Here is a 71467-nt window from a genome sequence, read left to right as displayed (position 1 = left end):
GTCTCCGGAACAGCTCTTGGATCAATGATTGCTTAAAATGCCATGCTCTGGAATTGACCACATCAGAAATGGGGGTCTCCAGTGGCCCGTTGCAGAAAGAGTTGCGATCAAACGCAACTAAAAAAATCTTGTGCAACTTGATTTTCATTCAATGATGCACCCGTATTCGGGACTTGCGCTAGATATTTTGACTGGCGTTTAAACGCAACTCTTTCTGCAACAGGCCAGAACTCATTATATCGTATCATGGTAGCACACTGGAACGAAACACAAATTTGGGGGTCTCTGGAATGGGGAAAACTAGACATTTCTATGGCTTTCTAAATTGGTGATGCTCTGGAACAGAAATTTAGGCTGAAAATGGGGGTCTCGGGACATACGTATCATACATTTCCTAACTTTCATTAATGACAATTTGTGTTTAAGAATTAGATCTATAGATCTAAGGCCTAACGTTAGAAGGGTACCAGCAACTTGAGGGTGCTGATTCATTCATGGCATGCAAGGCGAATGACCACAATTTTGTAAAGACCAAGTCCACGCGCATGCGTACTCTTATTCCGAAGATGCAAGTCATGAATATAGGTCCGGAACTGCTGTGGGAAAAATAGTTTCGCGGCCTGCCCCTGCACTGTAAACAGGGTTTTAGTCAACAAATCCCTACTAATAAAACATTTTGTAGTATTTGTACAATTGGTCTTACAAACTGTAAATAATGTTGGGGTCTAATTTCATTGTCAGACAAATGAATCATATTGTGTGTTGGATTTTGGGACAATCAAATATTTTGTCCGTTCGAGATGAGATCATTCAGAAATTATTAACTTTAGAAGTATTGCAATAAATGTTTGGAATAATGAATGTTTATTTCATGTTGAGATTAAAGAATTCTGAGGCATCCCAATTTCAGAGTTAAGAATCCCAATCTTGACAATTCAAAACTCTTCATAATAATAAGCCTTTAGACTAAAAATGAAATGATGAGTATAGAATGATTCTGAGTGGCAAACCAGCAGATGTCCAATTTTTTGGTTTTGGCCTGATTTTTTACCCTGGCATGCTCAATTTTTAATAAGACGGACATGCTTTAATTTGTTCACCATTTATTTTTATTGTTGATGAAGATCATGGATCAATCACTTCATAAGCATTTTGGCATTTCTTATTAACCATTAGCAACATCAATACAAATGTTTTGTGGAAACTCTTTTTTCAGGTCAAACCTGTTAACTGGTACCCTAGAACAATAAAGAAGAATATGAAAGAGAAAAATGATCTGTTTCAAGCCTGGCACAAAGTGTATGTCATCCCAAATCCTGTATCTGTACCCTGGTATGCCCCTCCCATTTTCTACATCCATAACCTCTATTTGTATTATATGTTTACCTCTGTACATTCATATTATATTTAACAAACATATGAAGAGAAGATTTTTTGCTAGACTATTTAATTACTGTAGTTAGAGTGTGCATGTAGATTAGGTATTGAAAAGTATTTTGTAGAAGAAAGTTAGTTACATGGAGGATGGACTGATACACACATTTTTATTGACAAAAGTATATATAGTATTCTTCTTATTACCATCTAGGTTGTGTATTGTGTGGGATGAATTATTGATTTGTACGTGACGCAAAATACCTTAGTAAAATTGTTGATATTTTTTTAATGAAAAGCTATGAAGAGCATTGTCAAATGCACATTGATTGGTTGGTTTGTCAGTCAGTTATTTTAAGTTTTGATGGACTGTGGTCAATAGATGCTGCAAACCCCTATTGTATTTCACTGTATTTTGCTCCATTTATCAGTAGATATGTTTTCTCCCAATTTGCATATACTTGTGATCTTAATTAAAATATTTTTTTAGACATACATGTAGGTCCTATCAAATAATCAAGAGTTTTCAAAACAAAATATGAAGCTGTAACCAAATTTCAAATATTCTGTAGAGTGATCAATTGTGATAATTTCTCTGAATGCTCTAATGTTTTTTTTTACTGATTCTTTTTAATAGCTTATTTATTTTCACTTTTTAATCCATTATTTGAACATGCATATTGGCTATCAATCACAGACATTATGCATTATGTGTATCTAACTTCTTTAATATATATATGAATTGAATATACCTTGGTCAAAACTAAGTTAGTATGTTATTTTCACAGTGATCTTTGTCAAGAAGTCTTATTAAATTACAGTAAAACTTTGCAGATAAATTCAAATAATGCCTGCAGTAAGGAATGCCAGATGGCATGCCTTACAGATGGGTGGGATTCTTTACAAGTAATGGGAATTTGCAAAAAATGTCATTTCATTTCTTATCATCTTCGTTCAATCAAGTTTATTATGTCAATAGCGTTTTTTTTTTTTGGGGGGGGGTAAATAATGATAAATGAAGTGGTCTTATCACATCACTTATCACGCAACTAAAGCCTTTGGCCAGAATTCGCAAAAGAGGTTTAAATGAGGAGGGGTTACAAAACCATGGAAAAGCAGAATTTGTGTATAATTCAATCATCATTGCATTTTTTTCCAAACTGCACTAAATTATGCACAATCATACAGTCATGAATCTGCAAATTCCATTGTTTTGCAACCCACTCATCCATATATTTGTGATTAAGTTAAATGATAAATCATAAAGCCTCACTACTTTCTCAGTTTCAGATTTTTTTTCTTGGACTCACTGTACAACAATGTGTTCTATCATAAACTGGTAGAATTAAATTGCATATACATGTAATCTATTAATTGAGGTTAATTCATGTCTCTTTCAGCACTACAAATTACAAACAGTAGATACCTCGTTAGTTGCAAAGTGAGGGCCAAATTCCTTATCTTTTGGTGGATGTTGTCCTTCATGATTTACATAGTATGTGATGTAATACTACCATTGCACATGTAGCAGCAATTTTGCCCCCAAAGTGCTAATGATTCTTGTTAAACATGAACTGACCAAGATTATTTGGTTAAGACCGGGGGTTAAGATTCCATTTGTTCTATTTTGTCATGTGAACCATTAATGAGTACATCCCCACATGTTTGTGATACATGTATATTGTGAATGAAATGTTAGAACTGGCTGTACATATCTTGTACATTAGGTACATAGAATGGGTATATGAAAGAATAAAGCAATGTGAATGTTGAAGGCTCTGCATATATATTGAAACTTGGAAAACATAAAGAAAGGTAGCAGAAGAGAACATGTCAATGTCCATCTTTCATATTTTAAAACAATCCTTGTGTCAACGATGTGTTAATTGTATTTTCCATGTGTCCGATGAAGAGGGTTAGAGGAGGTCGTATTCAGGGAGAGCAAAAATGGTAAGATAAAGAGAGAAAAGAAGACAGAATGAGAGGATAATGAAATTAGGTAGAGTAAGAGAGACAGACAGATGACAAAGAATGAGGGGAGGTGAGAAATTTTAAGGGCTCTGGCTTTTACAATAATTCTGAATGAATCAAACCAGTGAAATTTACAAAGGAGTGAAATGTGAATATGCATGTATACAGTCATTGAAACAATGACGTGCTAATAAACAGTGTCTTCTGATATTTTACATTCAACAATGGTCATCCATAGTGACCAAAAGCAAAGTAACGTGACGAGAACATAAATAGAAATCGGGTCTGCACTTGTCGTGTACACGAAACAGATACATTGCAAATTTATTTTATATTTTGACTGGAAAATGCTGAAGACGGAGTACAAAAAAGCATTGTTGTTGCATGCGGGGGGAATCGATTTGTTTTATCAAGTTTGTACCACTAAATCCTATTAAAATAAGCAGTGTTCTCTGGAACATTTCTCTTCTGTACCTACTGACTTTGGAAAGAAAATCAGGAAAATCAGAAAGGAATTCCAACTGTTCTAACTTGCTATTATGGCAAGTATACCATGCAGGTAACATGACTCGGTACCCAATCATTACCATACTTTCCATGGTAGTTGCCATAATTGCAAAGTTGCAATAACTCGGAGGCGTTGCGACGGGAGAGGGGCACATGCCCCTTGAATTTTCGGTGTTCCCCACAAATATTTGGCGCCCCCCCCCCACAAAAACAATGAAGGAAGCAAACAAAATCAAAGCACCTATCACAAGGCAACAAAAACTGGAGCGACATACAAAAATGCAGAAAGGGAACAAAAAAGGGAAGAATGAAAAAGAAAGATAAAGAGAAACAAGTAGAAAGATAAGAAGTGGAAGAAAAGAGAACAAAATAAGGGTGGGTTAGGGAATAATTGGAAAACTAACACTTTCTGTCACTAAATAAAATTTTGCTCGTCCTTCACGCTCGCTTTGCCTGTTTATAGTGGGATACATGGATGTACGCATAAAAAAGTTGGAAAAAAAATCGGAAGCAAGATAGCCGAAATCAGCACAAAAAAATACTTTTTCAAAAAATGCTTGGGGCAACTGCCCCACACTGCATACGGCCATGTTTCTTGTCAAAAAGGATTACATTGGACCGAAAATATCCCGTTTTTAAAATAACATTGTAAGGTTCTCACAAAAAACAGCCCCCCCCCCGAGGCGTCAATCCTGGGGGGGGGGGGGGCAGGAAAATACTGAATGAAAATACTGAGGGGCAAACATATCGTTTTGCCCCCCCCCCCCAAATAATTCCGGATGTGCAAAAATAGAATAAGATTGTAATGTTACACATATATCGGCAAGTGAGATTGAGATACACAACTCGTTCTTTATTTAAGAGCGTGCTCAACATGTCCACTTTTCAGATTGGAATATAAAAATTTTCAGCTCGCGCTTCGCGCTCGCATCATTTTTTTTGCAAAAACCTTTACTTTTCATGATTAAATAGGTGAATAGAATGTCCCGTTTTCAGTTCTAAACCTCAAAAGAACTCCCGGTTCGATTTGCAATAATCTTTTGTTAGATATATATTTTGTTCTGTATTAAAAACGTCCATTAAAGTGTCAATTTTTTTCAGATCGAAATATAATTTTCAGCTCGTGCGCTTCGCGCTCTCATATATTGTTCTTTTAAATACCCATCTTAATCATTGGTACCAAAAATGCTTAGAATATCAAGCTTTCAGGTCAAAATATAAAGACATTTCAGCTCGCTCTCGGCACTCGCATTATCTGTATAGTGAGATATGTATCATCCTAATGAGTTACTACAAACAGTCCTAATAACAGGTACACTTTTCCTGTTTTCAGGTCAGTTACTTAAAAAATTTCAGCTCGCGCTTTGCGCTCGCATTAATATGTTGGTGAGATATGTGTATCTTTCTCATGAGTCATATATATATATATATATATATAAGCTCCTCAAAAAAAGTTTGTAAATCTTACTTTAATCGATAATCCCTCCTCGGTTTTAGTAAATATCAATGTGTTATTAATATTAGTGAATAGATCATTTAATTCTCTTTAAAATGATACCCTATACATGGTATGATTATGGTTCACATGGAGGTGCAGTGCTTTGAAATGGGGCAAGGTCAAAATTCAAAAGTTGCAAAATGACACAATATTGAAAGTCACAGTTCTTTTTTTCCGTGGTGATGAGTGAGTTTCTCGGCGGTTTCTTTTAATTGTTTTCATGCACCTTAACATCAACATTAACATGAAATCACTAGCGTACCTACGGGGGGGGGGCAGGGGGGCACTCTGCCCCCCCCCTGACGAGCCACAACCCATACAAAAGACATATACCTGCCCCCCTGACGAGCTTAAAAGACCTTTTTTGCCCCCCCTGACGAGCTTGAAGACCTTTATTGCCCCCCCCCTGACGAGGTTGAAGACCTTTTTTTTTTTTTTTTTTTTTTTTTGCTTGTCAAATTATTTTCTGAAACGAAAACCTTTATTTTTGTTATTGAAGACCTTTTTTTTTTTTTTTTTTTTTTTTTTGCTTGTCAAATTTTTTGGCGGCCGATTTTGCCCCCCCTGTGGAAAATCCTAGGTACGCCACTGCATGGAATCAAACACACCTCTGCACAAGCAAACACATAACATACAAACAAACACGCATGGGTATTTCAAACCATGTTATCTCACAGAACCATCACTACATAAACCACAACAAAACAAAAAAAAGAAGAAGCAGGAGCTTGATTGAATGGATTTTCATCTCTATTAACACAGACAAATTAATCATGTTCTGTATTGACCATTCGTGAATATTTCTGCTCGTTTTGTAGCTTTTCAATTCAGACCTCATCCAACACTTTTGAATCCTGCTCTTTTCGTAATGGCATGATCATAACAAGCATGGTATCATTTTAAAGAAAATTAAATGATCTTTTGAATAATGTCAAATATGCATTGTGTAAAATTGGGAGTTGGGAGAAATTAATGGCCAAACTCAGATTTCCAAACTTTTTGAGGGGTTTATATATATATGTGAGGGTGTGTGTGTGTGTGTGAGTTAATTGCTTTGTGTGATCGAGCGCCTTTGAAACGTTGATCCATGAATTTGCCCCCCCCCCATCTGAAAAATAGATCGACGCCCCCCCCCCCCTCATTTTGGTCCTGCCTGCATAGCAAAGGCTCATTTTGGTCTCGCCTGCATAGCAGAGGGAGACTATAATAGGCGCCGCTTTTTCGACGGCTGCGGCGGCGTCAACATCAAATCTTAACCTAAGGTTAGTTTTTGAAATGACATAAGTTAGAATGGACCTAGTTCATGAAATTTGGACTTAAGGGTAATGAAGTATTACTGAGCATTCTGCCCGAGTTTCAGGTCACATGACCAAGGTCAAAGGTCATTTAGTGTCAAATGAACTTTGGGCATGTTGGGGGTATTTGTTGAATTTCCATCGTAACTTTGAATATTTATGGACCTAGTTCATAAAACTTGGACATAACATAAAAGTAATCCAGTATCATTTCTCATCTTGCACAAGTCTTAGGTCATTTGCTCAAGGTCAAATGTCATTAAAGATCAATGAACGTAGTAGTGTATTTTTATATGATTTTTTTTGAGGGGGTGAATAATTATTTTATAGTCATTTTCAATATCAGCACTGTTTCTATATTGAATCGCGTCATGCAGGCGAGACTGTCAGAGGCTCCACTTGTTATTTTAGCAGACACCTCTATTTATATGTATCAACCACATATATTTATAATGAATTGTGCCAGTCTTGTATACATACATGTAGGACTTTACTTGTAGTCTTACATGAATCCTCCTCAAAAGAATACAGTAAGCGCATTGCTGACACACCCCAAATAAAGAGGAAGAGTCCGGTAGCAAGAAGGAGTCACCACAAGTGATGTCATCATCACTTTTTGTCTCGCCCACCAGAGGTGAAGGCGAGACTAAGGTATCCAAATGCCGTCCGTCCGTCACAAACATTATGACACATAACTCTGCATCCATAAGTCACTTTTCACCCAAACTTGGGTTGTAGATGTACTTAGGTGACCTGCATGTTATGCTGCAGTCTGAGGTCACATGGTAAGGTCAAAGGTCATTTTGAGGTCAACGATAAAGTTTACATGCAAGACTCTCTTATGACATAGGCCTATAACTCTGCAAAAGTAAGTCACTTTTCACCCAAACTTGGGTTGTATAAGTACTTAGGAGAGCTGCATTTGATGCTGCAGTCTGAGGTCACATGGTGAGTTTAAAGGTCATTTTAAGTTCAACGTTAAAGTTTGTGCAAAAGTCAGCGTTTAAGTTTATGGGCAAGACTCTCTTATGACACATAACTCAGCAACCGTTAGTCACTTTTCACCCAAACTTGGGTTGTAGATGTACTTAGGAGACATGCATGTTATTAGACAGTTTGAGGTCACATGGTAAGGTCAAAGGTCATTCTGAGGTCAACGTTAAAGTTTGCATGCACGACTCTCTTATGGCACATAACTACAACCGTAAGTTACTTTTCACCCAAACTTGGTTGTAGATGTACTTAGGAGACCTGCACGTTATGCTGCAGTCGGAGGTCACATGTTAAGGTAAAAAGGTCATCTTGAGGTCAACGTTAAAGTTTACGTGCAAGGCTCTTATGACGCGATATTTCTGGTTATTTTCACAAGTGGGCGAGACACTACTTCGCTTATGCCTTGTCTTGTTTCACTACAAATAACATCTTGTGCTGACTTCTCCTTGTTTCCAACTTTGTAGGTAAGAAATCCATTATTTTACCTCATTCACTCAGTTGCTATTGATAATATCTGATATATTCATTGTTATGTGATTATGAAAATTTTGCTCATATTGCATTAAGAGAACATTTATATTCTATTTTTAGAGCGAGAGAATGAGAATGATACATTGCTCTGTTCCTTTGTAAGAACAAAGACAGATTGTTGATAAAACCTTAATTTGATGCTTCATGAATGTATATACTTGTATATAGTTGTTACTTGTTAAGGTATTGCATTTAAAAACAAGGCATAAGCGACGTTTGTCTCGCCCACTTGTGTAAATAACCAGAAATATGGCGTCATAAGAGTCTTGCACGTAAACTTTAACGTTGACCTCAAAATGACATTTGACCTTAAAACTATGACCCCCGACTGCAGCATAACATGCAGGTCTCCTAAGTACATCTACAACCAAAGTTTGAGTGAAAAGTGACTTACGGTTGCGGAGTTATGTGTCATAAGAGAGTCTTGCACGTAAACTTTAACGTTGACCTCAAAATCACATTTGACCTTACCATATGACCTGCGGCTGCACCATAACATGCAGGCCCCTTAAGTACATCTACAATTCAAGTTTGTTTGAAAAGTGACTTATCGTTGCCAAGTTATGTGTCATAATGTATGTGACAGATGGACGACATTTTGAAAATGAAGAATATTATGTGTTTTTTACTCAGTAGCATACCACATGTACTGTACATGTGTAGGGTTAGTTTGCCAAGTGAGCAAACCCAGTTAAAGTGTATATTTCTGTATAGCAGTTAGAAATGGGATTTGGCAGGCGCCCTGTAATAAAATATATACTGTAGGGTGATCATCTAGTAAAAGCATGGACCTACTATCAAATCAGTGCCGTTAATAAAACATTAAGACATCAATATTTCCCATGTTTTATAATTTCATCAATTAACAATCGAAACAATATTTCAAATATCAATGAAATTTTATACAGAATTTTGAATGCTGCATCATCTTTGAATATAATTTTACTGGTTTTTCAATTATTTTCTTTCTGCAATAGGGGGGGGGGGGGATATCCCCCGTGCCCCTCCCCTTGGTACTTCCATTGCTCGTTTTGATATGAAACTTTATATTTCACTTTCAGTTTCTTCTTGGAGAATTTCATGAAATTTGTGGGATGATTTTATCTCACAAAGTCTGTTTTATCTCACAATTACCATAGTAATATTTCTTCTCTTTTATCTCACAATTACCATAGTAACATTTCTTCTCAGCCAACTAAATTCGAGGAAAGTTGTTGGATCCAAAACTTCTCAGACAAAAATGATGATGAAACGCTCTCGATCTCCTGAAGTTACATTTCTTTTGAAAGACGTTTCAGGACCAACACATTGCCCACGAAGGAATGCATGGTGTACAGTGAAACGACTACTCTTATAGCCATGGAAACTTTCAAAAATAAGACCCTTATTTTTTTCTAACATTCTAATATACACAATATTTTAAACGGCTGAAGCAACTTTATCATTCAGTAGTTTATTTGATGACGAAATCATTACAAAAGCCATTAAACAATAAAAAAATCATGATAGATGATAGTATAAACTACATGTCTTATATACCCCGTATACATATTACTTCATTGATATTGGGCTGCTCCCCAAATTTTGAATCATCAGCTCAATATCATCCCTACTGCTCGTACCTTATTTACCCCACTGATGTAGTATCGAACAATTTAACATTTTAGTATATCAACTGTGTTTTTGTCTTCCTAAATCATGTTGCTATATCCCTCCGGTTTTTTTTTTATTTAACTGTACGTTTTATTCTCGGCTGAGCTTGGCCGTCAGACTAGGGGAAAAGGGGACAAGTTCCCCAGCAAATCCAGAAAAATATTTGAATGTCTATTTCAGTTGATTTAGTTACTGACAAACGTATGCGCGTAATAATTTTCCCCACATGTCAAACAATTCTTAAAATGTTCCTTTTCGGGTATGAGAGATCTCTGTTCGCATGGAACCGGTGTTCTTTTTTTTTGTATGATAACAAAAAGGAGTTAAAATGTTCCGTTTTCAGGTCTGAAAATAATGAAAATTTAGCTCGCGCTTCGGGCTACCATTATTTGATTAATTAGGTATCTATTCCCTTCGATGAATTCCTAGAAACAGTCCTTGAAATCGCTCTTTTTAATGTCGTTATATCTAACATTTCAATCTGGGCTCGTGATCGCGCTCACATTAAATATTTAGTTATAGATAAGTCTTCTGTTCATGATTACAAAAAGTGCGTAAAATGTTCAGTTCAGGGTCTTATCTTCAAAATCATACTTTTCGCTCACACAAGTATGCTCTTCATTATTTTTAAATGTCAAACAGTGCTTATAGCCTTCATTTCTTGGTTATAGCATAGGCCTATCTAAAATTTTAGCTCGCGCTTCGCGCTTGCATTTTCTATTTATTGAAGTACAGATATTGTTTATGATTAAATCAGTGTTAAAATCTTCAGTTTTCAGGTCTGAACAAATGCAATTTTCTGCATGCAAGCAGTACTTGGTTTAGTGAGAGACATGTGTTCATGATTACGGAATGTGATTACAATATCCCGTTTGAGACATGTATGAAGTCATGATGAATTCATACCTATGATCATTTTTCAGGTAAGTGTACTAAAAATTCAAACTCGCGCTTCTCGCTCGCATTATTTATTTAAGCTTCATGCGATATATTTACCATTTAATTATATATATCCCTATTTCTGTTTATACAAATACACCTATGCTCACGTCGTTATTGAACAGCATAAAAATAGTGCTATCTTTATTTGAGTTGAGGGAAATACAGTCAAACTGTAAGTGTTTATATTAAATATCATACGTTTAAAAAAAAGGTGTTTGAAATGAAAGAATTGTTATAGTAGCGAAGTCAGACGTAATCAAAAGTATTGATCACCGGCGTAAAATTATTTTGCCGGGTATCCTTTCTGACTATTCAGCTATCTCCTCGCAGTTCTCTGATAACCAAGCACCCAAAGGCAGGGGCTATTGAAACTTGAATACACATAATTTACATCATGACAGTGATTTATCAACTTAATAAAGGAAAATATAAAGTTAAGCAAGCCCATACATATGAACTCCCAATGTGATACTAATGTCATATAGGACTCTTTCAAATGTTTTATTACGGAGGTCGCTATCGAATATTCACCCAGAAAGACAAAAAGATGGGAATAAAGAAAATAATAAGTTGTTAGAGGGCATCAACAAAATTAAATCACAAGCATATATGTTAGTACAGCTTGAAGACCTGGAAGGCAAATTAAACAAAAGTTATGTGTTTGAAACCAAAGGTCTGATAATTAGATCCAGGGTAAGATGGTTGGAGGAAGGAGAGCAGAGTAGCAAGAATTTTTGTAATCTTGAAAATAGGTCATGGAAAAAGAAAAATATGAATAAATTGAAAGATAATGATGATAACTTGATAGCAGACCCCAAAGTTATCTTAAAAAACATGCACGATTTTTACAGTAAGTTGTATTCTGTCCCCAACAATTTATCTCAAACAAATACTTTTGACAATAGTGCTTGTAATGAATACCTTGATGGTATTATCATACCTAAGTTGCACGAGGATGACAAGAAGTTTTTGGAGTCTTCTCCTTCCAAACATTAATTGTTTAATGTTGTAAAATCTATGACGTTAAATAAAACTCCTGGCTTGGGTGGATTACCTGCTGAATTTTATATTGTTTTCTGGTCCGATATTTCTGATATGTTAATGAATTTATTTAACCTCTCCCTGCAAAATGATCTGTCATCTTCCCAAAGAATGTAATTACTCTTCTCCCCAAGAAGGATAAAGATCCCCTTTATATTAAAAATTACAGACCTATCACCCTTTTGATCACTGACTATAACATTCTAGCCAAATGCATCGCAAACCGACAAAAAAATATACACATTATCTTATCCATGCTTATCAATCCGGTTTTTTAGCTCACAAAAAATGCTTCTTATTCATTTGTTGACCGATTTTTAATTTTTGTTTTGTTCCATCTGAGAGCTACGTGAGGTTCACCAAGGTTCTACACAGAATTTATAAATTTTGACTAGAAAATTATTTATGCTTTTTTATATACAAAATTTATTCATAAATCACAAAAAAATGTTTCTTTTCTTTTATTCATCAATTTCAATTCTGTTTCCTCAATTTATGTCACCAATATAATTCACTACAGTGTCAACTGGGCTGAAATTAAAAAAAAAATGTGTTAAATTTCTTTGTGAGATGCCGGACGAGCTCCACATCATTGATGTGCTAGTTACAGGGTAGAAACATTGGTCACAAAATACGGTTCATTTTATATATTATTGAGTATGCTGATGCTAATGATACTCGTGGTTCTAATATTTTACAAAGTATTGAGAAGGCTTTGGACAGTGTTTTCCACAATTTTTTTATTTCACGCCCTAGAAAAAAAGGTAATTTTTTGACATAGATTATTCTATACCAATACTTTGTACTCTGGTCGCCAAAGCTACGCTCTTAAAGGTCAAGTCGACCCCGTCAGTTTTTTTTATTTAAATCTAGGCTTATATAGACACAGCTCTTTTTCACAGAAATGCATAAACGAATGGAACAACCTCCCCTCAAATGTAGTCGAAAGCCCATATGTAAACCGGTACGAATCCAGTTTGTTGAAATATTGGAACTCTAGGAAATTTGACCCTTATGAAAGTTTTCAATTCAATCTTTATTTCGCAAATAGGATAAAAATACAAAGGAACATCAAATAATGTGATTAGATAATATTATAAATTGCGTGGCTTTCCATGAAGGTTATAAGAAACCTGTAAGGCTGGATCGCCAAAACATAGTAAAAACACAAAAATGTTAATAAAAAGAACTAAATCTCATTTCAGTATAGGAAATTCAGTGTAGGAAAAAGGAGAAAAACACAAAAAAAAACACGAGTTGAAGGGGGGTATAGATACGGTACAAGTAATGCATTTATTATATCAACTGTGAAAAATTAATAATCATTTACTAAATTCTTCTTTATACTGTTTTCTAAAGGAAGATATAAATTGTGAATTAGTTATTATTTGGGGAATCTCATTCCATTGTTTGGGACCTACATAACTCAATGATTTAGCTTCGTCACTAGACTTGATAGACGATAAATGAAATTTATTGGAAGAACGGGTATTATGATTATGAACTTGATTATTGTATTTAAAAGATCAGAAAAAAGAGTGGGTAACAACCTCTTTTTATACTTATACATGCATATTGCGAGTTCTTGCTTATTAATATAAGGACAGTTTCTTAAATAAAGATGCGGATGGTGCTATAGGTAATGGGAATTGGTAATTATTCTTAAACATTTCTTTTGAATTTTGAATATTGAGTCCAATTCATATGAGGTTACATTGATAGCCCACACAATATTGCAATATTTTAAATAAGGGAAAATTATGGAATGGTATAGAGTTATCAGGTTTTTATGAAGCAAACTATGCTTAAGTTTGTCAATCAAACCAGCATTCCTACTTATGTAAAACATTTATCATATGGTACTTAAAATTCAAAAGATTATCCAATGTGACACCTAAAAAGTTAATGGAATAACTTAATTCGATACGTTTATTGTCAATATAAATATGAATATGGGCGTAGTCAATTAGATTATAATTATTAGATTTGTCAGGAATATGGGTTCGTGTTAATTTTTTTTTTTTAAATAGATGCATCTAGTTTTATTAATATTCAGGGACAACTTAATTGCTTTTAACCAGTCGGAAACATTTTGGAGTTCATTGTTCAGGATGTGGATAGTATTATTTAAATCTTTAGAAGAATTAAAAAGAATTTGTGTTATCAGCAAATTGAAAAAAGGTTAACAAATTACATGATTTACAAAGGTCATTTATATATATAAAAGAAATAACAAGGAAGGGGCCTAAAATAAGCCTGTTCACGGTTGTAAACTGCGCACGAGCAGAAAAAGGTCATTGGAGACAACCATGAAGGTGGCTTTCAAATTCACTGACATAGGCATTTGTGATTTGATGATTATTCATATATTCCTTTCAAAATATTTATCACTTCCAAGCTGAAGAGTAATAAATAGAGCCTTCATAATCACTGGTATTTGACAGTAGCCTAAACAATAGTCAAATGTGCCAAAGGCAGGCAATTTCCAAACTTTATCCCTGATGTACTATTCTAGTCACCTGGTCTATACAATGCCTTTTGTTTTTAGAATTTGAATACTCTACCGGTAAAGCTTACGCAACATCTACATTTGAAAATGATAGTGCTTATCCTAATGAAAAATCACAAAGGTCATTTGAGAAAAGTTGATCATGAGCTAACCGTGAACTGGCTTATTGATACTTGTGGTACCCCAACGGAAACATTGAATGAAGAAGATAAGACATCGTGGACAAAATTGTATGTTGAACCCTATTTAAAAGATAATCCCTAAACCAGTCTAACGCGATCCCTCGAATTCCATATTGCTTAAGCTTGATTTCATAGAATCGAAAGCTTTAGATAGAGCGAAGTTGGCTCAGTCGGTAAAGTGTCTGCCTGTCGAACCAAAGATCGTGGGTTCGAGTCCACCCCGGGCGGATGACTGCATGAAGCCAGTGTGTTGTGTGTAAACGTCTCTCTCTTGTTCCATAGATGCAGGCTATGTTACAGGGAAACCACTCCGTCCCTCGGATAGGACGTTAAATGGAGGCCCCGTGTAGAGGAGAGTCACCACCTCTGCACGTTAAGAACCAACTGCACTATTCGAATAAGAGTAGGGGGAAACCCCGGTGTAGTGGTCCACCTGCAATCCCCAATCAGATATCGAGAGGTGAGCATCCAATCTTCTCCCTCCGTGCCATCAACATCTGCGCACTTCCTGCACGGTTGGCTCCTATTGTGGGGCTTTGGGCAGTATACCCAAAGAAGAAAAAAAAAAAGAAGATCTAAGAAAACCCCAATTATATGTTCGTCAGCAATAAATGAATCCGTTATTTTTTGTCTAACTTTTAAAAGAACATGCTCATAGGAATAAGTGGGTCGAAAACCGTATTGAGAATCACATCATTTCTGTTTAAAAACTTATGTAATCGATTAGATACTAGTCGTTCACGCAATTTAGAGAAACGTGTTAAGAGGAAAATTGGTCTATAATTTACAAATTTATCGGGGACATCTTTCTTAAAAACGGGAATTACTTTAGAGTCTTTGAGTTTTGAAGGTACTTTCACAGTTGCAAAAGACATATTAAATACATGAGCCAAAGGAAACACAATGGCATACATGACACGCTTAACAACTTGACAATTTACGTTGTCAATTCCACAACTTGCACTACTTTTAAGGCATTTACAAATATTAATCAATTCACTTATATGTACAGGTGATAAAAAGAAGGAACCAACCACATTATTTTGTTTGACAATAAAAATGAGAAGAATGATTAGATTGTGGGACCATGTCACTAATATTTTTTTCCTATATTTACAAAATACTCATTGAATGAATCAGATATTTCAGTTGGTTGATAATATATTTTTTGACTAAATTTAAACATTTTGGGGATTAGATTTTACTTCTTACCTAATAACTCATAAATTGTTTTCCATGTCTTTTTTTTTATACTATTCTGTTTCATATATTATAGCTTTTTTGTAATATTCTTGACGAGATATTTGAAAGACATTAATGAGTTTACTCATGATTTTTTTCTTCTCTCGTTACTGACAAGACTAGTTTGGCAAAATAGTTTGAGACATTTATTATTTCTTTTTCTTTAATCTTAAAATTTCGTTGGTAACCCACGGCTTTCTATTTCTTCTTCTCTTTTTTGTTGTTGAACAGAAACATGTTTATCATAACGTTTGATAAATATTTCATGAATAAATTGTAAGATCTGTCAGCATCGATATATGCTAATACTTCACTCCAGTCAATGTTAACCAGTTCCGCATACATTCGTAATTCCGAAGCTTCGTTATTCCGAAGGTTCGGTTATTCCAAAGGTTCGTTATTCCGAAGGTTCGTAATTCCGAAGGTTCATTAGTCCGAAAACTAAATGATTAACTAACCTTATTTCGTTTTCGGAATGACGAACCTTCGGAACAACGAACCTTATTTCGTTTTCGGATTAACGAACCTTCGGAACAACGAACCTTATTTCGTTTTCGGATGAACGAACCTTCGGAACATCGAACCTTATTTCGTTTTCGGATTATCGAACCTTCGGAATAACGAACCTTCGGAATAACGCCACAAATGTTCGGATTAATGAACCCTTTTACATTTTCGGATTAACGAACATCGAGGTCTAGGCAATTTGCGTGTTTCGGAATTACGAACCTTCGGAATTACGAAGTGTAACCATACAATTCAACCCCCAAAAAAACTATTGATCGTTTATTCATTGGTTTTCCCTGAAGTGTAATATTGGGCTGAATGATTCCTATAAGAATTCCTTTCTTGTATACATGTGAACCGTTATTGGAGAATAAAGCACACCCGAGATAATATCACTTTTATATGTTAATACATGTTCAGGGGAATGTATCTTTGTGTCACATGACAATGAAGAGAGAATTAGAATAATTCATATTTCGTATAATAAAATACAAAAGAAATAGTGAGTGGATGATGTCATCAGTCCCCTCATTTGCGTATCGACCCGAACATTTTTGTAAAAGCGAAACTTTAAAATGTCATAACTTTCTTATTTTACATTCGATTGTGATGAAATTTTCAGCGTTATGCTTCTTGGACTTTTCTCTTTTTAATCAAATCAACTTTTTGCTGGGGTAGACTTATCCTTAAACTATTTTTTTTTATCTGAACGTTTTTCTTTGAAAAGAGGCATTTTCAAGGTAGCCAAATTTCTCCCTACCTTTTTCTATTGATCATCAAAATTATGGCACTTTCTGTGCATCAAACAATCTAATAAAGGGTATTCCTTATTTGGATGATGAAGCCAAAATATATTTCTAATTATGCTGATGAATCTGTTTGTTTGACAGATGGGTCACTCAATTCCTTTTCCCAACCTTTCAATTCTTTATTCAAGTTTGGTCAGTTTTCTGAATGTAAACTAATTTCAGTAAAATAGAAGCTATCTGGATTGGCTCTGAGAAAGGTTGCATAAACTTTCCCTTCACTAATCTCTGTATATATTGGAAGAGATCTGAATTTAAATGTCTGGGAGTTAACTTTTCATTAAATGTAGACCAAATGTTTGTCCAAATTAAAAAGAATTGAGCAAACAGTAATCTGTTGGCGTATGAGAAACCTATCTTTAATTGTCAAAGTATGTATTCCAAATTCCTTTTTTCAAGGTTGCCCAATTCATTTGGAATGAGGGTAAAGACAGAGTTCATAAAAAGATTATGTGTAATAATTATATTGAATGTGGATTGGAAATGAATGATCTTTTAACGTTTTCAAATGCACAAAAGATGGTGTGGGTGAAAATATTCTAGATGTAAACATGTTTCCCCTTGGAAACATATCAAACTTTATTTTTTAGTGAAATTCATTGGTGATGTCTCTATTTCGTGGAGTTCTATCGCTCCAGAATATATTCTTAAGTCACTGGATAATATACAACTAGCCGAATCTCTTCGTGTTTGGTATTTATACAGAGAAGAAGCTCCAGTAGAATTTTATGGCCATGAAATTTTCTGATTCAAGTGCTTGTCAAAGTCTCTGGTTTAACAGGCCACTTCGTTCTAAATCTAAATCATACTTCTTTTTTTAAATCTTGGTTTGATAAAAAACATTACTTTATCTGTAGTGTAGATGATCGGTGCAAAAAATAGCAAAAATTGTGCAGATTATGGAACAAGCATGAAATTTACATGACAGGTAGCGATGATGCTGCTGAACATTTTAGCAGGGGTGCCAACCTGGGGCCCGTTGCATAAAACTTTTACCTGAGAAAACTCAGGTTGTTTTTACCGAAGATTTTGCCTTGTGTTAAAGTCAATGGCAGAAATCAGACTAACCTTAGTTTTCAGTTTTTACCAGAATTTTCTCAGGTAAAAAGTTTTATGCAACAGGCCCCTGGTCTCTCCTGGTATAGCAACAGTTGCTAGGTAACATTTACCTTAGCAACTATACCATTTTGGGGGCGTTATCTACATTTTTAACACTATTTGTTGACTTCCAAGCGCCCATTTTACAGTCACATCCCAAGCAACATTCCAACCATGTATAGCAACAGCTGCTAAGCAACACATTTTCCATAAGATCTATAGATAATATACAAAAACTGGACTTAACATTTGAATGAAAATGTTTAAAAAATTGATAGTAAATACTTCTTTTACTATTAACCGGTGATTAATTTCCTTATATTTTAAATGAATTGACCTTTGAGGCCCTCTGGGGTCAAAGGTAACAACTTTATTACTCACCAATTTTTTCTTGAATATCAAGGAAAAGTAATAACGTTAATTTTATTTCAGAGTTCACATATACCCTCTTTATATGAGTTTGTCAAGTGTACTTGGTCTTTAATATCAAGGGACAGTATAAGTTAAAATTAAAAAACTATATATACTCAACTTAACCATGTTTATAACGAACTAATGAAGCAAATCATCAATTTTCTGATATGTGATATTGTGATCGATCAATTCTACTTCAATTGCCAATCACTCAGATAAGTAAATATAAGGTTTATTATCATTGCAACTATATATATTAACAAGCATTAACAAAGAACCCTTTGTTATAAAACGCACCAGCTTATTTAATCAAAGGTCGATCTTTTACATATTATGTTTAGGATAATCAACAAAAATATGGTTTCCAAATAGAGAAAAATTGTTTTTAAGGAGAGTTTTTTTGACATGGAACAACTATATTTTCTCAACCTAACCAGGGGCCGCGGAACGAATTTGAAAGTGTGGGGGGGGGGGCTGAGTATGCAAAAAATCATAATCAGATGATCATTTTTACGTTTTTGTACATGGTTCCACGGCCCTTGCTAACCATGTTTATAACGAACTAATGAAGCAAATCATCAATTTTCTGATAAGTGATACATCACAAAAATATCGATTTTGAGATATCTGATATTTTTTATTATGTCAATGATCCTTTAGGTCATAGACTTCTAGAGGTCAGCAGAGGTCAAATCTGGCTTACATTTCAATTTTAAAATGGAGCCTATCACAAGATAAAACACTGGTCGAAGTTTAATGTTTTAATCATAATTTTTGAAAGTGTTATGGTCAGGTCAGTCAATGTACTCTTACCAATATTCATGGAAATTCTCACAATGGCATAATTTTGGATTAAGGCAAATTAGACGCCTTTCCACCACTTGGATTTTTCTTAACTTTTAGTATGTCATTTTGGGGACTTCATGAAAATGCACTGTGCTGAAATAAATCGTATTGTAAGTAAAATTATCTCTAGAATATCGGGATACATTGGAAGTCAATACTAAATATTTTTTACATTATAACCATATTTATCATGAACTAATGATGGAAAACATAAATTTTCTGATATTCTGAGGTCGTTGACCATAAGGTCATTAACCTCTAGAGGTCAACAGAGGTAAAAACTTACTTACATCCTAATTTTAGAATGGAGCTTATGGTAAGATATACTACTGGTGACAGTTTAATGTTTTAATCATCATTTTTTAAAGTGTTATGGTCAGATCAGCTTTGTATTACTATCAATAATCATGGAAATTCTCACGATGGCAGCCATTTTTGATTGATGCAAATTAAACGTCTTTCAACCACTTGGATTTTATCTGAACTTTTGTGTGTCATTTTAGGGACTTCATGTGAATGCATGGTGGTGAAAAAAAAACATTATTGCGACTTGTTTGGGGTCAAACGTTACTTTTCCTGGACTAATAACAAAACAATAATAGTCGTAATATATAAGCAGTGAAAATAAATATCATGATGTATTATATATTCTGCAAAATACTGGACACGGGCGTTAATCCCGGGGGAAGGGGGATACATCCCCCCGCCGCTTTTCGGAGAGTTGGGATGGCATGTACAATCATCCCCCACTTTTCAAGAAAGAAAAAAAAATTATAATCATCAAATGGTTAATACTACTTTTAATAAGTGGATTCATCTTTAAACGCAGTCAAGTGCTTAAATTGCATAATTTTGCATTCTATACAAATACGAAATGTCTCGCGCGGTCGCTCCTCTCCCCGCTCAACCTATTCTTACATGAGTTTGGCCGTGACAAATCCATTTTTTAGATTACTGCAAAGGTTATATCCACTGCATCATGGCAGTTTAGTAATAATAAGTCCATTTATGAATATGTGATTCCAATGACTTTCAAATATGAGTATAACTTTTATCATTAACAAATTAAAACATCCTTAGAATACACTTTCGTGAATGTGGGTCATCTGGTGTCTTTATGGAAGCGGGGGTTTTGTACGAAAAATATTTGGCCTATTTATACCGTCTTCTTCAAAAGTATACGATGAGTTACTGAAGGCATTGATCAAATCAATGCCGTTAATGAAACATTCATCTTTACAATTTTATCCATTAATAGGGGACTTTAAATCACAGTAATTAACACAACAATGTAATAAATATTTCATAAATGAATTTGTTCAAAATGTGGAATTTTGCGTCATCTCCCAATATGATCTATAAGATTATTCGAAATCTTTCATTTTCGTATTCATCATTGTGATATTCCACGTTTTTGGAAGTTTATATTGTGTCTTGTGATGGCCTATGTTAATTTCATATGGCACACTTATTCCTGATAATCATGATCCTGTTTTTTTTTTCATTCTCATCTCACCTTTGACCAGTGAGCAAATAAGTTTTCATTGAACAAAATTCGACTATTTGAATCCCTATTTGCTCTTTTATATATTTCTTGTTCATATCCTTCTAAGTTTACTTTATTGATAACTACGCTCATTGCCGCAATTTTTCAAATAATTACACTCCCTTGAAAGACGATTTGATAATCATTGTGTTTCTTCAAACTGGAAATTTTGCTCGCTCGCTTCGCTCGCTCGTATTTGGATACTCACTGTAATCCAATAGTTAACGTCACAACAAATCCATTACAATATAACCATCATTGTGATAGTCTTTCAAGTGAAATGTGTTAGTATTATGCACGCAATTATATACCCATTTACAAATAGCCCGTATTATTACCTTATCTCTAATATTGCAGTATTGTTTGGGAAAATACTGGAACAAAAAAAATTGGAACCCTTTTATAAATTGCAAAAGAAATTTCTAAGAAATAGTATGTACGAATTCACCTTTTAGATCTCATTCACGAACTTTTTTTTCCGTCTTAAAACTTTAAAAATATATGACATTCATAAATTTCATATTGCATCTGTGATGTTCCGAACAGTTAGTAACATAATTCCCTCTAACATCTCCAAATGTTTCTCATAAATCATTTAGTTCATTCTCATAATACTCGGTCGGTCAAGCAATAAATTTCATTACCCAAATTCTACTTAATTCATTAAGGCATAGTAGCCCTCGTATATGGAACAATTTTCCTGATAATATAAAGTGTTTAACTACACTAACTTAATTTAAAGCCAAGTAAAAAAACGTGTATATAGGTGAATATTCAAGACAATTTTTTTTACCTAATCCTACTTAATCCGAATGTCCCCCGTCCCCATTGTATGTATACAGGTAATTGCTGATGCTGTGTGTATATTTTTCTATTTGATTTTCATATGTACTTCACCTTGTTTTACTGGGAGCTACAATTCACAAGTACTTATAAACTTTTCAGTAGTTTCCGTTTTTGTCTTATACATGTCATTTTCATTCTTGTACATATTGTTTGTTTTTCATATTGGTGAGAAAATAAATAAATTGAACTTGAACATACGGAAGTATGAGGTCTATTATCATTGCAACTATATATGTAAATAAACATTAACAAAGAACCCTTTGCAATGAAACACACCAGCTAATTTAATCAATGGTCGATCAAAGTTTTACATTCTTCAGCAATAATCATACCTTTAGGCCTTTAACCATTCGTTGCCACAGAAACATGTTACTTAGTACCTGGTAATTCGCAAGGTCGGGTATAAGTGTTTATGGATTGTTGTAAACATGCTTTAATAGAAAAGATGTGCATTTTTGTTCATAGAAATTATAATCATGAAAAACACACCCTCTATGAATTGGTTACTGAGGCAAATTCGTTACTTAGCAACCGTTGCTATGGTGCTCATTGGGTCTATCTATAGAAACATTCATCACATGAGGAATTTTTGGTCCAGATTTGATTTCTGAGCTATTGTGAGTAGATTTTAATGATCTGAACTATGATAAACAATTTGTTGCTATGGAAAAAAAATCCTTAACAATGGTTTTATGGCTAAATGGAGCGAAGCTGTTCCTAAGGTGTTGTGATAGAATGGAACATGCTTTAGATTAAAATATAAATGATAAATCGATTGTGATAATGTAACTCAAGCCCAATAAAAGTCAGTTATTATATATTACTTAACGACCGTTGCTATGTTTGGGAAACTCACACTGGCACCCCTGCTATAAGTGTTGAGAATAGCTTACTCTACCTTTGCGCCAATTTTCATGCTTGTACCATTTTCTGAACATTTTTTCTCACCGAAAACAACTAATACCTAAAACATGCAAGACAACAACCTAGCAAGATATTTTGACACTCTTGATTGTGACATTTGGCACTTTAATCTTTTTTATGCAAAATATAATTTATTATAGAGGTTAAAGAGGGGTGGCTAAAAAGGCCGCCCCCAATATGGATGAAAGCTGTTTTCATGAGGGAGCGTAATGACACAGCAAGAAATTTTCCCACTTTAAACTTCGTATTTCCAACCTACCATTACGTAGCCGTGAAAAAGAAGTTCCATAGCCCTGAAAAGGATAACTTCCAGCATTGCTTTTATTATTGTAGAGATAGTAGGCTTCACTATTTTCCTGTGATTATTACTTTATGATATATGTATATTTTTATCATTTTCTTGCTCATCTTAAAAACTTTTGTTTCCTGTTCACCTGCCAAGTACTGTAATGCGCAGTTGAGTATATACATGTAGGAATCCCGCAATATTAATGTATAATTATCATCATTATTAGTATTGTTTATTATCATCATCATCATCATCGTTATTATTATTATTATTATTGTTATTCTTATTATTATTACTATTGTTAGTATTACTATTGTTATTATTATTATTATTGTCATTATTATTATCATTATTATTATGCGAGTGGTCGTAGCGACCAAGCTAGGCAATTCGCAAATTTAACGAATCTGTCGATAGCATTATATAGACCTATACAGTACATCATATACAATAAGTGCTATCGGTAGATGCATTCTTGAAAAGCACTACAAAGTGTATAAGTGCGGCATAATGCTAATATTCATTATTGAAATTTGCAAATTCCCTTACTTGGTCACTATGAATTACTGTTATTCTTCCAAATGCATCTTACTTGATGTTCTGCAAAAGATATTTAGTTCTATTCAAGCATTATTTTTATCAAAAGAAATTATGTTGGTTTGGTTCTCTTTCCCTTTCTCTCTCCCTCTCCCTCTCTCGCTCTCTCTCTTTCTTTCTTTCTTTCTTCCTCCTATTTTTTTTTAATTAGAAAAAAAAGTGTTACAGTGAATACCATACCACCTGGAATGGCTCCGACGGGCCAGGGAATAGTTACAATATGAAATAGTGCTTTGGTATTTTAATGTAAAATTCGAGTGACTAGCTATCGAAGAGCAACGAAAGATAGCGGGTGACAGCGTCACTAAACGTATTTTCATTTCCCAAATCTTGCGGGTCATTAATGTTGCCATTGGTCCAGAATGCTTTTAGCGCCATCATACTTCAATATTATATCGATGATCATCTGACAGGAGCGGCAAAACGTATTTCCGTTGGGGAGAGCTAAAAGGGGGCACTTATATGCGGGCTTATATGTCTAGCATTTGGGTGCAAACAGTTTTCACAAAGAGATAACGTTTTTCCCTGAATTATCTGCGTGTTACGTGGTAATAAAGTTGTGCACAACATTATGAAGGGATTTATGATTGATGAAATATCTATTCCTCGAGCGAGCGTAGCTTGCGAGCTGTTTGGAAGACAAAGGGAAATTTTAAGTGGTAAAACATGCTTTGTGGTCAATTCCTGCGTTGATTACTAATTAAAATGGGTTCTTTTCACTTGAAGTGACTTTGTTTGTTTAATAAGTGACCGTCGAAACTTTTTTTTTCGCTTTAAGAGAACATGAACTATATATGCAGGGGCGGAGGTAGCTTTTGCTGAAAGGGGGCGGACCGAAAAAATATTTTCATCCACATTTTACTCGATCAGCCGCTAAAAGCTTTTTTATTATGAGGGGCAGTCCTAACTAAAGATTTAGGTTTAACATCTTAATTTTATTCTTACAAACATATCTCGTAAGGCCTTACTAAATCTTGCAAGAACGAAGAGCAAGCTAAATTTGTTATTTTTAAAAATGTATTTAGACCTGAAAATTTTTAACATTTTGATCAGTTTATGTAATCATGAAATGGATGCATATCTTACCGAAGGCCCTGTCACATTTAAGTTGTAAAACTTGGATATCACCAAACTATGGAGACTTCAAGTTGTCCTCATTTGCGATGACCACTCTTCCACTTATACTGTAATACATGAAAAAAAATTTTTTTAAAATTTACTTCAAATTATATTAGGATGTAAAATATATGCTTCACATGTTATATTTTTATTACTGTCCTAAGGGAATAGATACTTAGGAGAAAACCACAAATCCTGGCCAATGGGAAAGTTTTCCTTACCTTTTGTCATAATTTACTTACCCAGTTGCCAATTTGAAATTTACATAGTCTTAGGGATCTCAATTTTAAAACAGCCTTAACTTTCTTATTGTTTTTCCGATTTCTTTCAAGCTATCACCATTCTTCATTTTTCTTCTCTCTCATGCAATTTTTAGGACCACGGATATGCATTCCCTTTTAACGGCCATGTCATGTTACATCTTGTTCCATCTTGTTAAGATGGGACTAAGTCGAGAAGAAAAGACTACTTGACATGTATATTTGGTGTAAAAATGCAGAATATCCGGAGGGGGGGGGGGGTTCTAGAGACTTCAATGCTAGAGCTATAATGGATACGGTGCCAGGTAAAAATGGCAGCGGTAAAAATGGCAAAGGTAATAATGGCAAAGGTAAAAACGGCAAAGGTAAAAATGGCAGAGGTAATAATGGCAAAGGTAAAAATGGCAAAGGTAGAAATGGCAAAGGTAAAAATGGCAGAGGTAAAGCTGACAGAAGTAAAAATGGCAGAGTTCATTAAAAGTCCTGCTTTATCCGACACTTACCATAGTAACAGTGCTTCTCAGCCAATCAGAATCAAGGAAAGTTGTCGGGTCTGACAACGTGTCCGACAAAAATATGAAACCGCATTGAACATAAGTCACCACAGACCCCCAGATGTAAGCATTGCAAGATATTGAACTCATTATCAGTGCTTAGCGTGAGGAGGCCCCGGTCAACATCAAGAACCATGATGTTCTGAATATAATGCAAGTACGAATGCCCTGAGAGCAAGAAGACTCTTCACAAGCAGTGCTTGTTAAACATAACTATACTATGAAGACACTATAGCGTCTTGCAGAATGCTTCGAATGCTACCACGGCAGTAGTCCAGATTGGACCTTGTTGTTTGGAAGTGCCCTTTCCCAAAGCTAACATAGAGGGCACATGTCTCCCAATCTCCAATCAGCGCCAATCCAAGATGAGTGGATTGGCGCTGATTACAGATTGGGAGACATGTGCCCTCTATGTTAGCTTTGGGAAAGGGCACTTCCAAACAACAAGGTCCAATCTGGACTACCACGGCAGATGCCCCACTATCTCGCCTTAAAACTTGAAGAAGGTCACTTGGATATGTCCCCGGACTATTGATCCCCCGTGGGCCACTACTGTTTGTAGGTGGACACCACGCTCGTACACAAAATCACGTAAAGGGTTATTTTCACGTTCTGACAAAGTTCGGGGGTATATTTTAAGATAATGTGCAAAAGCCAAACACTATCACGAATGTAGAGTAATTGAGGCATTACTAAGGGGTTGGGGTCCTCTGAGATCAAAGGATGATAACCCATTTTGGTGACACGACATTTGCTCCTGTGACAATTGCTCTGATCTCGATATCTCAGAGGGCATAGGATTAGAGTTAGGATTATAATACAGTTTTGGTTTGGAAAAATGTAAAGATGCGGATTAGGGTTTATTACTTAATTAGTTTTGGATGTTATAGGTTTTATGTTTGGCATAACGTTAGATTTTCCATCGGAGCAAAAGTCATGGAACCACTTGTTTCGAGTCTGATGATTCACCAAAGGTCGCTAGGCTGCTCCATGGAAATACCAACACAGTATCTCCATCATAGCGGATGAAAGCTGATGGAAGTGATAACAGCTCCGAAAGGGGTTACCGGGGTTTTGAATACTTTATTTACGAGATGCATGCGCTGACATCCTTTCTATTTCCGCGCTACTAACGAAGTATAGACGTTCCATGTACCATATCTTTCCTCCCTCTTTCCGTTGTTCAGCTGCATTGGATGATGAGTTGCGAGGATGCACAGAGGATACAGCGGACGTTTAACGGATGATAACGTACATGGGAAGTTTGTTGCTCGTTTATGTTGCGGATTTACATCGTACACGGCGGAAAGTTCATCCGTTCTAAAAGTTTTGTGCAGGTCAAAACTTTTTGAGCAGATCACAGTGGACGGATGCTCGATGGATAGAGCGTACGTAGCCCGTATGCAATGAGTACATAACGGATGCATCGCGTTTTCCAACGAATGGCAAGATTTTGTACGTTTTACATCCGCCTTGCATCCGTAAGTGCAGTGGGACCGGGCCTTAAAAGATATAAATGGGCTGTATGGGAGTTCGTGGGGGGAGTGAATAACCCCCCTAAAAAATAAATAAATAATAATAATAATTTAGATATATTTTGGATATGGCAACTTTATCTTACTACTTGTCAAATTCATCGAGGAGCTAAACGTCGACCCAATATTCTATAACTCCTTGATTAAGATGCTGCACATTGGTCAACGATATGGAAAATATATTGAATAGACGTTACTTTCCGTGATGGAGGCAATATACCAATCTGGCGTTGGTAACTATTCATATTCCACTATAAAACCACAGACACCCAAGTCGACACTGGGTAGACGGCACCATGAAATCAATGATACGACAAGTAATTAGAACGCTTCACAGTTGATGGAAGGAGGCAAAGTAAAATCAAATGCTACTGACATGAAAAACGATTCTTTTTTTTTTCAGACATGAACATAGAGGGTTCAGAGCACCGTTGCACGAGGAGAAGTTAAAGAGGAAATACTATAACCACTGATTACAGGAGTTGTACAACTCCTATGTGTTCGTCTAAGATCTTTTACACCCAGTGAAATTTGAAAGACACTGGAGAAAAATCACTTACTTAGACAGCATGCTAACCTGTTGACTTTTGAAGGTTCTTTGTGCATGCACATAAATTGGTTAGTTGACATAGTCATCTAGAAGAAAGGAGTTCAAGGATTTTTCGGGCAGTGTAGAGCACTCTGTAACGATATGGCACACGATCCAGGTACAGAGGAGAGGGAAAGTCGTAATTCAGTGATCGTGTTATTCGTGAAACGCACACTTGTCTAGACTGGGTCAAGATCTAGACCATAAACACAAATTTGGATCTATTAAGCAAGAGACTGGCAGCTGGTCTGAGACCTGGTAGAACAGATAACCTTCCCCTGTGTAATTACCAACATGCGACCAGACATTGTAGTCTGGTCAAGCAAGTACAAGTCGGTATAGTCATACTTCTCTGTGAACTGACTTTTCCGTGGGAGGAGAATAGAAATAAGGTCCATGAGTATAAGACATCAGAGTATGCTGGACTTGTAATAGGATACAAAGAGACGGGGGAAAGTAAAGTAGATCTATTTATATTATCCACTTGGGATAGGCTTTATATTCTTCTCAAGGATTGGAATAATCAACAGGAAGAACTGAAAACGTGGTAAAGATTGTTACAAGGTTCTCAGTTTGGATTTGAAACATATATGAAGCCATGCAGTTTACCAAGTGAGCATCCGCATTGCTGGCCCACCTACTGCATGCCATGTTATTGAGGATAATCACCCAAAAGGACTAGCAGGAGGGCATCAACTGATGATTCAGCTGTTATAATTTTCTCAAGACGGAGTAATGGTTGTCATGGTTATGGGCGCGTTTATGGTCTAGTGGTTCTGGCCCTCGCCTTTCAAACAGAGGGTCGTGGGTTCGAATCCTTGCCATGGCGTGTTTTCCTTCAGAATTTTTTTTTTATCCACACTGTGCTGCACTAGACCAAGGTGAGGTGAATGGGTACCAGGCACGATTAATTCGTTGAATGCACTAAGCGCCGGTGATGGTAGCTCGAGCTAAAGCCGGGTAATAATAGCAGCGCTTTGTATCCTCAGGCAAAAAGCGCTTTATAAATCCAGCTATTATTATTATCATCATTATTATGGAATACCAGGTGTTTCATGAAAGAACTTGCCGGACGTTTTATCCAACGGTTGCCATAGTAACGCGCTTCTCAGCCAATCAAATTATAGGAAAGTTAATTATCAGATCCAACAATTGGTCGAATGATGTTGATGAAACGGTCTCCAGGAGTGAAATATCTGTCAGCATGGGCGGAAATCCCAGGGGGGACAGGGGGACGCGTCCCCCTACCCAAAATAGTAGGGGGACACAATATCAATTGTCCCCCTACCATGCCTACTATGTTTGGTCTTTTATGATGGAAAGAAATACATCATTAAAAATCGAAATAATACATGTAATTTGGAGGAGATGACCTTACTTTTTGGGCCCCCTCCTATCGGCGGAGCAAAAATATGGAAAAAAGAGGGGAGGAAAGAAAAAAGAAAAAGAAGGGGTAAAAGGAGGATAAAGGAAGAGGAAAAATAAGAGGAGGGAGACGAGTGAATGAAGTAAGGTCAAGGGAAGACTTGGAAAATGATTAGAAAATAAATTTCATGTCACTACATTAAATTTTCGCCCGCGCTTCGCGTTCGCATAGCCTGTTCGATGAAATATTTATCTTGCTCAATAGGCTGATATGTAGCTTAAAATATCAAGTTTTGAAATATACAATGCATATTTCAGCTCAGAGCTTCGCGCTCGCATTATTGATTTTCATGATAAAAAATGAAATGTATTCAGAATGCTCAGATTCTGCCTAACTCTAAAACACATGCACACATGTATATTGAGATACACAGCTTGATCTTTATTCAAAACGTGCTAAAAATATGCAGTTTCAGATCAGAATATCAAAAATTTTCTGCTCGCGCTTTGCACTCGCATTATTAATGTAGGAAAAGAAAAAATTTCCCATTTTTTCACGATTTACAAAACATGAATAGAGTGTCCCATTTTTAGGTCTGAAATCTCAATTTTCCGCTCGCGCTCGCATTAATTGTTTAGTGCTTAGAATGTCAATTTTTTGGGGTCGGAATGTCAAAAGATTTTCAACTCACGCTTCGCGCTCGCATTAATTAATAGTTGAAATATGTATCGTCTCAATGGCCAACTGCAAAACGTCCTTATTGGGTCACTTTCCATATTATTAAGTTACATACGCATCTTGTTCAGGTTTACAAACATTGCCCAAAATATTCAATTTTCAGGACAAAATACATGAAATTCCAAAAAATTTCAGCTCGCGCTTCGCGCTCGCACTATTTAAATAGGGCTTATGAAATGTATTGCACTTTTTTATGTTGTTTTATAAGAATAAAGCTAAGAAATGACTGTTAGGACATCGGCGTTTTGCCCCCCCCCCCACCCCCCATTTTTCACGACCAAGAAAAAAAAGAGAAATTGAAAGGGATAAGGGTGAAATATAGGCTTATTATTTTCCAAATGTCATGTCAACATCTATCACAAACTTTGATTTCTGTAATAAAAATGTTGAAATTTTTGCACGCTCGCTTCGCTTGCTCGCAACTTATTAATTTTACGTGATACGCCGTATCGAACCCCCTCAAATTTTTTGGCTCATTATGCTACTGGGACAACCCCTTCAAAGAAGCAAACAAAAATCAACTTTGAGTGGCCGATCGGGGAGAACATGGGTGAAAAAAAAAATCGCCCCCCCCCCCCATTGGCGGGAGCTGGATCTGCCCCTGGTCCCCCCTACCTTCGGAGAGAGATTTCCGCCCTTGTCTGTCAGACATGGGTGCTACAGGAATTACGAAAAGGGCCATCTAGGGTCATTCTCAGAAAATGTCACAGTTCCCTCCAAAAAATCACCCCCACCCATGAATGAACAAAGATGAGAACAAAAATGCATACTGTATCCACTTTCAGTGATCAGCAACTCCCAGATCCAAATATAAATGCAGATTAAAAATTACTTTATTGTGGATGTTTAACAAACAAGGTCAAATATTCGAGACAAAGCATCAATGGCGAGTAAGTGCACGTGGGTTGTAATGGCCATCTATCATAAAACCATGCAAAATCTATCCAAATATAAACGAAAAAAAAATGATTGTAGAACCGATGTTTATGTTATGGTTATTAACAAATAGCTTGTATTTCAAGCTATAAGCATTACTGGCCAACAAAAACATTATATGACTACATGCAATAAGATGGTTATGTATGAGGTAATAATTAATTGATTGTGACATTTGATGAGAGCATAACAAATTACATTTATTAGAAAGAGTACAGGATTACAATATGAATAATAAAGAGTGGCACTCAGTTAATGAGGGGGCAATTGATTAATAATGATATTTTGGGAGTATTTCAAAAGCTGGGAGACACTTTGCCCCTGATCTACATGTGAGAGTCAACCAGTGATCACAGGCCAAATCGATCTGTCCAATTACATACAAGTGTCATAATTTAGCCTTTAAAGCAATATCATTTTGTCCAAGAACATAATTCATTTTTTTCCCTACAAAAGCTTTTGATGGAGAGTATCAACAAGAAAAACTTCACTGCAAAAAAAAAGAAGGGAGCTGATTTTGTCACCATGTTGACACAATAGATGCTACATCTATGACTATTCCAGGCACAAACCAGTGTTAATTCAGTACAGCACCGAGGATCTCTCCTGTGATGGCGTTGAACAGTATTTTTCTAGCACATCTTGGTCTTAATTCGACACTGACTCATGGTATTTTTGACACTGATGTTGTTAATTCAACACGGTTACTGCATGGTGTCTATTTCCATCACTGATTATAATATGATTCTGCTCGTGTAAATAGGAGACCACACCCTGTGGTAGTGTTACTGGGATGTAACATGGTAAGTGACTGTGTTCACTGAAAGGTTCCAACATCAAGTATCATTAAGAGGAAACTCTGTTACTTGAATAACAGTATTTCCAATCATATATCCCTCATCTTACATACAGTTGTTTACACCATTGACTAATAACACCAGTTATATATATCATTTTGACACCATATTTAGCAGTGATGAAAAAATGTATCTTTAAAAATGTCATGCTTACCCTGATCCTCGTGATGAACGCCCCCTCCTTGACCTTGACTCGGCTTGAGAGAAGGAGAAAGTGCACATGATGTGATGTAATCAAAATCACGCCACCAGGCTTGGCAATGACAGAACCACTGATTACATAACGAGGTTACAGTGTGAATTCTATCAATTGCCAAAAATCGAGGCGGATGATACCGACGGGATCATTTCTCTGACGGCCTGCTGATCTTCTCTTAATGGTATAAGTTCTGTAAATCCTGATTTATGTAATCATATTAGGCTTCTGTATCTCCTATACCAGGGTCCCGGGAACGATTTTTTTTAACAGGGGGTGCTGATATTCGACATTTGACAAGAAATAAAAGTTTCACTACAAAAAATAATATATCATTTTGGTCCCGAGATATTTCACAAACAAACACAAAAAGGGTTTCACCACAAAATAAAGGTCATTTTGGTAAAAATTTCCCCTATTGGCACATCTACCACAGTTCCGGGGGGGGGGGGGCTGTCTATGTAGAATAACACACGAAGCACCCCCCTCACCCCTGCTTCCCAGGGCCATGTACTAACATTCCATCGTGATCAACGTAGTATGCAAATTATAGTAACATCGTCAGCATAATTATTACTTTGAGTAAGAGCTGTGCAGTGAAAAGAAAACATGGAAAAGGTTGATTATTAGAACATATTAAGATATATTTAAGAAAGTCAACTTAAATGGCGTGCAATTTTTTTTTTTTTTTTTTTGGTTTGGTAATAAGATCTTAATATGGTAATATGATATCTTGTTATAGTGTTTTGGGGTGGGATAGGCTAAATATACCCCAAGACAAAAGTTTGCACATTGGTTTGAATTAAAAAAAATAGCCTGGTATTCACCCAGGAGACGTCTTTCTCTTCCATTAGATTACATTCCTCCTGTATTGTCGTACAACACAACATACCCTCATAAATACAATTTAAAGTACATAATAGTAATTTTACTCTTCCAATTATGTAGAGGTCAACATCGAAGCGATTACAGAGTAAATATATGAGTGATTACGTCAAACTTATAACAGTAAAACAAATACACTTTGAAATGGTTGTATAAATGCAGGAAACAAAACAAAATAATCTTTCCCTTAAAAATAATCAATGTTTCTCTTTAGTAATTCACCCACATTCTTATATTTTTGTAGAAGTGCGCTACGTGCTGCGGCTCCTACTTCTTTTCCATGTCGGAGTAAAAGCGGCATACATTGAATTGCTTTCATATACTTCTTTTTATTTGAAAACGCATGATTTTTTGTCCTTGCCTGTCTAATCATGTGTATTTTTAAAACACTCCTCACGTATTTCCCTAAAGCAAATGCCAATTGGTTTTTATTGAATTTAATACATCTTTAATCACCACCTTATTGTCAGTAAGTGTCAGAGTAAATCAATGAAAAAAAATGTGTTTCTCTGTATTCTGAAAGCATAACAATAAAGTGGTTTTACATAAACGGAAATTAACCCAAAGTGTATTTTGTAAGTGTTAATGTTCTCCTAAAACATTATTCACATTATCTTGAACAGTTAACATATGTAAAATAATGATTTTTTTTTATGTTTGTGTTTCTTTCATTCCAAAATGCTAAATTATTTCTTAATATAGAACGAGAGACTATTGGAGGTGTGAAAAGGGAATAATTCACAGTAGTAATAATTTTCTTTTTTTTTTAGTTACTCGAGAAAACGCACAAATGGACCAATAATCGTCACACTAAAACAGTTGCTCTAGATGTTTACTGTATATTTATTTTCAACACGCCCTACAGAAAATTCTTATATTTTTTTCACGGCTAAATATTTTTTTTTTAAATCAAGTAATGCAACATTTTAGTTTTTGCTGCGTGATGCTGTACTGCGGTTGATACGATATTCACATACTTCTTATAATACGCCTTAAAAGTATATGTTGATGAATATCACTGAACAAGAACTTTTAATATGGTCATTACTACAAATTCAAAAAATAGCGTTGATTTTTATTTCTATGCTTGGATATGTCAGCAACACCCTCATTGTTTTATCGATCTTTTAAAATCATTCAGGACGAATAATAATAATCGGATATTGGTTTTATCAGATGAATAATCGGATAGTGGAGATGACGTGGCCGTGTGGTCTCAGGCGCCTGACTTGAAAGTCCGGGGTTCGATCCCCGGCCACGGCACCTATGCCCATGAGCAAGGCATTAAATTGACAGTACTCCTTTAACCTCCATTCAAATAAAAACCCCATCACACTTATTCGGAATCAGCAGGAATCAAGCAGAAGCTGGAAAGAAAAAAATATTCAAAAAATCTAGAAATTTTTGGGAGGAACTTATGAATGCACCAAACTGGAGATGAAATTCAGTAAATTGACCAGGTGTATCATCGTACACAAGTCAAAATGAACCGCAATGGAGTCAGGTTGATAATTCGTGCAACATTCTTGGACATTCTAGGCGCATTCTAAATATCCTGACTGCATTCTGAGTGCATTCAAAATATTTTTGTCATTTCTTTTGGCCGTCCCGAAGGTTTTGGTCATGTTAAAAACATTCGAGGGATATTTTCGAACGGTGTTCGAAGTAGATTTAAATGACCAACTGGTGGTCAAACAATAGTCCTTTCATTCAGGCCAACTCTGCTTGATTCGGAATAAGTGTGATGGGGGCTTTAATGGAAATGCTATAAGCATTATAAAAATAAACACATACACACCCAATATTCCGTTGTCACGAGACGTGTGTTATTGGCGGATCCAATGTCTCCCATGTATACGGAAGTCAAGACCCTCTCTCTCTCTCTCTCTCTCTTTTTGTAAAAGAAAATCATGGATCCTCCCCTGCAGGTTACAACGAATAAAGTCCGAATCCGAAGAAGAAAGTTATAAACGTCTTTATCTCCTTTGATAAATACTTTTTTTATACAAATTTCTCATATCAAGCTCTAAATATCGACTACTTATCTTCGAGAAATTATTTTTCATATCTTTCAGGGATATTTCTGCGATGTGCTTGTCAAACAAAGTTTTGAATAATCCTCGAGATTGGGGAAGCCATAAAACATATTCTTTTCCAAGCTGTTCAAGTCGATGTCTTAACTCAAGACTAACATCACGCAACAGCATAGGCCTATGTTAATTCAGTTTTGTAGCAACATTCATACTGCGATCATCTTGCGAAATGTACTTTGGTTACGTAATGTCCTAATTAACGAAAATAGCGTGGCGCTCGTGCCAAGTAATGAGAAAAGCCATACACAGAATGAATGGCTTCCCATTTGTATACCTTGGGCCCCAAAACACAAAGCTTAGCGATTGATCGTAAAAGTGAATTGTATGATTGATTACACACAATGGAAAATATAGTTAATCATACAACTAGACCTATAATTAACGATAAGTTTTGTGTTAAAGGGATATTGTCTCTCCGTCTTTCTTACCATGCTTAAAACCATATATACTACATGAATCTGTAAAAAAGGTATTTCTGTATACGTTTTAAGCCTATTTTGAATTAGTATGATATACCTTTAACTTTTTAAGAAATTGACATGGTTTCCAGGCTCCCAGTGTAAAACAAATTATTCCCCTCTAGATATCTAGTATAGGTCTACGCCATCTACATGCAGTTTGTTTGATATCATGATTATAAAATGTTTTATAATTCCATCGTAATTAGTCGAAACATTAATAAGCAAGTGCACTAATAGGGAAACACTAAGCTCACTCGGTTGACATGCTCCCTAACAAAACTTGCCTTTTGATCCAATTTTTTTCTTCTTGAAAAAAAAATGCCTCATATCCCTCAAAACGATTAGGTGAGCAATACGATTTCTCATTCTAAGAACAACTCATTGAAACTGAAGTGATTTAATCATTAAAGGATGTGGTATATAAGCACTCGCATGCAACCATTTATAAATCATCTGTATGTTTGGACGATATTTGTGCAATTATTTGCCTGTAAAAACATCTACCTATATCTATAACTATCTATCTATCTATCTATCTACCTACCTACCTACCTATCTATCTATCTGTCTCATCCTCCCACTGAACATTCATTTCTTCAGAACCCGAGATTGCATACCAGCATCAATCGACTGAGTCTGCAGTGAGGCATACGACAAAAATGTATACGAAAATACATCATGTTGTGTAAAAATGCGTTCACCTCTAACTTGAAAAAAGGGGAAGGTTAACAAAAAGCGTCATTTGATCTTGTTAAACATTAGAAGAAAAAACGAACAAAATTAAAGTTACTTTAGTATGCCATGTTTGTGTTTGATGATGCGTATTTTGCAACTTGCCTTTTTGCAATTATTTATAAGAAAAACCATGACTTAACAATATCTTTACGATTTTAACTCTTATGCAGTTACCAATCTTCATTAGATGTTGACTTAGTCTAACATACAACATTTTCTCTTTCTCATGCCGACGGTGTTCTCCTCCAAGCATCCATGTTGGCTGCACCCCCCAATCTGGCTTGACACAAACATATCTTGCACACGATATTGAGCCTCAGCAGAGGTAAAGCAAAATGTGCTAGTGCCAAACAGACTAGTATAGGGTATATAAGCGGAAAACCTCTGTCGACTCGGCTCTGGCGAGGAGATAAACTGATCAAATCTGGAGTTCTGAGTGGGACGTCAATCTCATACGAAATAAGAACGTTATGGATTTTTTTTTTTACTTTGTTAAATGAGGATACGATGTAATTCATTGTCGTGAATGCAATGTTGCTTTTACATGTCCGTGTATACATGCACATGTATAAAGACAAGATGTAATTTACTGGTATCATGGACCAAAAAATAGTAAATTGAAAAACAACAAAAACAAAAAACACCAGCGATATTCATGATAATATAGATTGTTCACTCAAAAAACAAATCAGTCAAAAATGACGAGTTAATAGGGTCAGCTGGGTGCAACTGTTATTCTAGTCATATTTGACTATTTTCTAGTCGTATTTTACTAGAACAGAGTTAATTGTAACTAGGATATTATGTCAGAAATGCGACAAGCATATCAATTGCACCCAGCTGACTACTTGTCTAGTCAATTTGACTGATTTGTTTTAAGAGTATAGAGGCCCATTACTTCATAGACTTACTATTTTCATGTAAGAGCAACCCACTCCCATATCACATAAACATGATAAAAGTCAATACAAAACTTAATAACGCACAATGTATATAAGATGAATACTAATATACACACAGGGATATACCAAATAAAATTATAAAGACATAATATGAAACGATTACATCATGCATACCCCTGTATTTCGTTTAAAAAAAATTTTAAACTTATTCATCCACTGTAATGCCTTCGACAGATTTCGAATTACATTATGTAATGTAAAAATTATATATTTACGTATTATAGGTGCATTGTCCTTTTTAGATATCCCCGCATAATTTTGTAATTATCCTTGTAAATATACAAACCTGTATGTTTTCACAAAAGGCCAAGTACGTACATTATAAGCTTTACGAGTAAAGGTCATTCAGAGAGATTATATAGTGCCAAAGTAGAGCATGATTGTAACACCCGCTTAATATTATCATCCTATATTCTCGTTCAACATAAAATATTACAATATTTAAAGGCATAAGCAGTTACATTTTTTAATCAATCACACTGATTACATGAAACCACGGCACAGAAAAGCATGAAGAAATACACCGCAAACACCAATGAAACCATGCACGCATAAACAATACATGTTTTAATCATTCTCTAAATTCCTTAGATAACATCAATTATTAATCCAGATGATGAAAAAGGACATAAATTCTATTGAAGAAATTATAACATGTTATATTGATTCTTAATTTGTTATAGTAATTGTATATGAATATAGCCAAGGCCTATATTATATAATTTTGGTTTCGTCCAAACGAAAGCATGAAATGTCAATTAATTATCGGCTTATTTCTAAACCACCGGGTGATTGGGTACTATTACCCAACCTTTTGTGAAAACTTTCCAGTTGTCTGCGAAAGCTAAGTTCCACCATTTGGGACCAAGTTTATGATGTAAGAAGGTCAAGGCCCGTCGGAAATTTTTGACTGATTCAGCGACCGGTTATTGTGTATCCTACAATTCGTGTATTTGATGGTATTTTTTATGGTGAACATGATCATTAAAAGGCTGGGTTGCACGGTAATTCTCATCAACATCACCCGGTCATTCGATGTAAGCCTTTTTACTTTGCAAAATATATACACATATATTATATATATATACATATAAACTCTAATGAAGAAGGAAAATATGAAGCAGGATGGTGCGTGGTGAAAACAAAATGAAGAAAGCTGATGAAGATGATCACGGTGAATGCAGCACTTCAAACTCGAAAATCAGAAACATGAATGTTCTACCCAGCATGCAATGGCACTGAAGAACCAGCTGTTACCATGGAAACACAACACACAGTGAATTCTACAGTGCCATAGATGAGGAGCAGAGAGAAGCAAGGCATCACAAGCACACAGGTGAACGAAGATTGGAAGGAAAATGTAACAGGGTGTTTCGTGGTAACACTGCACTCATAATCTACACTGAAATCATATAATGATTTACAGTTTCATATCCAATACCCTATTTCATTGTGAAGCAACTAAGCGTATGATACTCTACAACAGGCTCATATTACTATTTTAGCACCAAGCGGGCTTCAGAGTTGGAATCTATAACAATTATCACGACTTCCTCTTTTTATTTTGGAGGTATTATCATTCCCTATAAACCATTGATATAAACAATATAGTCAAACTTGTGGGTGCATAAGATTTTAAAGAAAATATTTGCGAAAAACAATTCTGAGAAAAAAACACGAAAACAGTCAAATTATACAGTGCATTACTTCTGCTGGCTGTTCGTGGTATAAATAGATAAAATGATTGCTCTGATCGGGATAATTTACCAGAAAGGCGGGAATTATAAACAATGCAAAAGCACGGATTGGTAAAGCCGAGCCTTGTATTATTGATTAGTTTATCAATAAGAAATGCAACATAAAATACCCCAAACACTAAGACCTGAAAGAAAAGCGTTTAAGAATGACGGATGAACAAAATAATTTCTGATATCTTGCCCGAATCCCAGATAACAATTATTTGATAAGACTGCCACTTTTGATATCAAACTCACCATCGTTTGTTAGTCAAACCAGAACAAACTTTTATTTTTAATTTTCCCATGTTCTGTTACAATATCTGATATATTAGGGACGTGAGTAAAATAGCCAAGTTTTGGAAAAAAATCAATGTAAATATAATGAGCATTTTTGCAATTTAATCCATAAATAGCATATAAAAATAATATTTCTACATTACAGCACATGATAGAAGTATCACTAAGAGCCAGCAAAGCAAAACATTATTATTGCACACAACAAACTTTATATACATAATTATATAAACTCCACACTTTTCAAACAAACACATCAAATATTCACAAACAGCAAGCCAGGTAAACATTACAATATGAATATAGTAAATTGCATGCATTCATTATTTTAATCAATGTTTTAAGATCTATAAAATTAACCAATCAAATGTGGTTTTGTAATAACTGAAATGTACAAATCACTTTGTATTATACTTCTATATTTGTTCTCATTAATCTGTTTCGGAAAACAATTAAGTGTTGAATAACTACTGATCGTGATCTTTTATATTTTATTAAATTTGATTTTTTTTAAATCAAATTCAATAATCATGATAATCAGAAAAGTTGAAATAAAATCAAACTCATTTGTGGTTTGATAACGTTGTGAAAATGTAACCGCTATACCGCATCACTTTCCTAAATAGGTTAACATTTTTTTTCCTGCCAGAATTGAATTATGAAATTGAAAAGAAAAATATTATGTCAGAAAGAATACTTACTCTTATGATACTTACACCAGCAATTGCGTTTTCATTCTGATAGCTTCATAAATCCATGAATTCTGGAGAGAAAAAAAGAATATGGAAATAGAAAACAGGAAATGTATCAATTGGTTTATATAACAAGCGTTCATTTCTCTGGGCTGGTTTTATTTTGAAATGACGATTTGAAAAATTAGAAATGAAATATAAAATGTATAATGACATGAATTCTAAAAAGAAAAGAGTCCTCATTCATTTGCTTTCATAGAAGATCAATTAAATTGTAGATGAATTTCTACTTTAATAATGTTAAAGGTAAGCCTATTCTTTGGTATGCGAGGCTTCATGAAAAGTTGTCACTCTAGAAGGTTAGAAAATAACGATAACCTATATACGCAGTAACACCCTGACTAAATGTTTTTTTTTTTTTCAAAGATATCGAGATACATGGAAAAAATGAATATGTTTTGATAGATCAGTAGAAATGTAATTTTTGAAAAATAGCGGAGAAACTATTTTCAACAGCGACTTTCTTTACAGGGCAAGTCCATCCTAACATCAAGTAGGTGTTTTTTGTGTAAAAGTAGAGAAAATAGGAGAAAAACAACGTTGAAGGTTTTACAAAAAAAAATCAAACACTAACAAATTTACGTTCTTTTAATGAATTTATTTGTATTTTGTGACGTCATATGCAAGCACCTTCCCAATGTGATATCAATTAAATTTCCCATTCATGACGACTTAAAATTTAGAAAAGTGTTAGAAATTTTCAATTTTATTGGTGAAAAAATATTATGGAATTCATTTCACATGACATAATTATGAGGGAGTGCTCGCATGTGACGTCACAAAATCAACGATCCATAACTCGAAACTTTTCATGGATTTACACCATACGTGATTGTTTTTCTTGGATTTATTTATTCCTGTTTTTACAAAAACAATTTCGCCTCTAATGGTTGTTACCATTGAATGAATTTCGAATAACTTATGTAGTGATAACGATAATTATAACGATGATAAACAAGATGATAATTATATCAATAACATCATTATGATAACAACAATTCATAAGATAATGATAAATCGCACCTATCACCATTAATACTACTACAAACGGAAAACCATGATAATGAACAATTATGATAATTTCATAACAATGATTATACGTACGGTAATGAATATGCTAATAATAGGATTATACTGTCATATCTTTTACTGACAAAAGAGCATTTAGGCGAGGTTTTTTTAAGGGTTTATGGTTTCAGAATACTTATATATAAACTTTACGACAAATTGTATATGACCTCAATACATTACAATTACAATTACATCTGAATGATATATATCTGACTCTATAAACAAATTCCTTCCTATAATCAAATTTCCTTTTAAATAATTTGTTGTTAATAATACTGATAATAATATCAACAGTAATGATTATAGTGGTAATAGAAATGATAATAACAATACTTATAATATCCTTATGCACCGAAACAATTGAAACTATGTTTGAATAATATATATTCAGAAGTAGGAATAGAATAAAATATATTTTGTATAGAATTAATATTTGTGTGTCTTTGGTATAAGGGCTGTATCAATGCAAACTTTGAAAGGATAATCATGCTTTAGCAAAGTCTTGTGACTCTTGTGATTTTATATTTTTACGTGCCACTAATCTACATCTGACTTTTAAAGTAAATATTTCATCTCATAACAAATAAAACCACAAACTTTGTGTAATCAAAATTGCTATACATTCAATGAATTTGGATTTAGAAATCAAAATCCTATTTGTGGTATGTACAATGATAATATATATCACCCAGTACCGTATATATTGTTGGCCTACGCTGATTGCTGCACTGTGTAACTTCGCATTGTTAGATATCAAATATGTGAAATACTTAATTGACTCATGGATTTGGCCTTGTGTTTTTTTTTTCAGCCAAATTTTGCGTGACATAAATTTGTATTACACAAAGCAAAGTCGTAAACGTGGAGTTTGGCTTTCATGGCAGTCCAAGCGAATCTCCGAAGATAAATGAAAATTGAAAGAAAGATAGGAAACAAAATGGGGCTAATTCGAGACCTTGCGACAATCGTATACATATCCATGCGTTGAGCTAACAAAGATTGTTTCACGTTAATTCAAATACATCTTTTTATTTCTAAATGAATGAATTTCGAGAACTCTGACCTTTCAGTGTGAAATCAACTATGCATGGGGTGAAAAGGGTTTCATCATTGTTTTCCTTTGTTGAAAATAATTATTGTCATGAGGATGAAATATCGATTTAAATGAAATTTATCCTATTTGCATATATTTGACGTTTTTCTCCCTCGAAGCATAATTAGCAATGTAATAAAAACAAAGGAAAAATCTAACACGTATAAACAAAAATGAGCCAGAGAGTAGCCGCGAAGACGATACTTATTTAGTTTTCCATATTCCCTTACCAGGTAAATGCAACAACTGACACCAATCATGCCAATACAAGTAAAATACACTATGCACTAAATGCACTATATCTTGCTGCGATGACCTCGCTTTAGTTACATGACTTGTATAAAATGTTTAACAAGAAAATGATTAATGCTGCATGAATTGCAATGACAAACAACGCCTGGACAAGTAACTCATGAGACAAAACCACAATATGAAACCAAATAACCACAGGTGATTCAAGACATACAGAAAAGGGGGTCAAACAGTAGGTCTAATCAGTAGTCAAAAATAGACCCTCTCTTATTGCTATTTCCTATTGACTGCTCTTTGATTTCCTTCTTCTTTTCTCACGTTGACACATATAGTATTAGAGATTGTTACTGCACTAATTGGAAAAAAAAATGTTGAATCATATAAACCATCCCTATATAAATTCACATCTTTAGATCTTTAGTCAACAAGTTTTTTTCTTCATATTTTTTATCTCCGAGACATAGGCCTACATGTTATTATAATTCATGCAATCATATCAACAAATTCTTGACGTGGGTCTAACTTATAAGAAGGGGTATAGTTACATTACATCTCACGTGGAAAACATGAAATTCTAACATGATTCCTATCATATTTGTAGATTAAACAAGAACAGTACAAGCATTATAAATCCTTATCATTCATAATGTTGTCATCTTCATTTCGCACTTAAGTTTTTATCAGGCAAGTTAATAAAACCAAACATGTTCAAGGATATTCATGATTTTACTTTGCGTTTTGTAAAGTAACGCTCTTGAATGTAAGTTGTATGTATGTGAAATGCGTCCAAAAAGGAAAAAAAGGAAACGAGCCGAAAAATATCAATGTTTTGTGTAACTTCATTACAATTTTAATAAATATGACAGTCATTTTTTACCTTAGGTCCCTTCATCTTTTCTTGCGATTTTTTCATGCATGATTGAGTATAAACAAAATAAAATTAACCATAAGACAATTTTGCGGACGGTTTCTATACCTCAAAGAGAAAATCACTTTTTTTGAAATCTCATTTTAGTTTCTCCAATATTTCATTTGAATGATTGTATTTGTGTATGTTTATTTATCTTGAAGAGTCATGAGCACCGAAAGGGGAACTGTGTGCTATATAAGTAGCCACCATTATTTATTTTCATTATTACTAAGTATGGAATTCGAAGTTCTTTTAAGAATCAACTCTTCTATATTTCCATAATTTCATTTAGAAAAATAAATCATATTTTATTGTTGCCTACCTTGTTTAAGGACTGAATGCTCTGTCAATCGTCAATGAAATAAAGCGGTGAATTAATGATCAAACTCTTCCTTCAGCTATTGCATGCTCTCCTGCAGTAATTGAAATACAAGTATTGTTCTTAAGTTATAATCATCGGTTTTTTTTTTTTCTGGAACACATTGTATGGGGACGGAATAGCTGTCCCTATCATGTGGAGTCAAATATTAATATGAGCTGGGCGTTTATTTCAAAGTCTTTGCTGAATCATCAATGTGTTGTTCCATGACAGGTGAAGGGAGGGGTGACAAATCAGCTACCCCCCTCCGCTATAGCTCCACTTGTCCCTCCCTTTCGGCAAACTTGTATTTTGTGCGGGTCTATTTGGTGCATTGTGAAATGTACTAGTCGCCCCATATCATGATTATAATGACCACTTTATTGTCAATATCATCAATATTATGTTATTGCATTGATCATTACCAGTAGAAGTATTCTAATAATATTTATAATCATTATTACTAAGTGTAATGATAATACTGATTATTATCCATTAATATTATTAATTTCGATATCATGATTATCATTACTATCATGATAATCATTACTATTATTTTCATTGTTGCAATACATTAATGTCTACCTGGAAATAAAGATGTGTTAAGTGGGTGTACGAGTGGTATATGGACATTAATTACCCCCCATCCCTTATCCCCTAAAAAATGCACAGTATATACAGCAGCTATCAGGAATGGATTAAGGGGGCAAACCCTTTCCTTCCCTCCCCTTTTATAGTTGAAATTTACATTGCGTTTCACGTTTTATCCTGAAAAAAATCTTCTCAAGAGATACCTTGACAACGGGGCACTTGATAACAAAAAATACATTCTAAAACGGAATACTTTCTAATAAATATGATAATAATCTTATTTTTTAGGCCTGTCTGATTTAGAAATCGTGTATTCGTTGGAGTAAAAACAGAAATCCACATATTTGTAGCTTATAAAATCTGAAAATGGATAAAATTCTGTGTTCAGTTATTTTGCTTCTGATCTTAATAAAGCACATCACAATTCTAAATTATTCACCAAATTATCAGCTGTCACCATTGATCATCAAACAGCTTCAAAATTTGAGTAAGGGGCTGCAAGAAGGGAATGATTGTCACTTCTGAAAAATAAATCATAACATGTCATTATTTATTGTCGTTTTGTTTTACTGTCTTCATTATCATTATTATCGGTTTTTGACCTCTCATTGAACCATATTAATTGTTAATACGAAGGGGTTCTATTGTACAGAGTCAGTTCGAAATACTGACTGGTTTGTCAAGGATGAAAATGTCATACACTGTATAAAGCAAATGGAACTTCCCATATATCACGCTCTTATAGAGTCCTGATAATTACATCAAGGCCATGACTTTGCACGTATATGCAATACATATTTTGAGGTACTAAATAGGTGTTGTTCACCGTTGATAATAATGCTGAGATCGATTGCAACCAAGATATCATAATATTTTGCAACTTATTTGATCGTACAATAGCGTAAAATGAAATAAATCCAACATAATACACTACATTCAATTGTTATCATTATATCTCAATAAGTTCAGGCTGAAATGGAAATTTAAAAAAATATATATTTCATATTTGTCTTCTTTGCAGACTAATAGAGTTGGGCTTAGTGATAATGTATTCTGTAGGCAGTCCTATGTATTATATATATTTGTATGTATTTACCATGACTGTGTTGAATGATTGTAGACTTTTATATTTTCTTACTTCGTATACGTAGTTTATCAAAGTGCAATTGAAAAATCAATTAAATTGCCATTGTATCCAACCAGTAATATGACAATAATGCACTTTAAAAATATATTGGTGTGTTATTTGTTTAATAACATTGAATGACATACATTCTGTTACTATGATTATAATTTCTGTCATTATCACTATCATTTTCATCATCATCATCATCACCATTATGATTTCCACTATCAACATCATCATCATCATTATTGTCATTATCATAAATTTTAATTATCATTATCGGCCGTACACCCCCCCCCCAAAAAAAAAAAAAAAAAAAAAAAACGGGAGAAGAATACGCATACCTAATTTCCTTGCAGTTTTTGTATAACATAATAAAGGGGAGAAAGAAATATGTTCTACTATTTATCAGGCAGACTTCATTCCTGATTTATTTTATAGTTCAAATCAGACGGATCCTACACCTTTCATTTAGTTTGATTATCAGATCAATTCCAGGAATATTTGTTTTATTTTTAGGTTTTTACACTATTACGATCCAAGATTTTGTATTTCTTCATAGCATCATGCACCTATCAAAAGTAATCTGTTTCAGTTATAATACATTAAATGGTGAAAGGCATCCCATTGCATAATGCCGGATATAATTAAGCAGCAGTACAATACCAGCAACAGTTTGCAAACGTATACGTTTATAGATGTCCCTGAGCAAATTATAAAAAAAAAGAATAATATCTTAATTGTATATATCAATGTGAAAGATAAAAGCACGAATGGTCGTTTTTAAATGTCTTGTGTAAGAATTTCCCCAAATGATGATTTAGAAACCTAAATGAATTAACCTCCATAATTAATATATGCAGAGCATCATATAGAGCTTGAAAACAAAAACAAAAAAGGGAATAAAGGTATCAGACGGGGGATATAGTCAAAAGTTATACATCACCACGAAACCATGAGAACAGATTCTGTTCAATAAAAAAAGACTGAGAGTCTGTCATTGAAACGATTGACACACAATAAGATAAGAAAGTCATGGTTTATTGCAACGAACCAATGATATAGCTTCCCTACCAAATTAATCGATATTAATTATAAAGCGTCTGGATATATTGATCATCAGTTTGATTGCATGTTTTCCGGGGTGACAGAGTGCATATAGTATCAGACAATGTCATTGATTCCTGATGGTATTATGAACTCGACATAACCTCGCCTCCTTCTCCTAACAATCAAAGCCTCAATCCAAAACTAGCACCTTAGTCAAGTTGGTCAAACTAAAGTCAATAATCTAAAAACGCAACGAGAGAGTAAATAATTTGCGATTCATTATTTTCTAATTTTACCACTGTCGTATGTACAATATACACCTTTTACACCAAAAAATGGAAGTAATATTTGGGCACTATGTTCCACTGTATGTCACTGCAATTAGGCGTAACTTGAAGTCCATATACAAAAATATACACGATCAATTATAACTATTGACTGTAGAATAGGGGGTAGGGTGTCCGGACACCTTAACATTTTGAAACCTCCCTTTTTTGTCTTTGGATTGCACAAAAAAATATGAATTCATTAGTTGTAATTTTTTTCAGCTTTGTTCTCCATAATATTGCCTAAGACTTTGCAATAAAAATTAAGGAAAATTTGTTAACTTTTTCAAATGGCTGTTTAAATTCGATTGTCTGGATACACGGCAACTGGGTATACAACATGTTACCGAACCCTTGGTCACTTACTTTGATTTGAACACATGTAGTAACTATAAATAAGTATAGTTCATTTTCAAGGGTTATTTCAAAAGAACTTGAAAAGTATGTTATCGTGCATGGAGTAAACACTGTACTATAGGACTTGTCTTTATAGCGGAAATCGTTCCTGAAATATTTTTTTCATCAAACTTAAGTTTTCTTACCCAATATGGTATAAAACATCTACTCAATATTAATTGAAAATGTGCAAGTAATACAGAATCAAAGGTATGAAGCTGTTTTTCCTTTTTTCATGTTATTTTAACAGTATACACAAAGAGAACCATATCAATGTTTAAAGGATTTCGATACAATTCTGATCGAATTTGTAACGAAAGAACGCGACTAATATCTAGATATACTGCGTTTAATTTGGGTAGACTAACTTATAAGTATACAAAAGGGATAACACAAAGAATGATTATGCATAAGTGTTAATTGATTTCGCTCAATTTACCACTGATGTACGGTAGTTTAATTATTATATATTTTTAAGCTACATATTATGTAAGAAATAATATCAAACAATGTATAGGTGTTTTTTTTATACATACACGAGTATAGTCAATGCAGATGCATGTGAGAAAGAAATAAGAAAAGAAATATATAACTCAATAAATTCAATTTTGGGAGATATATAGTAATCAACTTAAAATAGTAAATGTGGAAAACAGAGAGAAAGATCCTTTAAAAACTGTAATCAGGTGTGATTGCTCAGAATTTCGTAGAACTAACCTATGGGGGGGGGCACACTTGCGTACAGGGGGGGACTTGGGGCCATGGATCCCCTTAAAATTTTCACGACCAAGAAAGAAAAGAACTGGAAAGGGAATGAAATATTATATAATTTCCTGAATATTATGTCAAAATCTATCACAAAATAAGATTTTTTTTTTTAGTTAAAGAGATCTTTTGTTTGGTTTCTCACCTCATTCGCTCGCAGCTGTTTATAAATTTTGCCCCATAAGCCATGTGCGGCCCCCTAAACCATTTTGGCTCCTTGCACTAATGCTTTGTTGGTTTTGATCACCATAATTATATAATGTTGTTCTAAGTCTAAATGACCGTTAGTCTTATGATAAAAGGGTTTTATTGTTTATCAGCTTTAACATTATATGTTGTTATTTACGACAAATAATAACAATTATCATAATAGTATCGAAATAATAACGTGAACGGATAAGCACAAACCTGTTTAATCAAAGGGCTTGTAACCTGTAGCTAAAGAGATGACTCAAAATAACATCAGTGACGAATCGCTTTGGAATTCTATCAACGAATAATGGTCCCATTCATAAAACAACCAAAAAGAAATAAGCATCCGATATGAACGGCCAGTGGATTCATTGATGAGGTTTACAAGCTTTGTAGAAAGTATTGTAGGAGCAACGTTGGTAGCATCCTGTTGGTGTCGATTGTAAGTTATAAGTTTAAGAATCCGATTCCGGTCGGCACTTTAGCAGTATAATGAACATAAATTTACTTGAAAATGGAAAAAAATCATGTCATGAAACGCTTATAAAGATCCATTTTACGAAAAGGAAGTGAGAAATGGTAAGATCACAATAGACGATGCAGGTGGACACATAGAAAGTTCAACGGACTGTGCGCCTTCCAGTACAGGTAGTAATAATTACAAAGCCGTAATTTTCGCAAGGTGATCGATACTGCATATTCCTACGAATGGTCATTTTTCTGCAGGCATGGATTCAACCATGAAATGATTCAAGCATGGAAATAAGAGCATATTCTTATATCTACTTCAGTATAATGACTGCCGGAATGACTGCCAGCAACATTTTGTACTAATATATCCAACATAAGCTGTGGCCTCCCGCTAAATGACACCCATATCAGGAACGCGCGCAATACTCCTGTATCTCTCTCCCTCTCCAATAATTAGTAGTCTGGTTGAATCACATAACAAATAAAAATCGAAGCTTGTGTTTTTCTCCGTCATTCTTCCATGCACTCACATTCATCCTCTATTGATAAAAGGGAAAAGTACACAGTGTCATCGTATCCGTTTTAAACCGATATGATCGCACCGTGTCAGAGTGGCCTCGACTCTCTGCTCTTATTGTACTCATGCGTGTTATAGCATAGTACTTTGACCCCAAAACTTTAACGTGATATCGAATCGAGATAGTCAGTGATCGATAGTCTAACGGTTAATAGTCACTTAGACGTCGAGTTAGTTGATGTAACAATTTGCTTCTTGAATTTACCGTCATTCTCCCACCCCCTTTCATTTTACCGCTACACTTCCTCAAGCAATGTTCTGCAATACGAAGTAAGACACGAGTCCAGACTGGATGTCGTAGAAAAGAATTTAGGACTGACTAGCAAATCCTCTTTCGACTGAGCTTACTGTCGGGCCTTTGGGCCTATGATCATGCGCAAAGAATAAAACTGCAGATATAGATAGATCCGTTCAGAAATGGGAAGCCGGTAGCTGAATACGACTTGTGAAAAAAGGGAAACACTATAGTAACAGAAGCGATTTGGTTGAAATGAGGAGTTAGCCAAACACCCATGTCCTTCCGTGACTAGACAAGTGTTTCCGGTTAACTGCACAGTCGCCCTTTACAAATTACGAAACTCTATGCCGACTGTCAAACAATGTATGGCTCTCTGCCTGGAAGCGAAAGGGTTAAACGGGAAAGTGGGAATTAAGTTATCAGAGGCAAGAGGCTATTGTCATCTGATTGACCACTAACACGACGGTTTAGCAATCCAGAGTCCTTTTCCATGCCACGTCGACACGCAACAAGGCACGCCCAAGATCTGCTTTCTGCGTCTGTCCGCCTGTATAGCCTCCGAGAAATTCACACTCTCCCTCTCTCTCTTTGACGACAGTATTTTATCCGCAAGATACATCATGATATCAAAATATTCTTAATATTCTTGTAGGAATCCGTTAGTGAAAACCCCACAGTTAAACGTGCATCGCACATATTTTAATTGCTTACCAATAAAGCATTGATGATACTTCCTATGTGCGCCGTTCCAGCAAAGCTAGTAGTGTCAGTGCAGTCCATAGAGAATTTATGTAATTTCTTGGCATGGCTTGTTTGAGGTTGTGAACGGTCGCAATATTCCTGATGCCATGAATATGAAAGTATTTTGTTAACACGGATATACCGTCTAAAGAAATGGATAGATAAAATCAAAAGAAATGGAAAGATAAAGGAGGAGCAGAAAGAGAGAAAGAGGGAAAAGGAGAGAGAATCATAGATGACTATACTAAGCACGTTAACTAATTAAGTACATCTCGAGCTAGTCGTTACGTAACATCACATCGCGTGTAATATATATACGCGAATAGAATGCAAATGGTCGGTCAATCGGCGGTCAATATAATATATTCTTCATTTAAATTTGGTTTGTCCGTATCAGTTTATGACTAAGTCGGTCACTGTCATTAAAAGAACACTTGATGAGAGAGATGAAGAGAGAGGAGGAGTGAATATGATGAGACACAGGGGGCCCTATACATCGAAATATTAATGGATAGGCCTACAGTTATCTTTAACGTGTGGTACAGTCGCACGTGATCGAGCGAACTTCACTCAAGTGGTGTCGTTTTGTTGTACAAAGCACTCGCCTTTAACACAGTCATAATACACTGATAAGATTTGAAAACAATAATAATGATACAAATCTAAGGGGATATCATTTTGATGTCCTAAGCTGAATAAAAAGTCATGAACATTGATCATAATTTAGTTTACCCTATAATTATTTCTAAGAAGTTGGGCTCTTATTTTTTCTCAGATAATATCAATGTTCCAAGATTCTAAATGTACCAGCATTATTCTGGTCAAATTATTCGAGTGTAGGTAACAAAGATTGATCACAATTGTGCTCATTTTTTACCACATATTTAGAATACTGTCTCGGTTTTATATAATTTTAAAATTATGTGATTTTTTAAAAGTAGAATTGTAAAAAATTGGACTGGTCACGTTGTACGAATCTAATACCTTGAGTGTATCATGACTTGTGATAAATATCATGAACATGATATTTTCAAACTTTTGAAAAACAGTGCAAAATATTTGATATTAGTGCAAAACAAATCAAAGATGTAAACGGTTGCACATTGCTTTGCCTATTATTATACAATATAATTATTCAAAATGATCAAAATCAATGACAATAATGAAGTTTATGAATGATTAGTTTTATCCTTATTTTGTATCGAGCAAAGAAAGCTAATACTTCTTTACGACGTTGCTTATGCAAAATATTAATCTAGTCTAGGCCTGACATACTAAAATAACCTTCAAATGACTATCTGGTTGTAAAGAATAAACGTACTGAACGGTCAGTTATGTGAAAACATAAAAACAGACAATATTTTTTTCATTATTTAAGCAATTGAAAGGAGCAAAATATATGGAATATATCTACGATATGATCACCATGTGTCCATGTCTTCACAAGATCCACATCTTAATACGATAAGATGACATTTTCATCATCAATTCATCATCTTAGGTTTGGCAAAATAATCCCCGCCGAGTCTAATCTTGACAAATAACATAGTACTTACACCATCCACTGTATACTTGGACAATTATCATTACTCATATATCGTAGTCTGTTTCCAGAAGTTCAATTTCAAAACATGTTTCAAAATCTACTTCTTTATTTTCATGCCTTGTGATGTGCCTCAATGACTGTTGCGTGCTTTATTTTGATTAATAACTTTAGATCAATCACGTTTCATCTTTATTCAAACTAATATCGTTGAAGATATATCCATTCGGCATGTTCGGATCCAACAACACATAGTCGAAGAAATAACAAAAGAAGAATAATACTTGTTGCAGTGTCCTTTACGTTCTGTGATTTCCTTTAATCCTACGAAATATTTGAAATGGGTATTGTCGAGAGTGTACTGATAATCTTGTTAACTCATAAAACTTTAACAAATAACAAATATATATTTACCAAGTGATTATGGTATTGAAAAAAAGGTTATTACTTGACGTATTTGTGTCCCTTTTGATAATGCAAATACTTGCCTTGCCTTGGTTTATTTTTATTCAAACTTCTTATGTAATGAAATGTAATTGCAACCATTATAATCATCATCATTATTATGATGATCGTCATATTAAAATAATAATAATACTGATAACAATGATATTGATAAAAATCGCGGAATCCGTTATCTAAAAGTACACATTCGACGCCTCTCATTTTTAACTCTTAATGTGAAATACGCGTATCTTAATCAAAAGAAAGTGGCCCTCCCTTTTCTATACCATAATTATGGCTCTATGATAATTAAACAATAACTTTCCCTGCCACACTATAAAGACATTTAAGCACATTGCCTTTCATTTTTTATGTTTTTTTTTCTTTATCCGATACACGGGAATATGCCAGAAGATTAAGAATGTTTGATGCGGAGCATAATGATACCGTTGCGTTTTCCTTGTACGTCGTATATATTTCTGTGTCATTGTTTGATGACGATGTGACAAATCAGCTTGAAGTGCGTGCGTTCAATTACTATCTCTCCCATTAATTTATTTTCTAAACAATGCAATAAAATAAAATCACTCTGGTATGTTGTATGCCATTCAATCGCATGCGTCAATTAACTGATTTCTTCAGAGTGAGAAGTGAATCTATAATGAGTTATTATAAGGTATGATCATTTTAATGTACATGTATGTGTATGCGTTCGTTTTATGTAAGGGAGGGGGAATAATACTCTTTCCTCATGTTTCTTCACACCCCTTTTTTATACACTCCGCCTATCCTGCTGATCATTAACATGATTAAGATAATGATACAAATATTTTTCATTAACAAGTACGGGGATTCGGGTATAAAATCAAATTTATAGTCGTTTTATTTCTGTTTGTGTATTGATCTCGCCGTACTTGTACCCATCATGACTATAATTTATGACTATAGTTATTTTCTTACATTTTCTTACAATCAAATCACTCAATCACAAAAGATCATTTGAGAGGGTTTCAAAGAAGGTACAGGTTTTTTCTTGAGATTCGATGGAACATGAGAATTCATTCTCCCTGCATCGTGCATAGCTTCATCCCCTTTATGAAATCATGTAAAGACTTACAATCGCCATCATTAATATTAAAAAGCATTAAAATCGCACGAGTCAGTCTAATTAGTGGAAGCCCAATGACCCTTATTCATTCTTATTTATATTCGCTCTCTTCACTAGGTCTTACTTGTTCTATATCGATCAGTTAATGAGAGCACGGGTTGGAGTCCTAATGAATCTTGTGGTTGAAAGAATAGGCTTGCTATGGTCGACGAGAAACAGAGAAAGGTGAAGCTTTACAATAATAGCCGCAGAGTCATCAAGCGATACTGAATCCCTTGTTTCTTTATTGAACTCTTTCCACCAGATATCGACTCAAGAACTGACTTCTAAAATCTTTATTGACATCTTGGCGCGCAATGAGTCAAGAAGAAGATGGATACTCATGCGAATAATCCGATCCAATATGTCTTCCCTAGTCTTCTTCGAATTGAAACAACGTTCATTATTCAGGACTAATTAACGCACTTGCATTATTTTCAAGCTAATTATTAATTGACTCTGAAAGCGGTCTGATTTCAATAGATACCTAGAGCAGCTGGAGAAGCTCTCGCTGGATACTGGCGAACGTTCTCTTTAGATTGGTTTTCATTTTCCCGCCTCAATGTACGTCCTTCAAAACTTTCCTTAACGGATCATCTTCTCGATCATGTAAAACCTCAAATCCAATACAGGGATCGGCGACCTTTTGTAACCCTTGATTGAACTGTCCATCATGCACTTTCATTAGACTAGGGGTTTACATAACAAGTATAATACAAACTTACATACATAACATTTTTTGTTAAGTCGGGACATGTTGTAAATACAGACAAGAAGACGACAATTTCGAGAATCATACATATAGTATTTTATGGTTGTTCAAACAAAGTTTGAATATCAGGCCTTCTGTATATTTTTTATTGTAGAGTTGATATCAAAACGAAAGAGGTGTTTTAAACTTTACTAAATTTCCTGACATCCATCTCCACCAGATGGCTCTAAATAAGTATTGTTATAAGACGATTGTAATTTTATAATGATATTCAACCGTGGATATCTTTAGATAAAGATTAATCAGTAGATTGGTTTTGATTCTTAAAAGCCATGCAAGAAATTGTCACATTTCTTCCTTTTCGTTGGTTTTCTTTAACATTACAACTCCAAGCCCCGACTTGGGTTTCTTGTATGTTTTTTAAAGTCACTATACATACAATGTATTTTGTTCCTATGCTGATAGTCTAGATCATTGATAATAATGGCATCAATCAAAACTTTGCCTAAAACGCAACATTACTGTCGACGTTCATTTGTTTTATTCAAATTTTCCTCTTTGAACCAAAAAAATGATATTCCTGAATATAAGCACAGGGAGTATTGAAAAAGAGGCAAGTCTCCAAATTATCGGTAGACCATTTTGAAAAAAATCTTAGTCTGTAGAAACGTATGTTTTTGATGTGGTAATATCATTACTATTTATCAATTCATTAAGGCGCGAACGTTTATAAATTAAAATCCTTCGCCAGTTTGGAATTATGTCTATAGTTTTGCAGTCCTTTCCAAATTAACTTTCCCTTGTAGCATATAGTCTAAAACGACTCTATTGGGTAGTTTAATGTGCTGTCTCGATCTCCGAGTATATTGCCAGAAGGAATCAAAAGAATATGTGGTATTATCTCCCAATCGAGGAAGAGTTTCTTGTCTTTCTTCTTGCATTCCCTTATTCTTGTGGTGTAAGAAAAGCAGACAATGGCTGTCAACCCAAGCATGGAGTTTTGTGGAGACACCTAGACCGGGCAGGGTCATCTTACTGAAGCTTAGACAAGCTTTCTTTCACAAGATGGGCTAATCTCTTCAGCTTACCTTCCTATCAATAGGACAAGGTATAGATTTTCCTCCTCGGTTAATGTAAGATAGGCCTCGGCTCACAAGGCTCTTTCCTATTTTTTTTCACTCCGCGCCCCCATTCTTCGTCCATCGACTTATTTCTTTTCACACATCGATAGAGATGGGATTGTGAAGGATCTGTCCATCCTATTGTACCCGACCACCGTCCTATTGTTCGATTCTTTGAGGTTAATGCTGTCAAAAGCTGGAGAAAGACAACTGGATTGAATTGTGAAGGGGTAGATATTACCCCCCTTCTCTTTGGTAGGTTTCGAAAGCGTCGTGGATGATTGGGTTAATCAATTGGAAAGTCAAAAGGTCATCACGGTTAAAAGAATTCATATGATTGTGTCTTAACTATGTAGTCTCAAGAGAAATTGTCAATATTTTATCTTGACAATCATGACCATGCAAATTCTCATAAAAATGCATACGGGAAACAATACGTATAATTTTTATACGTATATTATTTCAGACAATTTTGTTGTCATAAAAATATGTCCACTTATCTTGGCAAATTTAGATATTAAAATTTCTTAATGCACTTCGTTGTGTGTTATTGTCATTTTGATCTCAAAATCTATCAATTGATACATTTCAAAATTCACACAAAGAGCGCACTATTATATAGGTGTCTGTTTGTATGTAATTATCGTTTGTGCATGGTATCGAACATTTCCAATAAAAAAGATTAGTTCATTATTAATACTACTGCAAATACTTCTTTTTGTATAATGGAGAATTAAAAAAAAACATTTCCAAAGACTTCCTCCAGTGTACTGCGCTAGAAAATGGTAAATTATACCACCCTTTTCCCGTACACCTAAATTTACCAATAAAATTGTGATTTTATAATAATTGAACGATGCGGTTCTTTCGTGCAGAAAGTTTTCTCATTAATTTTCATGTTTCCGTTTTAAAGAAATGTAAATGGACATCGTTTAATTTCATCAGGCTCTTTATTGTTTATGTCACAAATCGTGAGCATATTATCCAAACAATATGATTAATATGTTGCTAAAGTTTCTCTCATTGTGCACGTCTCATTTTATCATCAAAATATAATTTATAATCAGACATACAACTTTTAAATGTAGAGTAAATGGGAAAAAATATTGAAACTACAATATTACTTTGAATAGCGAGATTATCTTTACGAATTAAGCAACAACGAACATTTTCTCAGCTGAAAAGGCCTATATACAATCAATGCAATAGTTTCGACACACTGTTAACTAAAATTGATGTTTACTTTGATGATAATAAGAAAAGAAATAGTTCAATCTTATGAAGACATACCGTAATAATATATGAAGTCAACTGTTATTGGGTATATCTTATAAAGTTGAACAATTTTCCTTTGGCTTTGCAAATGCATAAAATATGATGAATAATTCTTGATTTTACCTGTGAAAAGAATTCCCTCCGTGTTGAATCCTCTCATGAAAGCTAAAGAAGAATGCTTCCTACTTGTGAAGTAGACTCCATACTCACATCTATGTCTGTAGACAAAGAAAGGACGACTGAAGATAAGTAAAAGTGAAAGAAATGGTGAACAAGGAAACTTCAGCTCTGAGGATCATGGGGTGGGTAAGAAACCTTACAATCCATCGGTGGAATCACTACGAGGTTTTAAGAGTGTACTCATTCAACCGACTGCTGGACATAAGTGTGCAGTTTGTGTGTTGGGTGTGTGTGTGTGTTGCTTGACGTACAGTGAGCGAAGAAGCCCAAAGGGCTTCCCTTTTTCGAGAACCACGTGACCGTTTATACTAAAAAAGCGCCACCGAAAACTTGGAGGAAAAGTGACCACTACTCACTCGGTACAGGAGTCTTAACGTCAATGAACCATGTCAAGAACATCATTATTCTGTGCAACAGTGATCTTTCGAATTAGCATGTGTAGTAAATCCCCCACCCCTAAAAAAAAAATCAGTACAGATCAGCGTTCGGAGATTAACAGAATCTTTTTACTAGAATTATTGTCACTGGTCGTGGCGCAACCAATATAAGTCAATATAAAGAAAGCGGATTGTAGTGAGAGGAGGATATTAATATGGATTCATGAATGATAATAGTATATTCATTGCCACTGTTTCATATCTGATTGTTAACGGTACAAATATAGGCGAATGGACTACCTTTTAAGGTATTCCCGAGTATCATGAATGTTTTTAAATAGTAATTGATAAAACATTAGCATGTTTTCACACGGATGTCATGATCAATATATTTCTGAACTTCCGCAATCGCAAATCTTCAAACTAGTGCATGGATTCAATTTTAGGAATTCCTAGGGGAAAAAAAATATTGAATGTTTTCTTTCCGGTCAGAAACAGACGGGATGAATGTGAATAGTATCTCATCTTGACTAATGATAATTTATGCTTTACTACTATGTCCGTGTCATTATCAGATATGAGTTAGAGGAGAGCTCAATTTGACAGCTTATTGGCCTTGGCTAATTCACCTCGTGACGCCACCGTGATATTGTTTATCGCCTGATGATTAAAATATGTAAATATGCACATTGATGACGATGATAGTTCGCTCTTCCAATTTACGGAACAATATTTTTCCTCGGTAAATACGATACGACTGTATGAATGATACAATGTGTGTGGAAACACCATGATGTAAACTACTCATCATACTGAAGGTTGTTGTTTTAGATGTAGATCTATACTACAGATGGGTTTTAGAACAAGAACATGCATGGTTTATTAGTGATCATTCCCACGTCGGCGGTAAGGCTTAAGGACGTTCCACAGTTAAAGTGAAATCCATGTCATTTTCACCAAACTTTGCACATAGATACTTTAGAACCTTAATATTCGAAATATGCAAAAATTAACATAGGTCCATGTGCTTGATTTTTTGCTATAGAACTTCAAAGTTCACCCAAATTGATGTTCTTAAGAATTGCGCATTCAAAAGAATTTGGCATTTTTAGACCGCCCAAGATTACTACAATGAGTTTAAACCTGTATTACTCAGTCAAAATACATGAAAAAGTCATCAAATTTCGCAAGAGAGTTAATAATTGTATCGTTAGAATGGAGAATATATTTATAGTGCTATTTGTTTGCAATTCTAAGTTTAACAGCAGTGTCAGTAATTAAAAAATGGCGTAAAAGATAACAAAATCCCAATCTAAAAAATGTGAAATTTCAGTAACAAACTACAAAAGTACAATAAATGCTGCACTTTATTCAAAATCCATGTCATTTTCACCAAAATTTGTAGAGTTGTAGAGGAAGGTATACCGAAGAGGTGCTAACATTAAAAAATAGGGCTTCATGTGCTTGTTTTTAAACTATCAGTATTTTTATTAGAGCAAATGTGCTTTTTAAAACACCAAAAATGCGCCGAATGCTTTGTATCTATGTGAAGAAAAAATCAAAACCACTCTACCATTTATTCAAACTCGGGGTAATATTCGTGATTCTTGGCAGCACTGCAGAGTAAAGTATTTTGAAATTGTAGAGAATCTTATTTTGAATGGTCCATGGAATAATTCAATTTTTTAGCTTCATGAAATAATGCATCGGATCTGCAGTTAAAGTGCAGAAGATGAGAAAAATCAGCACATACCCGTAGCTAATTAATCACCTGTTCATCCATTGTGACGTCAGCGCGCAGAGTGTAAACTATGCGCAGATCATAATGCGCACAAACATAACTGTGGAACGTCCTTAATTGCTGATGAGCAATAATAAGTATGGGACCAAGTGCTTCAGATCTTTTCCTAGAGACATGCTAGTACATTAGGGGCCGCGGAAACGGGGGAGGGGAGCTAGATGGGTTTCAGCACCCAAACGTAAAAATGACCATCTGATTGTGATTTTTTGCATTGTCAGCCCCCCCCCCCCCCACTTTCAAAGCCGTACCATGGCCCGTGTACATTGTAATTATTAATACTGTATTACCCAAGAAAGTGATGACTATAATAATAGCAATGGAATAGGGGTTGTTTCTGTGTATTAAAGGAGGGGGGGGGGGAGAATGTTGTAAGATGGGACAGGGAGGGAGAGGGTTGAGTACACTATACATAATACATATTATTCTTTTTGTTTAATTAGGATCATCGAGATAATTACAGATACTCATTTCAGCATTTTGTTATTGTGTCGAGGATTTATTCATGTATTCATTTTATGAAGTCTATTTCCCTTGTTACTTTTATTAAATCTGCATTGATATAATGCAAGAAGATAAGTAAGGAAGTATCTTACAAAAAAAAGTAAGTGTTATATAATAATGGGCATATCCAATATATAAAATGTATATACCTGTATAATTTGAAACAAGAATGATAATTATACGTGTAATATACTTTCTTTAAAGTGAATGCAGTGAATGATTTTCCCCCAATTCCTCGTCTCCAAAAGCTCGCGTTGTGGTTATAATTCATTTTATTTCAAACTTTACTGTCTAGGACCAATTTGTATAAATATCTGTTTTTAAATATCAAATTTAAGTTAGTATTGGATTTTTGTTTTATTTTCAATTACCCCCAATTGATTGTAACACAATGTATGTCATTGCAAACTTTCTAAACTGTCATTAAGAAAACACCATCATGGCCTGTAATGTAATGAATAATGATTATGAATACATGGAATAAGACATAGACAATATTATGCAGGAACAACAGACAGAATAAGATGAGGACATCATCTGAGCATACCCCCAGCAATTCCAGCGAAAGTTGTTTCCGAAGTGAATATCCTTTGGTCATATCTATAATTAAAACAAGTGCTCAAGATACTTTGCTATCCAAGGTAAGTGACGTTGCATGGGAAAGTGCTTCGTTTGCATAAACTATACCACAAGCGAAGGGAAAATACTCCGCGGGCATGAAACAATCTTCTTCTGAGCGTGAATGGGTAGAAAATGAGTATTGTCTGTAGGCTAATAACTCGCGTAGCACTCAAATCTGTTTAAGGTAAGCACTATTTTTGGTTCAGGTTTTTTTTTTTAAGAAGTCCCCTCTTTCTTCTCGACCTTCTTTTGACCCTAATCTTTGTAAGAATAAACAAATGCCAAATGCAGCTAAATAAACAGATTTCAAATAATAAATCTTATTATAAAACACACTCTCTTCTGTTCAGTTCAGTAAAAGACGGTTGATAACCGAGTTTACAGATTTTAAGAAGTTTTATGCCCTAACATTCGATCGTATATGCTGAACTCATTTTTAGAAGTTCGATTCCATTGCAGAGCGTATTGCCATCGCCACCGGCTATGTTGCTCATGACTAACAGTGGTCTTTATCTTGCATGCATATAGACCAAGCTTTACTCGAAGATCCATCAGATCTCATCATCTGAACTGGATCGTATAAAACTTGTACCTTTCAAAGATATATCAACATTTTAATTCTAAGGTTATTTAATTTGTCATACCATCACACTCAGAGTAGATCCTTATCAAGTAGAAACACATGGAAATGAAACTGAAAATTTGATTTTGTTTCTGGACAATATTCCCATGTACGTGCATAGCACAGGTGTATAGAATGGGGCTCTGCCCCCCCCCCCAAAAAAAAAAAGAGAGAAGTAGAAGAAGAAATGAAGGAGATAAGAGTAAAACGGTAAAATATTTTTTTCAAATGTCACGTCAAATTCTATCGCAAAATTAGATTTTCATTTTAGAAATAACATTTTTGCTCGCTCGCTTATATCGCTCGCAATATTTCTAACATTGTTGCCCTTACGTCATGTTGTGACTCTTTGTGTGATTCAATACGCTACTAGCCAATTCTGAACACAGTCGTATTATGCCTCACTTAATAGGAACGTTATTTAAGCCCGTCACTCTAACAACAGATTCTTTAAACTTTTTAACAAATCTTTAAAAACCTTATACATTTTCTAGTCCTTAAAATGGCTGCTGGCTCACTTCCAGATGCAGGGCTATGATAGTCAAATTTCATTGGTTCATTTCCCCGGCATCTATTCAAAGAAGCTTCAAAACCGAGTCAAAGTAATTCAGAATCCGAGTCAATTCAACTCGGAATGTAGTTGACTCCACCCCTGTCGTCATTCTGAGTCAAATTGACTCCCTTGGAAAGAAATGAATTGTTGGTGCATCCCTGAAAAAAATAGTGGAAAAAATAGAATGCAAATTCTCCCCAATTTAAGTTGATCAGTCGGTGATGTTTCTGAGGTCTGTGCAAACACTGCCATCGACACGACGTTATAGGTAGTCGGAACTTTTCATGCAACAGGCTCTTGAGCTAAAATTTGAATGGACATTTTCTTTTACTTGCCTTTTAAAAACAGTGTAATGCTATTTTTCTCATCAATTTTATTTATATCCTTAACACATTGAATTCTTGACCTTTATCTCCGTACACTTATCTGATTTTATCTATTCATAATGTTATAAGAAAAAAAACAGATATTGTTATTAATGAAAATAAAGTGACCGTTATGTGACCGTGCTGACATTTTCATATTCCAATTGAAGACTTTAGGATCATTACCGCTGCTTCGGCACATGGTCCTGTGCCAAGACACACACATCGTGAATTATGCCTTTCTTGTAGAAACAAATTGAAATCATTGATATTTCTAGACAAGTGTTATGCAGAGGCAGATACGATAAACGCTTTAGGGTCTGCTTCGAAGACCCACTTGAAATATCTTCTACATCATCCTCCCACAGTGCTTCGTGTTGGTATAAAGTCATATGCGAAGAAATTTTTGCTCAAACATAGTACCATAGTCATTATGGGCGGGTATAGAGTATATAGATATGAGGGGAGATGCTGGTCACATACCGTTATGTTCCAGAATTTTGCTAAAAATATACATTTCAGATGCAATTTCTGAATAATCATTATGAAATTAATCTGAAATCTAGAGATGGACTGGTAAAATAGGACCTCAGCTACAAAACCGGAGTATCCACCCCATCCGCCCCTCCATACAAAATTAACAATATTTGATAATCTGTTCATAGGCATATCTCCACTTTCAAAATATCCCTGAGATAATTTGATAGTATAACCAGTATAACTTGCTTTGCGTATACTCTAGTTAGATAATAATAATCATAAACACTTGAAGTGATCGCCTCTCCCTTACGCAAAAATTCATGAAACGAAAGAGCTTTTTTATATAAATCAATGCCATTTCTTTTCAGTTATAACCTCATTTTTCCATAGTTAGTTTTGCTTAATTATAATCATCATTATACCTTAATGAAGAACATTCAGAAATATGCTAAAACTGATCAAATAGTATAGATTATTCAGTTAGATTCAATAAGAAACTTTTGACATGATTTGATGCTTGTTTATTTTCCAGTCATTTTTGTCCTAAAGCAATTCGAAAACGAAAACGATGCTTTGATACATTTTTGTTATTAGAGTATATCAGTGAGTTTATTAAAATATCATGTCGGTGAATCATGATTATACTGGAACTCTGACTTGTTTTTAATTTTGTTATTCACGGAACGACCTTTGACCACAAATACACGTGGCCCAATGAATGTATATTACAACTGAGATAAACAAAAGCGTATTGTTCTTCAGTTCTTATTCCTGTGCATGTACATCAATCCGAGCTTGGAGAGTTTAACAACAAAGCTCTTTTTTGTTTTTTTGTATCATTGTTTTAAATAACCAACTGCAGTCATAAATAATACTGAAATTAGTGATTATATAATCTTAGCCCCTTAAGAAAATAAAGTAACGTTGTTGAAATAAAGAACTTTCCACCTTTGAAGCTTTTGAAGCTTCACGTTTTATTCACATTAATAATCTTCTGGTCATATACAGGATGGTTACTTTATTTTCCATTTTCTTGCAAAATATATAATAACATTGGCATGATTTTAGTATCTTCAAATCCCATAAATCCATTCATAACCACATAAAGAACATTTTATAAAGCATTTATATATTCTTTGATTAGTAAATCTCCACTGAATATTGTTTTGTCTGATAACGGAATATAGAGTGAATGTACATTGTGTTTTTTGTTGTGCGTGTTACAATCCATGACACAACAAATATATCTCAATATTATCAGAATAAAAGATATAGCCTACCGTGAGCCAAAAAAAAAGAGCTGAGATGTAATCCAGAATAATTAGAATAAAATGAGGTCCATGATCAATATATATCATTTCTCACTCCATCTGTTAATTCCGATTGGCGAAGATGATTTTTAACGTCTACTTTATCTTCTAAAAACGATTTGTTTAGGTCATTGCCGGCAACAAACAATACTTTTACTCATCTTTCACTGTATTACTTCGTGTGCATCAATGATAGAAGAGGAAAAGGCAAGTTTGTTTCAGTAAACATGTATGACGTTATTGATGAACTAGCAGATTTAGATTTATCGTCTTCTGTCGCTAAATTTGGGCGTGAGCGTACGCGAACTACCAAAACCCATCAGAATTGAGTTTGCTGGCAGTCTACGGTGCATGCTCAGGGCATGTTGCCGCGGGTAACTGCCGGTGGCGCCGCATGGTTGCATCCTAATTCAAAGCAACCCACCGTAACGCCGGTTTTTTCACGAATCTCATATCCAATGGGGTTTTATCAAAAGCTCTCATTTGGGGCCCAGTTCAGTGATAAATAACACTGGAAAGCTAAATACCCTGTGTATTTTAGAACCGCCTCGTTTAAATAACCTTCCTCGTATCCGTGGATTTTACAAGAAAGAAGAGGGGGCGAGGAGGATGGGGGGGGGGGGGGGGGGTGATAGTCGTTGGATGAATATCATTAGAGTGGAACCATTCTATTTGTCATCCCAAACTCAACCAAAAGAGAACTTCCGGTTTTATGCTCAATTAGAAAATTCTGTTTGCGTGATATAAAGGTCTCTTTAATATTTAATCACACCCACATATTAATGTGTAGGCCTCGGTTAGCCTGTGTCCGGGGCATATGTATTTTTTTATTCTTCAAAGGATACAAGACGACGTTCTATTACGTGGATAAAATTTCGATTTGTAAAGGTAATTTCTAGCCATTATTCATGAAAAGTTCAAGCTAAGACCAAAACCCCATTTTTCAGAACTGCAAGGAAAAAAAAGTTTGTTCTTTGGGTCAACAAAACCCAAGAGGTTAAGCAGACCCGTTATTGGATATAAGATTAAAAGATGGCAAGGAGATGGATGAATGAAGCGGAACAAAGAAGATTATGCATTATTTTCATACTTTGCTTGGGATGTTTATAGAGAAGAACATGTATATTCTCAATCATTATCGTACGTCGTATTTTGCACAATATTTTAATAGTATACAATAATTAGTGATGCGTTATATTAATGACGTAGTGTATTATGCAAGACACAATACAGGTTACATGCTTATTTGTCATATTTGCCTTCATTATGCTAAAAGTGTATCTGATAGATGTTCAATCTTGCAAGAGAGGTTTGGCAATTTATGTCAAAAACCTACAATTTGTTTTGCTTTTAAAAACTAAAATCTTAAATCTTTCAACTTTGTTTGAAGTATAGAAAGATCATGATTATACACTCTAAAAAAATATTGGGTAAAAATGCTCCATGAGTGTAATTATGTGACCAACCGACATTGGGCATTTCTTTTGGGCATCTTTATTTATCCAGTATGATGAAAAATTTTGCCTATTCTGAAGTAATTGCTACTTATTTTTTAACCTTACTGGATGATATGCTTCCCGCATTGGGTAAAATACTACCCCAAATTTGTGGGACACAATAACCCTCATGCTGGTTAAAATTTTACCCAATATTTTTCAGTGTACTTATTGCATGAGGTGAGAAGACAATCCGACTCATAACACAGCTAGGTAGAAATAATCAAAATTTGATTTTTCAAAATGATGTAATGATAAAAAACACATTTGACATAATCGAAGGGATAGCAAGCAAATATGAACGGAAATGGAACCCGTGACCTCTCCCCTATTTTATGTTTCTTTTATTTTATTTCACTGCATGATAAACTCTCTACGATATGCCCTTCTAAAGAAAAATCAAATTCTATTGTCAGAATCGCGTGAGATGTACATAAACCTTACGAATGATTGGACAACGCTTTGCATATCATCTTATATGAAGGTATAATAGGCGAGAGTGTATTACCCTTGGGCAGTTCATTATATAGAATCTCTTTCTTTATCCTCTCTAAACTCTTCCATTCCTATTCTAAATGAGACGGGTTTGGTTGACTCGAATAAACCAAATCCATTTTCAACTACCATGCATTGCTTGAGAATATTGTCTATTTTGCAGCGTGTCGAAATAGGTCGATAGATGAGAGAGAAAGAGAGAGGGAGAGAGAAAGAGAGAGAGAAAACAAATATTTATAAAGACATTATACAAGTCAAAATGTTCGACAATATTTTACCTTGTGTTTGTGTTTCAATTTCCAAGATTACTTTTATCAAAATTCTCCCAACAGATCATGGGAGCAAGACACATTCCAACAAGTTTGGTTAAGAAACGTACCATAATAATTTTGCTGTTATTACAAGAATAATAAATGCTAGCCTTAATTCAGCTGTTGTTCCACAGGTCTGTAAAAAAATTTGAAAAAAAATATCATTAATTCGACTGTTTATAAAATCGGCCTTAGATCAAGTTTGTCTACACTCCCCTCCCCATTTCTTTTTTGTTACAGATTAAATGCTAGGACAGTTTGTTTTCTCACAGCTGACATCACATCAATCAAAATAATGATTTTTCTTTTTTACCCACGTCAATCTATGCACAGGCTTGTATGGCCATAGTGTGAAAACATCATACTAAAGTAAACTTGAAAAATAATATTTTTTTGGAGAAATAGATATTAGTAACATCTTATCTTGATGCATTTTGCTTCATATGAATTCAGCTTTTGATACAGAGGTTCATAATATCCCAATTCAAAGGCTGAGCTCATAATTGGGTATCAAGGGGATCACCATTGTTTGATCAATTCTTATCTATGTGAATGATCTGAATATTTTAGAATTAGTATTTCTGCCTTGGCTTTATCTCCTATGAAATTTGGCGTACCTCCGGGTTCTGTCTTTGGCCCACAACTTTTTTTCCGCTATAAGCCGATCAGCAAGAAACGGATCAGCAAGTCACTAGTTTCACAAATATCGCGTAAGTTACAATGCAGATGGTAAAACCTCCCTTTTTCTTTTTCAATCGACAGTGTCGTCACTTACATCAGCTATCACAAAACTTGAAATGATGTCTACAAGACATTAAAACTTGAATTGTATTTAATGGTCGGAATCGGAATGATGATATGTCTGAAAATCATATTGATAACTCACATACACTTCTATCATTCTGTCGAAAACAGCCCCTTATTTTGGGAATATATTTTGATCAGAAAATGTAATTTCGAAACCATATTGCTCAATTAGTGAAGCCCCAAAGAATGACGGATTAATTTGATAATTTTAGTTTGATCAGAAGGTCACTGTCTAAACCGGCTGCCGACATTCGTACCACTGCTTTGATTTCCTCCAGGTTAGATTTTTCGAATTCATAGTTCTTTAATCTCTCACAAAAATAAGCCACAAAACTTCAACGTGTACAAAAATCTGCTACCTGTCTTTTTAACTGAGATATAATCTATAATCATGATGATTATAGATAAACCAATTCCTTACATTGGCTGTTGCTGTTTGTGTATAGTGGCAGTATTGATCTAAACATTTTGAAAGGGAAGAACATCCGTGTATGTGGAACAATTCATAAAATACGAATCGAGCGATAAAAAATTGATCTCTTTAAATGAAAATCAAATTTTGTCAGTTATTCAGAAAATTATATCCAAATTCAGTCCTTTTCATTTATTTTTCTCCTTTTTTGGGGGTGGTAAGTGGAATTTGTTGGGGGCAATTTTATCGTAATCGAATATTTTTAAGTTCTTTTTCTTTCGTTTTCTCCTTTTTTTTGGGGGGGGGGGGTGTTGAACTTAGTTGGGTTAAGTTCCCCAGGATTCCATCTGTACATGCCAGTGCGTGTATGTTATACATGTACACTCTAAATTACAGGGATTTAAAATAAGTCCAGATGGACTGTAGCTAGGGACCAATCGATTTCTGAATTTAGTTTTAATCCTAACGACTTAAATTTAAATCTCAAATGATTTAAATTTAAATCTTTCGAGATTTAAAAATGAATCTTAAGGATTCAAACTAAATCCGGAATTCGATTGGTCCCTAACTACAGTCCATGTGGACTTGTTTTAAATCCCTGTAATTTAGAGTGTATACATAATTTGCATGTTAGTGTGAGTGAGGTACACATACTCCGATTACCCCCTCACCTAATTATTGTTTATCAAAGTAAATTGCGAACAAGCGATGCGAGCGAAGAAAATATCTACTTTTTAATGAGTAAGTTATAATAATAATGATGATTTTGATTGTCAAATTTGATTGCCCTTTGTGTTCATATACATATTACTTGTATAGTAGTCCTATAAACCTAATTATACATCGCGGAGTGCGTACTGCACACTTAGAAAATACAGGTTCAAGTTTGCACCCTAAATGCAACACTGACATCACCAATTTGGGCGTAATCTTGCACCCTAAGTGAGCAAAGGTGCAAAAATACATTTTTTTTACTGTTTGCAGTTGGCAATGCTCGTTGATAGAAGGATGCGACAGAGTCAGCACCATGTACGGTATTGCAATTTTACCAACAAGTATTTTTTTTCTACAATGTGTTTTTCTTTTGAACCATTCTATGCTTTTCTCTTTTTTTGGTCAAGAACATGCTAAAATGTACTAACTCTAACCAACTACTTGGTTTGAACAAATGCGAGTATTTTTTAAGTTGAAAATTATGACAAATAATCCTTAGATTGTATCTGTGTTGAATTGGATTTAAAAGTAAAGATATTACGAATTTAATTAAATCAAACTTCAATAGGAAGTAGATTCATTTTCATGAAAGTTGACGTGACTTTGTGGTAAAAGTGTCCGTTTACTTGATTAATGTAGGAAGGGATTGAATGGCCCTCCAAACACATCTTATTTAACAATAACGTTGGGCATAAAATCGATAGATGTACCTAACTGATCTTAATTATCAAGCGACTCGACTTTTTTTTAAGAGGATCAAAGTAGAGTTGGGTAAATTGGTATCCCTTTGTTTGTCGCAAAGAATCACAATTCGCCCATGAACCCTTTCAGATTATCAGACAAAGAGGATGTGGGAAACGTTATCAAAGGTTTAGACACGACAAAGGGTATATTACTTGTGAAGTCAATAAGGGAGGTTAATGATTTAAGAAGATGTAAAAGTCAAGATGGGTAGACTTAGAAACACGCGTGGTTGCATCCCTAAACTTTCACATATATAATACAAGGGGAGATTACTAAGAAGATTATCCCACTCTCGCTCGCTCAGAAAGGAAGTATCTGATAACTTTTTATAAGAATACAGAAATAGCAATTTGTGGCAAAAAGAAAAGATTGAAATTTCTTCCAGAAAGTGCATTCACTTTAAAGAACATGCAATGAACCGTTGTGGAAGAAAATTCTGATGATTAATATACCTTTTAGAATACATGTACCTACAACATTTGCAGACATTGTTGGAGAAGCCGTATAGTTCTACAGGAGAAAATATAATGAGTCTACAAACACTATAAATGAGTAAGGTTGCAGTTTGTAAGGATTAAATATGAATGAAACCACACACCATACACGAAAAATACGGCCTCAATTTCTAAAGTGGAGGCTGTTAAGGGCATTTTGTTCTAAATTCTTCTAAAATCACCAAAACGTAAGAATACCATTTTGACTTCTGACGGACGCAAAGAGGGCGCCCCATCGGGGCCACCGTTAGGTCAAAATACAATAACGACAGCGAAATATTTATGATCGTAACTGTATTAAGTGTCTTTGCAGATTTGACAATAAGGAAACTCTTCATTGAAATTCTTGAATAACAATATATGTTGTAATAATGATATTTTCACATGTTCAATCCTGGGTTCCATTTATACCAAGGAAAATCAATATGTCATATTTCATAATAATAAGATACAAAACAAATATCATCCCAGTTTAGCTAAATCTTCCATTACAAAGAAGACACGTATTATTTTGTTTTTAATTAAAGAAGGTATATGAATAATAATGACATAATGCACTACTCTCAATCTTGAAGTAGAACAAATTAAGCATGCACTCTAAAATCTGAAATATATATCGATTCTAAATGTGCATGCATTTATGTATATATTATTACTGCAGTAAAAACATGTTTTCTAAACACAATAGGTTGGAGTTTAACAATTATTAAAAGAAAATGAATAACAAATAGAATAACAAAGCGAATGTGTGTGAAAAGGATAACTTTTTATGAAATAGGGCCCAGATAAGAGTAAAAAATCAATGGCTGTGTGTTGTACACGGTCCTTATCATGTTAGTTGTGAAATTTTGACTTGACTCATTATAGAGGTGATCAGGTGCAGTTATGTTTCGTTATGTAAATCATTTCCCTTGATTGCAGGTCTAGCCGTTTTACTTATAGGGCCCTGGGTACGATTTTTTTTTTACAGAAAAGAAGCTGGTTTTCTTCCAGGAAGAATTTGACAAGCAAAAAAAGTTTTCATTAAATAAAATGTTTATAAAACCTAAAGATTCCCAGGGGGTGCTGCCTATGGAAAATAGCAGACGCAGCACCCCTAAGGAAAATCTTGGGGGTGTTTCAGCGCCCACAGTATCCCCCCACTTCCCAGGGCCATGCTTCACACTGTAATAAACTTCAGCCAGTTTCTGATGATCAATCCATGGTTGATAAAATTTAATTTCTATAAGTAGGTAAACAAGTACAAATGTCAAGAAAAAGGGTGAAAAATCATAAAACCATCGCTAGTATATAGCTATCAATAATATTGTTTAAAGCCTGCTGTGGTGGATTAAATTTTTTATATATTTTAAGGTAAAATCAGCAATCAGTAAAAGGTGTGCAAAGGCACAGCTGACAACATCAGCCATTACACCTCTCTACAGGCAAATTAAAACTTAATTTATTTTTTCCCCTTTTATCGTTTCTTGTAAAGGAAGATATCAAGTATACTACATAGATCTGGTACATCCTTTATCATGCTAGCTGGTAACTTCAAGTTTGCAAACTTCTGAAAACAAACCTGCTTGATAACACACATGTATTAGACTTGTATATTTCTGTTACCAGGGGGGGGGGAAACATTTCTCCCCCATCACGTTTAAGTCCTACTTGTGCAATTCAAATTTCATGATTTCTTAATGGCCAATTAATCCCGCAGTTTTCCATGCAACCCAAAATTTAACTTTTCCAAAATAATGAATTACGCAAAATAGTATAATGTTAGGGTATCACCAAATACTACATTATTAACTTCAGTATATTCAGTACAATATTTTATGATTATGACCGAGCTTGACACTATATTTACAAGGATTATTTCCCGATAAAAAGTGTCTCCCCGGTATCCACATCAAGATAAAAAAATATGAAATAAATTTCAAAACGTTGTTTGGACATATTCTTCAAAAGTACTAAAGAGAGAACCTCTGTAAAAGTCTGTTATCGAATAATTGGAGTGATCGATATGTTAAACCACCGTGACGAGGGGGGTGGCTCTTTTTTAGAGCCACCCCCGGAAGGAAATCAGTATAGGCAATCTATCACTATCGTTTCTCTCTACCGGAAGTACATGGAGTCAGGGTCAGGGTCAAGCAGATGATTGATAAACGAGATGACCTTTATTCAATTTTATATAAGCATCGTAATAATAAATAGTCTTTCTTCAGATCTTCACCTGTCTCGACGAACGTATAACCAACAGCAGTTTGATCCGTGATATTGTGGTATCTTTTTTTCCCCTTTAAAGTGGTACTACAGGATTGTTTTTTGTTCAAGATAATTGGAATTGATATCATATAATACACAAGAAATAATAAATATTTCGTTGAAATAACATGAAAAGTGAATTTTTCATTGCAAAATTTAAGTTTTGCATTATTTCATTTTCATGATCATTGTTTTTCTCATGAATATACAGTGAAAGAGCTGATGATGTAAACTCCCCAATTATTTTCTGCTCATAGGAATGACATGTGAATCTTAATTGTTGTAGCAAGTTTTGCCACAAGAGACTGTTGGTCATAAAGGTGGAATTTTTTTTCACCAAATTTTCACAGCGTAATTATTACAACATGATTTGAATATGGCATTTATGGTGCATGATAACCACTTTACTTTATTATTCTGCCTTTTACACACGTTTGACAGTGATATTTTACAAGTTTATGTCCTAAGCGATGGATTTCATGAGCATAGAACAACAATGACGACAATATACAGTAAATTAAAGGATCATGAGATATTTATTTTCAATCTCTCTCAGTTTTCCAGATGACTTCTTTTTTTGTGATTTCATGGACAAATTTGCATCAAACTTGAGTCATTGTTCTTACTCAGTCACTAGTATTGGGTATGTCCACCCCCCTGACACGAACCAGCGCATGCAGACGTCGTGGCATGCTGTCCACTAGCTTGTTGATGACGTCAACAGGCATAGCGTCCCATTCTTCCCTCAGAGCCTCTGCCAACTCCTGCAGATTTTGAGGAATGACCTCTCTGTCGTTGATGGCTCGGCCTAGGGCATCCCATGCATGCTCTATGGGGTTCATATCCGGCGAACAAG

At 34.7% G+C, this 71467-nt stretch overlaps 1 long non-coding RNA gene across 1 annotated transcript; it reads right to left on the bottom strand.

The window, feature by feature from the left end:
- Nucleotides 1-32462: 32462 nt before the first annotated feature.
- On the bottom strand, nt 32463-44485 carry LOC135153599 (uncharacterized). Its single transcript, XR_010293078.1, has 3 exons — nt 44397-44485; nt 43331-43421; nt 32463-39693 (listed from the first exon to the last, which is right to left on the bottom strand). It is a non-coding gene; the product is annotated as an uncharacterized LOC135153599 (long non-coding RNA).
- Between the last annotated feature and the right edge of the window lie 26982 nt (nt 44486-71467).

The sequence above is a fragment of the Lytechinus pictus genome, chromosome 3 (genome assembly GCF_037042905.1).
Source record: "Lytechinus pictus isolate F3 Inbred chromosome 3, Lp3.0, whole genome shotgun sequence".
Lineage (NCBI taxonomy): Eukaryota > Metazoa > Echinodermata > Echinoidea > Temnopleuroida > Toxopneustidae > Lytechinus > Lytechinus pictus.
Note: the sequence above shows the minus strand (reverse complement) of the source record. Positions and strands in the feature narration are given on the sequence as shown.